At 41.6% G+C, this 72,089-nt stretch overlaps 5 non-coding genes across 5 annotated transcripts; 3 read left to right on the top strand and 2 right to left on the bottom strand.

Annotated features, from left to right (window-relative positions):
• Positions 1–12,641: 12,641 nt before the first annotated feature.
• On the bottom strand, positions 12,642–12,715 carry TRNAI-AAU (transfer RNA isoleucine (anticodon AAU)). Its single transcript has one exon. It is a non-coding gene; the product is annotated as a tRNA-Ile (tRNA).
• Positions 12,716–27,100: 14,385 nt separating this feature from the next.
• TRNAM-CAU (transfer RNA methionine (anticodon CAU)) lies at positions 27,101–27,173 on the bottom strand. Its single transcript has one exon. It is a non-coding gene; the product is annotated as a tRNA-Met (tRNA).
• Positions 27,174–36,637: 9,464 nt separating this feature from the next.
• Positions 36,638–36,710, top strand: TRNAM-CAU (transfer RNA methionine (anticodon CAU)). Its single transcript has one exon. It is a non-coding gene; the product is annotated as a tRNA-Met (tRNA).
• Positions 36,711–49,899: 13,189 nt separating this feature from the next.
• TRNAI-AAU (transfer RNA isoleucine (anticodon AAU)) lies at positions 49,900–49,973 on the top strand. The gene has a single exon. It is a non-coding gene; the product is annotated as a tRNA-Ile (tRNA).
• A 10,375-nt stretch (positions 49,974–60,348) lies between these two features.
• On the top strand, positions 60,349–60,421 carry TRNAM-CAU (transfer RNA methionine (anticodon CAU)). The gene has a single exon. It is a non-coding gene; the product is annotated as a tRNA-Met (tRNA).
• The last annotated feature ends 11,668 nt before the right edge of the window (positions 60,422–72,089 follow it).

The raw sequence follows: 72,089 nt of genomic DNA, 5'->3' as shown, positions 1-72,089 counted from the left end.
AAAGACTGAAAATGGTGAATCTGGAGGTGGATCTTCCCTCATCTATATTTATCTTGTCTTCTTTTGAGGTCTAGGGTGTCTATACTTCCTCTGAATTACCTGATCCTACTACAGTGTCTGGCACAGAGCATCTCCCCAGTGAATATGTACTAAATGAGTGGAAAGTAATTGATAGATTCAAAAGAGCTGTGCAAGAATAATGTTCATTATTTGGCAAATCATTGAATGTGGTGTTTGATGGAAGACAATGAATCAAAGTTGACTTGAAAGGTAAGCCCAAGGCCAGACGTGGTGGCTCATTTCTGTAATCCCAGCACTTTGGGAGGCCGAGGTGGGCAGATCCCTTGACGCCAGGAGTTTGAGACCAGCCTGGGCAACCCAGTGAAATCCTGTCTCTACAAAAAAAAAACAAAAATTAGCCGGGTGTGGTGGTATGCATCTGTAGTTCCAGCTACTCAGGAGGCTGAGGTGGGAGCATCACTGGAACCCGGGAGGCGGAGGTTGCAGTGAACAGAGATCACACCAGTGCCCTGGCAGTAAAGTGACACCTTGTCTTAAAATGAAATGAAATGAAATAAAATAAAATAAAATATAAAAGTTAAGCCCAGGCCGGGCACAGTGGCTCGCACCTGTAATCCCAGCACTTTGGGAGACCGAGGCAGGCGGATCACCTGAGGTCAGGAGTTTGAGACCAGCCTGGCCAACATGGTGGAACCCCGTCTCTACTAAAAATTCAAAAATTAGCGGGGCACCTGTAGTCCTAGCTACTCGGGAGGCTGAGGCAGAAGAATCACTTGAACCCAGGAGGCAGAGGTTGCAGTGAGCCAAGATTGTGCCACTACACTGCAGCCTGGGCAACAGAGTGAGACTCCAACTCAAAAAAAGTTTTTAAAAAAAATTTTAAAAAAGTTAAGCCCAAAAGGTAAGTAAAGAGGAGGTCTGGAATTAGATATTTGGTGTATGAGTGAATGAGCTAAAGTGCAAAAGAATGGGCAGAATAACCGTGAGCTGGAGCAGAGGGAAAAAAATCACATGCAAAATCTAAAAATATCTGCTTCTCAATTCGGGCTTTCCCACTTAGCAGCTTTGGCACCTTAAAAAAAAAAAAAAACACTTCACCGGGCACGGTGGCTCACGCCTGTAATCCCAGCACTTTGGGAGGCCGAGGCGGGCGGATCAGGAGGTCAAGAGATAGAGACCATTCTGACTAACACGGTGAAACCCCGTCTCTACTGAAAAAATACAAAAAAATTAGCCGGGCATGGTGGCGGGTGCCTGTAGTCCCAGCTACTCGGGAGGCTGAGGCAGGAGAATGGCCTGAACCTGGGAGGCGGAGCTTGCAGTGAGCCCAGATCGGGCCACTGCACTCCAGACTGGGAGACAGAGCGAGACTCCGTCTCACAGAACAAACAAACAACAAACAACAAACAACAACAACAAAAACGCACTTAGCCTATCTGATTCTCTATTACTTCTAAAAAGTGCATACTAAGGCATAATTTTGTTGGCAAAAGTCAATCAGACTACATCAAGTAAACTCCCTAAGTCTCCTAGTATAATTCATGGCACAAAAATATGAGGAAAAACAGGGAGGATATGATTAAAAGTTTAGTTTGTATTTTTTGTTGAGTGAATGTCTCCAGTCATAGAGATGCAAGTGTAGATACACAGTAAGAGTAGTATGAATGGCAGACACCTTGGAAGGCTATTTCTTCCTGCCTTCATTCAGTTGGTCACTCAATGAACTATCATGAATTGAGCACTACCTCTGTTTCTTATCAACAAAGGAGACTACGGAAAGGAAGAGTGACTAAGATCTCTGAAGAAGGGAAAAGCTAGATGACTGGGCCACAAGAGGAAAAAAAGCAGCAAGACCGGTACAATTGTGTCTGGTCCCTCAAGCCAGAAGGTCCTATCATTATGTGAATACTGGAAACGGGTGAACTCCACCTGTCCTGAGTGGGGAATTCTTCCAGTGCAGCATTGACTGATAAGGAGTGATTTCCAAGTAGCATTGATTGTGTTCTTTAAAAGCTAGGAATTGATAAAGCAGCAGTGCGTGGGAAATGAGATTTAATAATCTGGATGTCACCTCTTAGGAACAGTTGCTCTCTTAGAGCAGCAGGCCACCTGTCAATCTCATATTCTGAAGGTCCTGAGTTTGAACATGAGACAAGGCACAGCTTATGCCGCTATTTCCATTAAGAGAAATGAAATCGGTGTGATAAATAATGGAACACAAATGCCATGAGATAATGATTTCAAGACAGACCAAATATTAGCTTAAAATTTAAAAGTGAGTTTTCTTTTCTTTCTTTCTTTCTTTTTCTTTCTTCCTTCCTTCCTTCCTTCCTTCCTTCCTTCTTTCCTTCCTTCCTTCCTTCTTTCCTTTCCTTTCTCTGTCTGTCTTTATTTATTTTTTCCTTCTTTTGGCTTCTCAGTCGCTTGAGTACAAGGCGTGGTGAAGGCACATAAATTACACCAGAAACTGCAAGCTATGTCATATGTCTACCTCTCTAGCTGACAGGGGAGGCAGGGGAAATTTCTCTTCCAATTGCCTGCTCTGAAGGTCATCCAAACATAATTATGGGGTGGGGTGGGTAAAGTCTTTTATTCTTTTAATCGTCCAACAGATAGTTCTCAACACATATCTTGTTAAGAGACCGTTTTGGGTATAGCAATTCACAGTGAATAAAATACAGATATTCTCACCTTTGTGATACTACGTCAATGTTGGGGGGAGTGGGGAGAAAGAGACAGAAGCAAAAAAGAAAAATAAACAAGAAGTCATGTGATGTTATCTACTGGGAGGGAGTCATTAGGCAGTAAAGGACTCGGCAGTGTGGAGGTGACACATTCACTTTTCAGGAGAAGAATCAGGGAAGTTGTCACCTTGAAGATATGATTTAGCTTCCCTTTCTTCCAATAGTCTTTCTTTACATGGGAAATGAGGACTCTAGGATTCTCTGGCTGGATCTCAGCACCTAGAGATGGATCTGGGCAATAGGAACTGTGCAGTAAGCATTACCTACTGCTTTGGTTGCCTTCTCCCTGGCCTCCTGGATTGAGCTTGCATCGTACGTGTTCAGTAGGAACTTGCTTAGTGGATTTACAGGTTGAGGTTAGAACTCACCAGGATTCTCTTCCTGGAGAGAACAGGCTTCCCTCTAAGGTTTCATATAGACCCCGGGTGAGGAAAGAGCCCTAAATGGCTTGAAAAATTGAATGCTCTTTGGGCAAAGCAAGAAGCGCCACTATGGAAGGGCATCATTTGGGCATATATCAGGGTCTCAGTACAAAGATGAGTGCTCACGTGGTCAAGATGGTTAAGCAGAGAATCTCACCAGAATGTTCACGGTGCAAAGAAATAATCTTGTTGGGAGAAGGATCACAACAATTGGGGAATTAGAATACAGGCTAAATGAGATTCAAAAGTAATACAACAAGAATCAGGCACAAATCCTTTACTACTACATTCTTTTGTACAAATCCATTTTGCCTAGAAAATCATACCTTACTATGCATCCCTATTGTGTTTCTCCACCATCTATTTTACTTTTTAAACTTTATTTCATTTTTGTCATCACAGAAGCTTGTTGCTACAAAATAAATGAGCAAATCAGCCAATGGCAACAAAACTGCACTGATCTCTCTCCTTAGACCTTCAGAACATTTTCCTTAAAGGTGAACAATACTCCACGTTCAAGAATTTTTCAGCTCTATGTGCTAGAAACTATACTGACTGTTTATTAATTTTTATGTAAGTTGGTCGATATAGTTTTTCAGCTTCCCCAAGTATTATTACCCTAGTGTTACAGATGACACTGAAGCTCAGAGCAGTTAAACCATTTTCCTTAGATCACATAACTTTAAAGAGGGAAACCAGATATGAAAAGCAGATTTCTTTCTCAATGAAAAAATCACAAGCTCTTGCTTTAGTCTAGCACATAGTCTTATCATCTGTTTTCTTCACACCAGCTCACTCATGTAACATTCATTCATTTACCAAATACAGATAAATGAGTGGATTTATTCTTGCATCGATCAGATATGAATTCAAAATCTCTTCTGTGTCTGCCACACCGGGCTCAAGACTTGCCAGTGCCTTTGTCTCCTCTCCCTCAAATCTCTCCACCCAATGTCTTGACAAATACTGTAGATCCTTCCTGCATAAACTCTGCAGAATCTTTTTCTTCTGTTTTACTCACCTCCTTCTTTATCCATGCTATGACGTTCATGGAGGATGTTTTCTTCACCATGAAGTGTGAAGGGGATTGAAGCTGCAGAAAGACTCATGCTGTTCACCTCAGGAACTGACACAGTCAATGTGGATAAATCTCAATCCTTTAATATCTTTATGACTTCTTTCTCTTTCTCCCCAGATCCAGTTTTTCCATTTCCAAGTTCTTTGACATTTAAAACTAAAAACCTTTCCCTAAAATGCTGCTTTTCTACCTGGAATTTTTTCAATGAGTCTTTAGCTTTTATAATATTCTCCCAACATATCTCCAAGCATCCAGGCTTTTCAATCACTACTTCCCTCTGTGTATATTTTACACACACACACACACACACACACACACGCCACTTAAATTGAACAGGCATATTTCTTTACACAGGAATTCCTACAAACATTCCACCCTATACCTACCCTAGGTTTTCTCCACCCTATGTCCACTCTTTCTCTGCATTGCTGAATGTGTTTTCTTTATTCTTTCACTCTGATATGATCTTTGTCTCTTATTCTTTATGCCTCTTATCTGCATTTTTTTGTTATTATTGTTCTGCCATGCAGTTGGATATGTAACTTTTACATGACACACCTTAGCAAGAAGACAACACATGTCTCAGATGTAAGTAAGAAAAACACTCTCCAGGGATTTCCTGGTGTAGTGCTCAGCACCCTGGCCTCATTCCTGAAAGTCCCTCGGTGTGGAAAAAGCAGGAGCTCTTTGCCTTCCAGAAATCTGCATCATCCCACAGCCTCAGCTACAAGAAACAAGTGACAATGCCATCTCTTTTCTTTTAAAAAACTCATTTAAGCATCCTGAGATATCTGTGACACATTAGCTGGGCAGGGTCCTTCTGTGGGACATGTCATTTTCCGTCTCGGAATATGTGAAACTTGACATTTTGGCAACACCAGAGTTTTCCCTTTGTGACTTTCTCCTTGTTCCCTTTTCTCCTCCCTCCTCACAGAGAATAAGTACCCACTGCACTCTTGCCCTGGGCCATCAATGAGAAGATCTGCTCTTAGTGGAGCCCTGCTTTCGTGGTGAAGGCCTTGAAGTCGCGTGTGTTCTAGACTGCCCACTAAGGATGAAAAAAGATGCTGTGAGATGAAGAAGTAGCTCAAGTGGTGGAGTGCTCGCTTAGCATGTGAGAGGTAGTGGGATTGATGCCCACATTCTCCAGGTTTCACTAGTCGGACCTCAGGTCTCCAGGTTACAGTGGAAAAAAATATGTGTTAGACACTGATCTCAGAAAACAGTAGGTTAGACACTGATCTCAGTAGCAGCCTGGACACTTCTTTGGCTCATTATATAAGGGCAGCAACAATACGGGCTTGACTAAGATTCTACTGGTATGTGGTATAGTATAGATCTATCGATGTGTAATTAGTTTTCTGTTTCTTTGAGGAGCTGTGATACAAAGGGACATATCCAGTTGCACTTATTCTCCCTGTTTCCTCCTGCAGCTTGGTCCTAAATGCAGCATAATTATGGAAAGCGCAGGGCAGAGCCACTCAGGTAAATACAGCCCCAGCTTTCTGATCGGGAGACCGAAACTAGGAGTTGCCAAGTAACCAGGAAAGACACTGTGGAGAGCAAACCTGTCAGGTTGTATGTGAACTCCTGGATGCGCCTGTGAGCTGTGAATAAGTGGCTCTGATCAAAGACAACTTATCTAAAAAGAGCCTGAGAATCGAACTAAGTGATAGCCTACTTTCCAGTCCTCACTGGCCACTGGGTTGCACATACTCCAGAGTCTCTGAATAGCAGTGTTAAGGCTTTGAAAATAGAATGGACTTTGAAACTACAACACACAAGGCTGGCTGGTTATTGGAACTTGAACACAAGGCAATCACGTGCCTGCAAAAACAAAAATAGCAATATTATCCTTAAGATTTCAACAAGACACAGTGTCTCATCACATAATGCAAAGTACAACCCCAAAATATTCAGCATATGAAGAACCAGGACAATCTTAATTCACTTGGCAAAGAGAATCCTCGAATAACAATACTGAGAAGACACGGATGTTACAATCATCTGACACATACTTTTACACAGTTATTACAACAATGCTCCATGAATGAAAGGATAACACTCTTGAAGTGAATGGAAAGTTGGGAAGTCTTAGCAAGTATCAGGAAGCTCTAAACACTGATTTTAAACTTAAAAATTAAAAAATGTATTCATCAAAACTATTAGGAGAAAAAAAGCTTCAATGGGTTATTTCAATAACAAAATTGAGACACTCAGAATAAAGTCAATGAACTTGAAAACAGAACAAAAATACCAACCTAACCTGAACAACAGAGAAAAAGGAGTGCTTTTGCAAATGAACAACAGCCTCCGGGACAAACAGAAAAATAAGAAAAATCTAACACATCATTGTAATCCTGCAGGAAGAAGAGAAAGAGGTCCTCCAGAAAGAAAACTCCGAAGAATTAATGGCTGAAAACATATCAGATTTGTCAAAACACTTTAGAAGTTCAATAAATGTCAAGTAGGTTAAACCCAAAGAAATCCATACCCAGACACATCATAATCAAACTGCTGAAAACTAAGGAAAACCATAAAAATCTTGAAGGCAGCCAAATGAAAATAAAAGGGAAACTGCCACTTGAATGACTGTGGACTTCTCATCAGAAACCATAGGGGCCCAAGGAAACATTTACTAAATACCAAAAGAAAAGACCTGTCAACCCAGAATGCTATGTAGAGCAAAAATATCTTTCAGACTAAAGGTAAATAAATACATTTTCACAGGAAGGTAAACTGAGAGAATTCATTGCTGGTAGAACTGCTGGACAAGAATTAGCAAAGATTTAAGATGAGAAAAATGATACCAGAAGGAGACAGGACACCATCAGTGAAGGAACGAAAGCCGAAATAGAAAATGTCTGGGTAGACATTACAGACTATTATTCTTCTCTTGAGTTCCTTAAGGTATGTTTCATGATTGAAAGCAAAAATTGTAACTTTATCTGATGCAGTTGTCATTGTATCTAGATGTGCTACATACATAACATAAAAGGGTAAAGGTAAAGGGCCTAACTGCTGATGAAGTTTCTATATTCAACTTGAATGGTAAAATATTGATTCTACGTATACTGTGAAAGGTTATATATGTATATGGTGATCCCTAGACCGCTTAGGAACCAGATTTAAATAAACCAAAATAAACTAGGAAGAAGAACATAGAACAATTAAGACAAGGGGAACAAATGATTAATAAATTATTAAAAAGTAGATCTATCGGCTGGGCACGGCGTCTCACGCCTGTAATCCCAGCACTTTGGGAGGCCGAGGTGGCTGGATCACCTGATGTCAGGAGTTTGAGACCAGCCTGGTCAGCATGGTGAAACCCTGTCTCTACTAAAAATACAAAAAATTAGCCAGGCATGAAGCCGGGTGCCTGTAATCCCGGCTACTTGGGAGGCTGAGACAGGAGAATCACTTGAACCTGGGAGGCAGAGGTTGCAGTGAGGGGAGATTGCACCATGGCACTCCAGCCTGGGTGACAAGAGCAAGACTCCATCTCAGAAAGAAAAACAATAGATCTACCTAAAAACTTATCTATAAAAACATTAAATGTAAATGATCTAAAACAATGAATTGAAAACCAGAAATTGTCAGAATGTATTATAAATAAATATGCTGACTACAGGAAAGTCACTAGTAATATACTTATATGTGAGATTAAAAGTTATATAGCATATTGAAAGTAAAGAATGGGAAAAGATATGTCATTTAGGCATTACTCAAAGAAAGCTGTGGTGGATATATTCAAATCAGACAAACCAGATTTTAAATTGTAGAAAACTTCCAGGGATAAAGGGGGCTGTTACATAATTAGAGGTGTCAACACACCAGAGAAATAATGTCCCAAATGCATATAAGGACACAGGGCTTCAAAACTCGTAAGCAAAATTGGATAATCCAGATAAAAATTAAAAAATCCAATTACATTTGCAGACGTTAACAGTCCCCTCTCAGTAACTGATAGATCCAGTAGACAATAAATCAGTAAACACATTTGAGACCTGAACAACATCCATACAGCAATGGATCTAATCAATCAACTTTCTACAGCAAAATCACAATTTGGGTAGAAAGAAGAGAAAAAAAATAAAAGAAAAACAAGATCATGCTATAACTAGGAAATCAGGAATGTTCAGAGTGCAAAAGAGTGATATATTGAAACTGACATTTTTGGAAGGGTTATTTAGCTGTAAATGACCTGTCACGGAGACTGAAATCGTAAAACTGGACGTGGATCTTCCCTTCTCCATATTTGTCCTGCCTTCTCTTGAGGTCTGGGCTGCTCGAATCTTTAGAATCTCCTGAATTTACTACAGTGTCTGGCACAGAGCATCTTCCCTGTGAATGTGTACTGAATCAATGGAAAGGAATTGACAGGTTCAAAAATGTTGTGCAGGAATAATGTTTACTATTTGACAAATCACTGGATGTGGTGTTTGAAGGAGAAAAATGTGTCAAAAGTTGACTTGGAAACAAAGCCCAAAAGGTAAGTGAAGGGGATTTGGGGAATGAGATATTTGGTGTGTGAATGAATGGGGTGCTGTGGAGAGGAGTAGGGAGTAAGATTTTGAACTGGAGCAGAGAAAGAATCACGTTTTAAAATCTAAAACATCTTCTCAGTTCAAGCTTTGACACTTAGCAGCTCTGGCACCTTGGAAACAAAACTTATCTGAGGTTCCATTACTTCTAGAAAGTCCAGATTAGGACACATAGTTTTGTTGGTGAAACTCTATTGGACTACATGAAGTAAATTCAATAAATCTCTTAGTATAATTAATGGCATACAAGACTTGCTTTACACTTTTTGTAGCAGGATTGTCTCCAGTCGTGTAGATGCAAGTGGAGATAGAGAGTAAGACACAGTAGTATGGACAGGAGACACCTTTAAAGACTATTTTTTCATTCCTTCATTCGTTCAGTTGGTCAGTCAGTGAACTATTATGGACTGAACATGTCCTGTGTGTCTTTTCAAAAAAGGACACCATAGGAGGTGTAAGAGTGATTAAGATCTCTGAAGGAGGGAGAAGTCAGATCACTGGGCCACAAGAGGGAAAAAGTCAGCAAAACAGGTACAATCGTTCTTGGCCTCTTGCCTCAAGATGGTCGTCTTGTTAGATGAATACTAGAAATGGGTAGATTCCACCTGTCCTGAGGATAAAATTCTTTGGGTGCAGGATTGGCTGATAAAGAGTGATTTCCAAGCACCATTGATTGTGTTCTTTGAAAGTTAGGAACTGATAAAGCAGCAGTGCTTGGGAAAATAGCACGTGGGATGTCAACTCTTGGGTGAGAACTGCCCTCTTTCTGCAGCAGGCCACACATCGATCTCATAATCTAAAGGTTTTGAGTTTGAACATCAGAGAGGATACAGTTTTTGCTGCTATTTCAGTTGAGGGAAACAAAATGGGTGCACTAAATAATGAAATGCAAAGGCTATGAGATAACAGTTTGAAGACTGACTCAACATTAGCTTAGAATGGAAAAGTGATTTAGGTTTTTTGGTTTTTGTTGTTGTTGTTGTTGTTTGTTTGTTTGTTTTTTGGCTTGTCAGTGGTTTGAGTAAAATGAGTGGTAAAGGGATATAGATTACAGAAGAAACTGCAAGCTATATCATATAATTGGTCTTTCTCACTAGCTGATGGAAGAAACGGGAAATTTTTTGTCGAGCTTTCTGCTCTCAAGGTTACCCAATTGTAATTATGAGGTGAGTGGGTGAAGTCATTCATTCTTTTATCCTACATGTATTTCTCGAGCACGTATCTTGTTAAGAGACTGTTCGGGGTACAGCCATTCAACAGTGAAAAAACGCATATATTCTTCACCTTTGCGAAGCTACTTTCTAGTTGATAGGGGTGAGGAGAAACAGATCAGAAGCAAACAAGAAAAATACATAAGATGTTATGTGACAACGTCTACTGGGAAGGAATACCATAGGCAGTAAGGGACTTGGGAGTGTGGAGATGGCCCATTCAGAAGCTTTTAGGAGCGGAATCTGAGAAGTTGTCACCTTGAAGACATCCTTTACCCACCCTCCACCTGCTCCCCACTCCCCACTCCTGCTCCTTCCTTCAATCATCTTTCTTCACGTGGGAAATGAGGACTGTGGGATTCTCTGGCTGGATTCCAGCACCTAGAGAGGGATCTGATCAATAAGAACTGCTCAGTAAGCATTACCTATTGCTTTGGTTGCCTTCCCCTTGCGGAATGCTGGCCTCTTGGATTGAGCTTGCATCATAGGTGTTCAGTAGGAGCTTGCTTAGTGGATTTACAGGTTGAGGTTAGAACTCACCGGGATTCTCTTCCTGGAAAGAACAGGCTTCCCTCTAAGGTTTCACATAGACCCCGAGTGAGGAAAGAGCCCTAAATTGCTTGAAAAATTGATTGCTCTTTGGGCAAAACAAGAAACCCTCCTATGGAAGTGCATCATTTGGGCATATATCGGGGTCTCAGTACAAAGATGAGTGCTCAAGAGGTCAAGATGCTTAAGCAGAGAATCTGACCAGAATGTTCGTGGTACAGAGAAACAGTCTTGTTGGGAGAAGGATGACAATTGAGGCCTTGGAATATAAGCTAAATAAGCTTCGAAGGGAATACAAAAAAGAATCAGGCACAAATCCTTTACTACATTATTTTGTACAACTCAGTTTTTGCCTAGAAAATCACACCTTACTTTGCATCCCTATTGTGTTCCTCCACCATCTATTTTATTTTTTTAAGCGTTATTTCATTTTTATGTTCACAGAAGCTTGTTGCTACAACTAAATGAGCAAAACAGCCAGTAGCAACAGAAATGCGTTACTATCTCTCCTCAGACCTTGAAAGCATTTTCCTTGAAGGTGAACGATATTCCACATACAAGGAGGTTTTCAGCACTATGTGCTAGAAATTATACTGAATGTTTCTTAATTTTTACGTAAGTCGGTCAATATAGTTTTTCAGCTTCCCCAAGTATTATTACCCCAGTGTTATAAATGACACTGAAGTAAAGGGCATATCACTCTCTTTATTTGGTGTAGGTGTGTCTGCTTACAGCTAAGGATTTCCTAAATTATAGTTTTGTAAACATTAGTTCTAAATCATTGTGATCACTTGAATTTTGAAAACGTCAGAACCAATCACATTAATGTAATAGAAAATAGAGGTTTGAGGTGCGTTGGCTCACTGTTTTATTTACTATGGATCAGTGGAGTAGAAATTCCCATCGCGGAAGAGGGTTCATTCCTGTCTCTCAGCCTCAGCAAAGTTAAACATTTCAGACCTTGCCTGACTTTGGATCTATTGCGCATGCTCTGTCGTTTACCACTATCCAGTCCTGGGGGCATATAGAGCCACTCAGAGCCTTAGAGGTACGTTCAGTGAAATGGAGCCAATCACCATATAGTGTAGCCTATTGTTCGTCTGACCAAAATGCGCTATGTTGCGATAGCGTGGATTCTACAGACCCGTGAAGCCCATTTGGACCACAAGACACTCTTTCCACCATGCCTGCACACCTATCCTTCACTCTTCATTGGCTCATGCAGACTTTTGAAAGTATTTAGCAATAAGCATCCTACCCCCAAGAAGCTTATGATCTCATGGAGAAGATGGCCAAGCAACAGACAATCCCAACATGGTGAATGCCGCTAAAACAAATGCGTACCTGGATCTCCGTGAGTGCTAGGAGGAAAGCAACCCAAACTCAGAAAAGTAGGAGAGGTGTCAGGGAAGACATTTTCCAGAAGATGGTATCGTGACTAACAAAGCCGTGAGACGAGCAAAGAGGAGGTGAAAGGCTCAGCGTTCTATGGGGACATTTCCTTAAGTCCAGTATCTCTAGAGTTGAGTGAGGGAAGCTAAAAGAGAGGAAATAGAAATGAAAAATGGGAGTTCTTGAGAGGCTTTACTTACCCTGCACAAGCCAAGGACAGGTCTGCGGGAAGTAAGCAGATGCACAGTTAGGAAAGCCCATATCAGGAGTTAGTCACGACAGAGAAAGATTTGTACACTTTGGAAATCGTGAAAGAATGAAAAGCCCAGGTTCTTATTTCCGTGTTTTCGCCTCTGTTTTTCACGTTCCTCCCGGATTTCAATTTCTTTCCGGAATCTTAGCTCTCTTCGTCATCTGCTCTTGTAGGAACACTAAACTGCAAACGCAACCCTACGATTCAGCGAACTACTACGTCCTATCAAGATTACTGGGTACAAATACATTTACGTTCGTGTTCTCTTGTGACTTTCTGTATCACTGCCCACAGTTGCTACTGTGAAACAAGCATTAGAAGTCTGTGTAGATTGCTGGGTTCACACACATTTACATTCTTTTTCTCTTGTGAGCTTTGACGTGGCTACACATAATTGTTACTGTGAAATAAACGTTAGAAAAGCCCGTGGCCCGTACGGGGATCGAACCCGCGACCTTGGCGTTATTAGCACCACGCTCTAACCAACTGAGCTAACCGGCCCCGCTGGGGAGAACGGACCCTACCTCTCTTGAGAAGTTTAAAGGCGAACGTTATTCAAATCACCAAAGAAACTTTTCTGAAGTTCTTGGAGTTGGAAAGAACCTACGATCTTTGCTAACTTGGTTACGATCCTCGGCAAATTTCTTCTAACCTGGAAATTTCAGTTAAAATACAATTCTGCGGAAGGAAAGTTCAAATGTCACCTGCTTCAGTGTTTCACGACAAAGGGTTTCAGTGACCACCCTTTTAAACGCAACGCCATCACCGTCCGCCGGTACTGTGGCCTGTCCCTATCACTCCTTTCTACTTTGCTTCCGTAGCTTCTGAGCGACCCGTGAAGAAATTGACGGAAAACGGAAGGAATTGCCGCCAGTTCCTTTCCACGGGCCGTCAAGGCCAATATAAGTCCCCACCCAGGCTCCTCTGCTCGTAACTTCTAGCACGATTCCCACTGTATTCGCCCATGTTTCCCAAAAGTGAGTATTTGATCCCTACCCCACCCCATTTTTAGAAAACTCAGGAAAACGCTCTCGTATTTCTATCTGAAAAGGACACTTTAGAGAAATACGTTCCATTACAGTCTTTGTGTTCGCACTGTATTCCTTCTCGATGAAACAGGTATAAGTCCATTGGTATTTTACGCACGACAAGACAACTTTGAAGCCCGACTCATGACCTTTAGATTAAGAAACACTCTCCGGGAGCTCTGCTGATCGCTGGGTCTTACGAGGTTGATGCCTTCTGTCCCCAAGAGAACTATTTCCCTGCGTGTTTCCGCCTGGCTGCCCACTTCTCCAGTAGAGAAACAGCTGTTCCTCGGGATTCATTTTTGGAAGTTCTTTGGGTCCTGGGTAATGGGGCCGCATCCTGCAGCGTCGACAAGGTGGTTGAATACGCAGGAACACCCACAGTACCCAGGGACTAATAAATAGCTCAATAGATACATTTCGAATAACGGAATAAAGGAAATCTCAACCAACCCCCTTGCCGTATTACAGGTGGTCCAGCTCTCTGCCTAGACTATTGTGCTAATGTCCTGTTCCTTCTCCCGGCTTTTGAACTAGATTCTCACCTCTCTCCAATCCATCTTTCGCAGGGCTGGCCTGTCTTTCCGCGTCACTTCTGAAATTCTATCCATTGCCGCCTCTGTGCAAACCGACTCTGGTTAATACTTCAGTCGGTATGGCTCCCCTCTTCCGCACTTTGCACTGCGAGAAATGCCCTTCCTTGAGGCAGCTGGAGGCCTCCTCCTCCTGAGAGCTTAATTGTGGACACAGCCTTGAGTAGAGGCGAAAAGGAAAGAAGGCTGGGAGATAATGGGGGAAAAGCACACCTTTGGTCTGGTTTGAAAGCTGGCGCCCGAAAAGGGGAGCGAAAGGACAAGAAAAAAAAACACGCTCCGGAAGTGTCTGAGATTGCTGCGGCCATAAAGCAGAGCACTAACCGCGGTACTGATAAGGGAGGGGAGCAGGGCTCCGCCGCCGGGCCTGTGCCCATGGACCTAGGTGAGGACGGGCACTCCTTCCTCCGCGGCCAAATGTTGCATTTCCCAAGACCACCCTGGCCCGCCACGCCCCCATCCTGTGCCTATAAAAACTCCCGAGACCCTAGCGGGCACGGACACAAGCGGCTGGACGTGAAGAGGAACACACCGGCGGGAGAACACAGAACACCCACCCTCTCTTTAGTCACCCTGGAGGCCTCGGAGAAGGCGGTTTCAGTGATCCGTGAAGAGACCCCGAGTCTTTTACATCCCGGAGAATGACAAGAGAGCGAGTACCTGGGCGACGTTTACGTTCTGGGATTTCGGGCGATGCGGTTTTCTGCACGCCAGGGGCCAAGCCTGAGACGTAGATGGACGGCAGGGATAGGAGCTCTCTCCGCGCCACAAACGCCCCTGCTCATACCCGGGTTCCTTGATTTTCCTGCCTATATAACCGAGCCTCCCATGGCCGGGCTCTGAGCTCTCATTCTGCGGACTGGGACAAAGGGGTTAACTGTGATGCGCTTTGTATAACCCCAGGATTCTGCACTTGCCCAAGGGCGAGGCGCAAATCAAAAACTACGCACAACTGAACACCGAGATCAGGTGAGTCCTGAGTGTCTCACGACATAAAATCCTTACGATTTTAACAAGAGTTGTATTTGTGCTAGCACTGTTAACTGACAAACGCATGCCAGATCCCATCTGTCTTTAGCTCAATGTGTGACGTTAGACACGTCGTTTTGCTCTTCAACTTTCTTATTTGGAAAAAAACAAAAAACAAAAAAAAAAAAAACAAGTGTTCTAGATTTGCAGAGGACCTTTTCGGAGCTAAGTTCCAGTAGCTATACTGTAAGTTGATTTCTTGGGCAGTTCTGTTGGTGAGGAAAGAGGGCAAATTGAGAAATGAACAAACACAGAAGTTGCAAAAGCCCTGTGACTTACAGCACAGGACGAGTCTACAAACCCTGCCATGCCACACTAAGCTCAAATTGTTTTAACACCAGCTTACTCAGACCCGATGATCCAAGATAAGACCAAAGCCAAACGGATCCAGCAACTCTGCGCAGATCTTCATGTTCCAGCAGCTAAGTTCCACTGAATAAACCTATGATTCGCCTAGTTTAGAAATTCTGGCCGTGCGCGGTGGCTCACGTCTGTAATCCCAGCACTTTCGGATTACAGGCGGGCGGATCACAAGGTCAGGAGACCGAGACCATCCTGGCTAACACGGTGAAACTCCGTCTCTACTAAAGATACAAAAAAAATTAGCCGGGCGTGGTGGCGGGCGCCTGTAGTCCCAGCTACTCGGGAGGCTGAGGCAGGAGAATGGCGTGAACCCGGGAGGCGGAGCTTGCAGTGAGCCGAGATCGCGCCACTGCACTCCAGCCTGGGCGACAGAGCAAGACTCCGTCTCAAAAAAAAAAAAAAAAAAAAAAAAAAAGAAAAGAAAAGAAAAAAGAAAAAGAAATTCTGTCCAGTCCCTCCTGAGAAGGACCTTACTAACCTTCCCCCTAAAAGTGTTCTATGAATAGCTCCAGTCCCCAAACCCTTTAAATTCTGGTCTCTGACTCACCCTTGTTTTAGGCAGTACTGGGACTCCACAGAGGTACGGCTCTTTGCTCAGCAAGTTTAATAAATCCAAGGTAGTAGAATCAATTTGTTTTCTTGGTCGTCTTGTTTTGAGGGAGTGGGTCTTCTAAATGTTGGTTCTGATCCCTGCCTATGGATATTTATGAATAAATAGATATTTGCACTCCATCATTATGTGGAGCTACAAGTGTTAAATTTAACTATCTAATTACCTCCAAAATAACCACTCAATTCAACAATCTGAAACGTATCTAATTAGTTCCACATCCTGGAATGAAGGGATTTAATAGGTAATAACAGGTCTCAGTCTCTAATGGAGACATAATCACACAGACACCAGATGAAAGATGAGTAAAGTGGAAAGCAGTAGGTAGAACAATAATTTGCTTTATGCTATGATTTTTGGAGTGAAGCAAGAAAATTAATCAAGGAAACAAAGAAGAAATCCAAGACGTAGTAGTGTTGGATTTGCATTTTTGTCATATGACACTACTTCTATTTTACAGGATTCACTTGGTCTCCATCTGACCTCCTCAGAGTAGACTGCTCTTTCCCAATCACTCCTGCAATTACCCTAGGAGATGTGTGATCCTAAAGTAAGGGGGAGTTTTAAATTTCCTTCTAAGTACACCTGCATGATGCCATTAGTCAGGGCAGGGTAGCTGAACAAACTCAGCTCTGAATCCTTTAAGCAGAGGTAATAATTACTGACACTATTTAATCGGATTCCGAACATGATGTGCCACTTTTCCTTTTGCGTCTGAAGTGACACCAGCCATTTTCACAGTTTCTTCCACCAGGAGGTCCTGGGAGAAAAGTGATAAAGGTAGATTCAAGAATGGTTAGTTTGATAAGAGAAATATAAAGGCAAGTATCTTTTTCACTCAGTTCACCTTGGTTCTAAGAGTGGGTCTATATAAAGAAATGGAACATGCTTCTGCTAATTAATGTTCAGGCAGAAAAAGTCATGAATTCCACTACAAACCCATGTCCCTTCTTCCGAAGACATGATAAATTGATGAGGGTATGCTTTCTTCTGTCGGTAAAACGAAGTCTGGGATATAGATTGCAATATTAGCAGTGCCATGGTGCAGAATTTCTCATAATTAACACTTTTCACTTGAATACATAAGAAAATAGAATTGGAATGTAAAGTTAATAAATTAATCATGTTATAAACAATATGAACATAAAAGCAAAAATTGCATGGTCTTTGGCATGCAGTCTTTGATTTGGGGAATGGATTTTTTCTATTGTTATCAGGAAGAAAGAACAGAAACAGTTCATATTCACATGGACTAGACAAAAGTATGCATTTATGTTCTTACTCCAGAGGTATATCAAGTCCCCCAATTTTTCCTAATCTAGTCCAAAGAGAATTGAACTGTCTACGCCAACAGCAAAACATTTGTACACTGTATTGATAGTATCAGTTAAATCTTCGATGAGCAAGAAGTGTCAAGTAAGTTGCAGATTTTGTTAAGCCCTGCATGCTCCAGAGGGTGGGAGAGAAACACAGAAACCATTCATCGACCTGGTTCGTGAATGAAAGTTTTTAGGATCTGTGAAATTCTGAGACATTTCCTCCAAAGTAAAGTCTCATTGTTGTATCTCGAAGCTCCCGTCACTTAGGAGGGAGCACTGTGCTCACCATGTTTCTCTGAGCTGTGAAAGCGGCGCGTTCCACACTTGGAGACCCTTCTCTGACACATTTACCAACAGATACTGAATTAAAATATTAACAAATTGAATCCAGCATTATCTGTAAAGCATAATGCACCATGAGTTAGGGGAGATTGCCTCGGGAATAAAAAATTAGTTAAGCATTGAAAAGTCAATTAAATGTAATATACCACATTAACAAAACAAAAAATACATGTAATCATCTCACTAGATGCAGAAGAAATATTGGACCAAATTTGCCATTCATTCGTGGTGTTTAAAAAATATCCCAGTAAACTAAGAATAGAAGGAAAATTGCTCAGATGAATAATGGGCGTTTAAGAAAGTCCTACAACTAGCAATAGAGTTAATAGTGGAAGAATAAATATGTACCCTTTAATATTGGAGAAAAGTGCAAAATATCTGTTCTTACTACTTCTACATTTTACTGAAAGTCCTAGCTAGTGTCAGAAAGTAAGGAACGCATGAATGAAGAATAAACGGCATACTCACTTTAGAATAAGAAAAATATATTCATTTGCAAGCAACGTGATCAGATACACAAAAAATCCTAGTGCATCTACAAAAATAAGCATTATAAGTAAATGCAGCTATGTCACAGATTACAATATACAAAAATTAATTGTATTTCTATGTACTAGCATCAAAAAAATGGAAAATTAAATTACCACTTTCAATAGGTTTAAAACAAATGAAATATTTAGAGATAAACTTGTCAATGTGCACAGGACTTGTACCTAGAAATCTACAAAAGATGGCTGAGAAAAACTCAGGAAAGCTTGAATAATTGGTGTTGTTTGACATATTTACAGATTGAAAAAGGTAATATTATTAAGATATCATTTTTTTCCCTCTGAGTTGATCTATAGATTTACTACAATCCCAACAAATATCCCAGCAGGAGATTTTTGTTTTGTTTGTTTTGTTTTCTTTTCTTTTTGTTTGTTTGTTCGTTTTTACAGAAATTGACAAGCTTATTCTGTAGGACCTAGAGTAACCTAAATAATTAGGAAAAGAAAAACAAAGTTAGAGGACTTACACCAGGTGATGTTAAGACTTATTATAAAGCTAAGGTAATCAAAATAATGTGGTATTGTCTCAAGGATACTTACCCAGATTGATGGAATAGAATAGATAGATAGTCCAGAAACAGACCAACGTATGTGGTCAACTGATTTATGACAGAGGTAAAATGTTATTTAATGAGTTTTTTAAACAAATGGTCCCAGGCAACTGAGTATGGAAAAAATGATTCCCTACCCTTACCTCACATCCTATACAACAATTAAATCAAAATGGTTTATATACGTAAAGCTTAACGTTAAAGTTATCAAACTTGTAGAAGAAAAGAAGTCTGCACATATTTGATGTAGGGAAAGCTTTTTCAGAAGGAACCAGAAAAGCATGAGCCCTTACAAAAAAAGATACACTGGATTTCATAAAATATTAAAATGCTTTTTCTTTGAAAGACAATATTAAGAAAATGAAAAGGCAAGACATAGACTTGAAAAGAAATGTAATATATGTTACATGCACACATAGTTGTTATACAACATATGTGTTATGGATACACATATAACAAAGGACTTCTATGGAGAATATAAAACACATTTTAGAACTCAGTGATACAAACACTCAGTAAGGATAAGGGCAAAAAACTTCAGCAGGCATTTCACAAAATAAGATGCTTATATGGCCAATAAGGCACACTAAAAGATGTTCAACAACATTAATCAGTACAAAAATGCAAATTAAATCTATCAAGGATTAATAGGTAACAACAGATCTCAACTCCCCTGAATGGAGAAACAATTAGTAACACAGATATTAGATAAGTTACTTGAAGGATCAATCGATAAAAAGATACTTGGGCTTATTTCTAGGTTTGTGTTCTTAAAAAGTGATGCATTCAACAGAGCATTTGAGGTAACTGCTAATTAGGGACGGTACTTCCTTCTCTTTCATCTAATGGGAGAGTGAAATCAGATTAGAACTAGGGCTTTCCTAATGAGATCTTTTCTCTCTTTCTCAGGATCTCGACTCAGATTGAAAAAGCAGAGGATGGTCACTGCCTTCCAGGTCTGAGGCTGCCTCCCAGAAACTTCATTCCTCGCTTCGCCTTGGTAGGGAACTTCCCGGAGGTGTTTGAAAAGCTGGAAACTTAAGTGGGACATGGAACGATATTTGTGTCCCGGTTATAAAAATAGGCAGAAAAGACAAATGTGGTGTGGGGGAATGAGCTCAAGCGGTAGAGCGCTTGCTTAGCATGCAAGAGGTAGCAGGATCGACGCCTGCACTCTCCAGCTTCTTTTAATCCCTAGGCTACCAATGGTATCTGGTAAATACTTTCAGCGGATTTATCGCTCTTTATTTAACTCAGTTTCATCTTGTTATGTACATCTTTTTTTTTTTTAAGGAAATTATACATAGTATTCCATGCAAAAGCGAAAAAGGAAGCGATTAGTCACAAGTGAGTTTTGCCAATACAGGTTTTGGGGCTTCAGCTCGAAGTCAATACAATGTATTTTTGTGGGGAAATCAAACTTTAGCCTTTTGGGTACAAAATATGAGGAACAGCCTGGAAATAGTGTCAGGAGGCAAAAGCAGGAGACTTGAATGTGCCAACCTTTTGCTTTTATTCACATTGACAACACATGGTCAGGTAGAGGATGAAAACGTGTCTTCTATCAGATTATGTGAGAGTTGGCCAGGCTCCCACCTTCACTTATACTCCTTCCTTACCTCTCTCCTGTGTAGGCGAGAGAGGTAAGGAGAGAGGTAAGGAAGGAGTATAAGTGAAGGTGGGAGCTGGCATATTAACTCTAGTGGTCGGATACACTCTCACTAAGAAAAGTGACATTTATTCCTTCTACTCATCTCTCTGAAAGCTCGTTCTGACAAAAATGTGCTCAAAATAAATGGGGACCTAGGTCTTCCTCTAATTTCCAAGATGAACCAAAATGTAAAAAAATGTATTTTTGAAATTGCAACACTATCCCCTATTTAAAGAAACTACATGAGGCGCTGTATTAACAACACATATGTTGACTAGCTCAACTGGCCCAAGCAGAGCTCAGAATGCTGGAGAGAGTGGTCTTTGGATAGATGACTCCAGGAAGCTCTTGTAGGTCCCTGGGACGTGCCCCTCTTTCCATCCTTCTTTCTTTCCCATCACTCAAATCTCTCTCTGACACCATTTGACTTCTCAGCATTGCCCTTTGTTAATCGTAATAGAAAGACAATGTTATTGATTACATGTTTTTCTATTTTATCTTCTTATTCAAAAATGATCTCAAAAATGAATGTCATAAATAATAAACATGTTGTTGAATTTTTGTCCCATAGGAGCAGCCTCTTTCATTCTCAGGATGTGCACTCCTGATAAACTGGGACCGTGAAGGAGGGACCTGAAGCTGCCCCAAACCACCTGCAGTTCCATGAAGGCCATGCCTCCACCCACTAATCACTCTGAAAGTAGTGTCCCTCCACTCTTCCCCAACCACATTTCCTTTTCAGGCAAAAACATTTCTATGGGTTTGTTAGACCCTAGCTTCTAATCCTTTCTTCAGTCTTTACTGATCTGAAGCCACTCTCTCCTTTGAGGCTTCTAAATTATCTGTATAGCCTTTCTCCATTCGGCAAATTTTCATCAGGCAAAAATCCTACTTGACGCTAGTTATACTCAGAGTAAAATAACTATGTTCCTGTCTTAAATGAGAATTCTTCACAGGTGGAAAGCAGATTTGGAATCCACTACAACTCCAAGGCAGTGGAGCTAATGTAGCCTCCCCTGGGCTACAGGGGAAGCCTTCTTCTGTGGGCCCGGGAATTGAAGAACTAGACAGGCATAAGAAGGACAAGTGTGGTGCCCAATGGAGCAAGAGAAGGGGGGAGGAAGGTGACAGGGAAGGGAAATGGCAGGAGAAGCACCTACACAGCAGACACGGTGTAGCCTGCATCTGTTTTTCCTTTTGGCTGAGAGATCCCTGAGCTCTGTGGTGACAATTTTCCATAATTTTTCACATAAAAAAATGAAGATTATAAACTATTTCTAGGCATTTTACCTGCATTACTATTAATATGTGTACAGCATCTAAAATAGGGCCTAGACGGCAATTGCACAGTACTATTACTTGCTATTGTTGTGGCACTTTCTATGTGGATCACTGGCCTCATCCACTGTGCCTGGTGCTGAAGAAGTGCTTCAGGAATGAATCCACAGATTGAGATGAAAATTCTCAAGCTTTCTCTTTCTCAACTCCTCCAAGGTTCCCCATCACTTTCTGAGTCCTGCAGGAGGAAAGTGCTATTGAAGATGCGGCGCGTATGGCGTGAAGTTCTGGGGCTGGGAGAAGCTGCCCCACTACTTCCGGGCGGCCTTGCCTGCAGGGAGCAGGTGAGGATCACAGCACTAGAGCGGGCTGGAATAGCTGTGCCCGCAAGCCAGGCAGTTCCGGGTGGTGCTTCTCCAACTGGAACGTGCTCTCTACTTCCGAGAGATGAAGAAGGCGAAATTGGGAAGTGAGGAGAGAGGTCTCCCTCATGACCTATTTTGGAAATCCGTATTCTTCACACTCTCAGGCTCGTAGAACTTTGCCCAAGGCAGTATCTGAGAAGCTCCGCCCTCAATCTTGTCCTGCCAGGGATTTGGCGGCCCAAAGTACCGGCAGGCTCCTGATAACCAGGAAAATGGGTGGGGTGTGGTGTATCCTCAATGGGGGATTAGCTCAGGCGGTAGAGCGCTCGCTTAGCATGCGAGAGGTAGCGGGATCGACGCCCGCATTCTCCAGTTCCTTGTCCGGTTTATGTCTCTTGGTTTGTATACCCGCTTCTTTCTCCTGTTGACAACGGCGGTGCTTCTCACCTGGGAGAAGATCAGAGGAACCTGCCCCCTCCCCCGATCACGTGTTTTACTGCTCCCCATGTAAGAGTCTTGTTGCCCCTGCTTCCATCCTCCCACGTTTTCCACTCCTGCCACAGGTTTGGCACTTCTAGCTACTCAGGTCTCAATGCAAATTTCCCGTCTTTAGACAAGTACAGCTAAAAGTGATGCCCACACGATCTCTCAATTCCTACTACATCTTCACAAATATCGTCTCCTCCAGAAAGCATGTCTTTAAGTTACTGGTTTGTTTTTCTCTCCCCTAGAGTGGGAGCTTCCTGAGTACCGAAACGCTGTCTATGTACACTGTGTTCAACTCGCTTCATCCCCATGTGTAGAGTTAAGGTTCTGTAAAATACGGTTACTGCCTTGAACAGGTAAGGAAACAGGGAGATCAAAGACAGGGCAATATTTAAAAACATTATCCTGCCACATTTCTCAAATCTTAATAATAGCATTCACTAATGTTTTTGGTTTTTCTTTGTGCTTTCTCCATATCCCCTTATTATTATTTTTTTTTTACATTTGGCTGACCATTTTACACTTCTTTTTCAAATGACCAATCAGATTTTGCAATTTTCTAGTTAATTCCTGTGTTTCCTTCACCATTCTATTTTCTTTTTTTTTTTCTTTTTCTTTTTTGTTTCGGGCTGCTGCTGCTGCTGCTGCTGCTGCTGCTGCTGCTGCTGCTGCTGCTGCTGCTGCTGCTTCTGCTTCTTCTTCTTCTTCTTCTTCTTCTTCTTCTTCTTCTTCTTCTTCTTCTTCTTACTTCTTATATATAATGCACTGATTTCTTCTCATGTTTTGTAACTTGGGTATTAAAAGGTGTAATTTAAAATGAGAAAGCAGTTTCTACAGAATCCTTAGAAATATGTCATTATAAGTCCCCATTTTCATTATATTCTAAGGAGCTTGAAGATATACTTTTGATTCTTTTCTAAACTGTGCATTCGAGAATTAATCTCTTCTTGTTTACTTTTATGTTCATTCTTTCAATGTTATTTTCTAATTTTTGTGTATCATTTTGTTTATCAACACATAAATATATACATTCACATAAGTATACGAGTTATATATACATGTATTCATGAATGGCAGCTGAAACACACATTAGTGCTAATATTGGTGACTAAAAGTTGGAGAACCAGACATTATGTACCTCATAAAGCGAAGCAATGGAAAGTGCACAAGCCCACCTATCAAATTGTCTTGTTGAAAGATTTGAGGCTGAATCTAAGTGAGCCTCTACTTGTAACTACCAGTTTACAAGAAATAGAGTAGATGAAGAAACATGTCAAGGGGCAGGAAATAGATACAATGAAATAAATACAACATAGAGGTGTTTCTAAGGATAAAAGGCCCAGTTCCTTCAACAATTAACTGGCATTAACTCTTTATGATACTATAAGGGTAAATATATGGCATTATACATTTGTTAAAAAAAAAAAAACCCAGGATGTATAACACAAAGAGCAAACTGTAATGTAAACTGTGGACTTCAGTTAACAATAATGTATTAGTACAACTGGTTTACCAGTTGTAACAAGTGTACCATACTGATGCAAGATGTTAATAATAGGGAAAATTGTAAGAGAGGGAGAGTGATGGAGTTTATGGAAATTCTATCTATTCTGATCAATTTTTCTTTAAACCCAGAACTTCTCTAAAAAATAATGTCTATCAATTAAAAAAAATAATATCCATAAAAGAAAGACCAGGGACCTTTTATGGATGAAAAGAGTCTTAAAAAACATAAAAATCTGTAGCTTTTACTTTATTATTTATAATCAGCCATTAAGAGAATTTTTTTTTGTATGGGTGACAATCAGAAAAAAAAGTTAATATTAGATCATATTTATGATCTATTACCAATTTCTTAACAACAAGTACATACACACATGCAAACACGGCCCTAAAATTTCCTAGTTCTCTCAAGCTATTGATTTCATCCTTATCTCTGCTGCTGAGTTCAAGAAAGTGAAATGTGTAGTGGGTATCTCTCCTTTCCAACCTTCCTTCCAGTTCACGACCTAGTGCTGTCCACTTGCATGGGATGTTTCTTTTCCATCACAATGCTCTGAGATAACTAAGTCAAGGGAAGTTTGTGCAGCCCTCCAGACCCTCCAGATTTCAAAGGAAAGCCCACCGCTGCTGGTCTGGGGGAGCTGATGGCCTATTCATGGATGAGATGGACTAAGGACAGTGGGAAGCACAATGGACCAACAGCATTGTTGGAGGCGACTGCGTGAGGAAGCAGGAGCCTAAACAACACTCTCCAGATACTGCGTGAACACTGTCTCCAGAGGGGTCTTGTAGCATCAAAAATTAAAGCTAAATGTTGATTTCTTTCTGGTAATTATTTTGTTCAGCAACCTGGAAAAACGAACAAAAAATATCTCATTCCCTTTCCTATCTAAAGTCTGAAATATTTAATTAAAATGATAAAATTTTAAAAAGTGCTTATTAGGCCAGGCTCGGTGGGAGGCCGAGGTGGGGGGCTGGGGCGGGGGGGGGGGGGCGGGGGAAAATCACTGGAGGCCAGGAGTTTGAGACCAGCCTGGCCAACATGGCGAAACCCCGTCTCTACTAAAAATACAAAATTAGCTGGGCGTGGTAGCGCACGCCTGTAATCCCAGCTACTCCGGAGGCTGAGGCAGGAGAATCGCTTGAACCTGGAAGGTGGAGGTTACAGTGGATCGACATCGTACCACTGCACTCTCAAAAAAAAAAAAAGTCTTTATTGAAAGTTTCAAACTTAAAAGTGCTCTCACATATAAATAAAATCATTTTCTCTATATACATGGTTTTTGCAAGTGTACATGTCTAGACACCCTAGGAATGGTGGTGCCGTGGTGTGAACGTGGAGCCTGGAATGGCCAGCCCCAAAACCTCCTCCTCATCAACTGTTGACTCGTCAACAGTCAGTCAGTAATCAAAACTTCCTTAAAATACAAGAGCCGCAGAACATTCCGGGATATCTGTGCTACTTAACCTGGCAGTTCCTACTGTGTCTTGCCCCCGGTGTGACGTGCTCTCTTCCATGAAATTAATAACTGCGAACTGTAATGGGAACAAGGCACTTGATTGTCTCCGCACTCTTGCCCAAAGCGTTCTCTGAGATGTTTGGTAGTTATTTGGGTCCTTACTTGACCTTCGTGGCCTTAAAACAAAGGGAACATGGCATTTGTGAATCTGAAAGACTTGTGATAATTTTCTCATTTCCTCCTGGCTGTGTGCATCACCCTGAGTTTGCGGAGGGATCAGCCCTTTTTCAGAGCCCCCTCACGTCCTGAGTATCATCCTCAGAATGTGGGGCTTGGGCTCAATTTGAAGAGGGTGTGAGGGAGAGCCAAAATGCAGGGATTGTCCCACAGTGCAGTCCTGCTTTGTAAATCCCTTCCTCTGACTAGCTTGATTTTAGTCTCTGAGGATGGATGGGGTGGGATGGCTTTTCAGTACTTTCTGCTGAGACATTTTTGTATATTCATTTCTCTCTCAAGGAGCCTCTGTAACAAAAGAGAAAAAACTGTCTCGGGTTCTGTGTGTGGCACATGAGTTTGAAGGATTTCTGAGACTATTGTTCAGGACTGGCGTTACAGATGAAATATAGATTCAGGACCAGTGACGATGGGATCCTTGGCAGACGGACATAATGCCTCGTTAAGGACAGACTGCCCACCACTCTCTTTCTTTCTCTCTTTCCGAAATCATTTTCTATAAATTCCACTGGGTATCAGAACCTTCCTTAGGCTGACTGGCGCTTCGCAGTCTCCTCTCCAAGCCCGGATCTATTCCCCAAAATTCTCTCGTTCATGCTTCTAGCTTCTCTTCTTAGCTTCTCTAGGTTCGCGTCATCGGCTTTCCTTGTTTCCCAGGTTGAATCCCCAGTTCCGAGCGGCTCCTGTAACAGGGAGTGGGAGCCCACCCTCCCACTCGCCGTGCAGCACTCTGCATCTCTGAGAAGAAATTGACCACCCCAGCCCAGCACAGATTTTCTTCGTCTTTGAGCACCTGCTCGGAGTTCCCGCCCCTCGTCGCTCCTTGGTTTTCCCTCATTGCCTACATAGAGTCTGTTGGATGTCGGTCAAGGTATCCCCAGCCCCTGCCATGGGAACCGTTTGGGGAAAAACAGACCTGATTTATTTATACTTCAAAGATGCCCAATGATTCCCTGTCGTCTGTGTACCATAAAAATAAAAACAGATAAAAATAAGAAGATCAATGTATTCGACATCTACACCCAGGCGTACAGCTCTCAGATGATCAACTGGGAAGCGACTGTTGCCCACCCAGAGGGAAGAAAGGAGCAAAGCCGGAGGATGAGGACGCGGACCCTGCAGGCTGCTGCCTCCCAAGTGAGCGGGTTACAAATTCCGCTAACCCCAGCCCGCCACCACGCTATTGGCTATTTGAGGCATGTGGGGGATTCTTCCGGACTAGAAGTCTTGTGTTCCACCTGGTTTTTCGGGACCACTCAACATTCCTGAGCTCCATCCCTGCCAAGGTGGAGCCAGCACAGGACTGCAGGCGGAGTCTCCAGACTCATCCAGAAACAGCCACTGCGCGGAGCCGGGAGCGCGTGTCAAACGAGCACCCACAGACAGTCACTGTGGGAAAGCTCTGGGCCCGACAAGATTTCACTTGCTTGATATTTCAGAAAAGAAGGAATTATACCCCGGCAGTAAAGGGAATGTGGGTTACAGCCATAACAAGTACCAGGAAAATAAGCTTTCCTTGCAAAAGCTGCCCTCTCTGAGGCTCGAACTCAGGACCTTCAGATTATGAGACTGACGCGCTGCCCACTGCGCTAAGAGGACGACGAAGTACAACACCACGCCAGATTCCACAGGAATTTCCTAATTTCTTTCCCCAGGCGGGTTATTTTGGGACTTCAGTTTTCTTCGCCCAAGGTCGCTAGTTCTCCCAGATTATCTCCAATAGGCACGCGTAGGATCCTTTTTAGCCCATCGGAAGAACCGCACACTTGGAAGCCATAGTGTACTGAACAATTATGCCTGACCTCATTCTCTATTGATCTGGATCTTCGTCCCCTCAGATATATTAGGCAATATTAACTGTCCAGTTTCCTTAGTTGGAATAGCGGGCTTTCACTAAATGCTAGTTGAATGAATGACAAGCTCCCAAACATGCCTGCAGTTTACACTTACCTCTCTTAATTTAAATTTGCATTTCCACTTATGTCACCTGAGATAGTCCCCTCAAAATATCACCAACTGATTTTATGATGAGTCTTCATGTTTTCTTCACCTCTATGTTGCAAATACTCTATTAAAGATTTTATTTCCGTAATTTCATTTAGTCCAATTTATTTATTTATTTATTTGCCATAAATCTATACATCATTATCCCCATCTTACTGATGAAACTGAGGCTCAGCAGAACTAAATCCACAGCTGATAAGGGGCAAAACCAGATCTTGAAAGCAGATTTTGTTTTCCAAAAAGTGTGCTGCCCCCTTTCTCCCTCTAGATCATGTAATCTCCCCTTTTCCTCTCCACACCACCACACTCATTTGTTAAGCAAATAGCTATAGAATTTTAGATTCGTTGGTCCATTCAACAAACTTTAATTCACCACCTGCCATGTACCCGGCATTTATGTTCTAGATTTCCAAGGCATCCTTGGCCCTTTATCCCTCACATCCCTACAAACACCTTAAATCATCAGTTCTCAAAGTGCGGTGCCCAGACCCACCACATAATTCTTGAGGACACATTCCATTTCAGGTACTGTGCTACCTGAAGGCTTTGAGGATTCAGAAGAAATTGAGCCATCCCTGACCTCAGGAGCTGACAGGACAAACTGTCCTATCTGGTCCAGTTCCTATACTCTCAAACTTCCGGATTCTTATAAATGCATCTTTCTAAATATTTTATTTTGATACTGTAACTCCCATTCTGCACTAGTTTGCTAGGGCTGCCATAATAAATATCACAGACTGAGTGGCTTAACCAACAGAAAATTTTCTCAGTTCTGGAGGCTAGAAGGGTTGTTAGCTTTGGTTTCTCCTGAGGCCTCTCTCCTTGGCTCGCAGATGGTCACTTACCTTCTTGCTATATTCTCCCACGGTCTCTCTCTCTACACATATTTCCATCTTTTCTTACAAGAACACCTATTGGGAGTTAGGGTTTCGACATGAATTTGATGACAGGTGTGGCGGGACAAAATTCCACCATAACAGGCTGAAAGTTGTTTACATTTTCACCTTCATATTTGCAGTAGACTTTGTTACTGGAAAGCACTACTTGCTTTTTTTTTTTTTTTAACAAGTATTTTAAAGCCCCTTAATTAAACAGACCATATACCTTTCCTTATCTAGGAATTCCCATTCCAGTGCCTGGTCCACACATCCATTATTTCTCCTCATCTCCATTCCTCAAGGCCCATTCTTGATTCTTTCATTCTTATTTGAAAGAATGTAGCATGGAGGAATGTAGCATACTAGTTTTTCCCTCGGAATTGCATGACTCATTGTCAGTAACTATCTTATGGTTTTTGCTGTTATGACATTTAGTATGGATGTGTGCTATCTTTCATTAATATCCTCCATCTAGTAGTCACTGTTTCCATAAGGAAGCGCAGCCAGTGTGAACTACAGTCCAAAACCTCACATATGCATAGACTGGTTATGTAGTCTAAAGAAATTCCTGGCTCTGAGTCCTAATTCTGAAGGTAGTGGTAAACTTCAGTCCTTTGGTGTCTTATTCACTTAGGTTCATGCCAAGCTTATGGGGCCCAATGCAGGTCCCAGGAAAAGGAGGGAGGGATGTAATGCTAAACCTGTTCCTATTTCTACCCTCCAGGTTTGTTGTTTTGTTGTTTGTTTTTCAGGTGGAAGCTCAACAGCATCCATGCCGTGGGTGATTGATGCTATGTTTCTCTAATGTTAGCAGTATCTTTTTCTAATGAACTCTCTCCTTGATGATCTCTTGTCATCTGTCTTGGCCAATGTCAGTAAGGGGTTTGCATGTAAAAATGCTCATAGGTACTTGAGATGTTCATCTTTTCCTCCTTGTTTGGGTGAATTGTTTCTTTCTTAATTTAGGGAAGTCCCTTCTCTCCATTTTCATATTCCAAGCCAATATGCTTCTCTTAAAAAACCTCTCCTTCATGCTACAGCGTCTCCAGACTCTTTTCAGGTCTTGGCTTAGATCTTTGAGGGGAAATTTTTGCAACAACTACTTTCTGCTTTGCTGCACACCTCCATTTAAGCTCAAATACAGACCCAAAATGATAAAATATATATATATATATATACATTTGCATCTCCAGATATATACCTCAGTGCAAATAGAAAACTGTGGACAATAGAGCAGTGATTATCTGCTTTCTGCTCTGGTTTTGTACAGTCTTTATGTAGTAATTTGTTGAAAGCAGATAAGTGGGAGCTATAGGCCAGAACAGGACATTATTCTATGAGAATAATTGGGGCACATGAAATTTATGATTTATTCATAGAATACATACTTTTTATTTTATTTGCCATTTCTAAATAGAAGTTACATCTCATTTGCACTCATACTCAGAAATCGGAAATGTTGGGAGGAAAGCTGAGGCAGGGCTTGCATGTCTGACATAATGTAAAAGAGTCTTGGAACATGTCCTGATTCCAGGGTCTAAAACCCCTCGTGGCCTTTGGAACACCAAACTCTGTGCTAAAGGGTGGAAGGCTGCCCTGCCACACCACAATCTAAGCCCAGGGCATACAACCCCTCATGGCCTGGATGGAATCCAGGGCTCAGGGTATAAAACCCCTCGTGGCCTCTGGAATGTGTCTAGACTTGCTGGCTCCTTGCTTCTAGCACTCCCAGGATCATAAAACAATTGTATCTTAAACTAGAAGAACATGTTCCCCATTATCTCAAGTAGCAGAACGTGTTCCATATGCTCAAAGGAAATGCTAAACCATCACAGCTATAGCTCATGCGCTTGATGCACTGCTTCCTTTCAACCCCCACATCCTCACCACCTGCTTCTTTTTTGATCACCAATAAATAGTGTGGGCTTCCAGAGCTTGGGGCCTTTGCAGCCTCCACACTAGCTTGGGCCCCTTGGACCCACTTTATGCACTCTTAAACTTGTCTTGTCTCATTCCTTTGACTCTGCCGGACTTCGTAGCCCCCACGGCCTGGGGTTGGGTCTGGCCATCCCAACAGGAAATGCCAAGTGGCTTCTTTATATTACGCACTACTATGGTTTGAATACCCCCTTCAAACCTCATGTTGAAATTTGATCCCTAATGTTAGAGGTGGGACCTAGTAGAAGGCATTTGGGTCATGAATAGATGAATGCCCTCCTTCTGGGGTGAGCGTGTTCTCACTCTATTAGCTGTTAGAGCTGGTTGTTAAAAAGAGCTTGGCACCTCTCCCCCAACTTGCCTCCTCTCTTGCCATGTGACCTCTGCACAAACTAGCTCCCCTTCAACTTCTGCCATGAATGGAAGTAGTCTCCAGGCCCTCACCAGGTGTAGATGCTGGTGCCAAGCTTCATGTACGGTCTGCAGAACTGTGAGCCAAATAAGCCATTTTTTCTTTATAAATTACCCAGTCTCAGGTGTTCCTTTTAGCAACACAAAGTAGACTAAGGTGTGTACATTTGTCTACATTTTTGTACTTGTCAAATGTGGTTAGAATACCAAATGAGGTACTGCCTCACAGATCCCTGAGATGTCATTACTTGGCATAACAAAATCATAATATAGATATCATAATAATGCATAAGCAGACAGGAAAAAATCATAATAATAACAAAACTCATTAAGGGATAGCCACGTAAGTTTATCAGTTAGTTCTCTCTAAACTCTGTAATATGAATGTGGCCAATCTCTGGGATTTAATAATACAAAAAATATGTTTTGGTCTCCCAGTGTCATTTTAATCTTATTCAGTAGGATATATTCTTTCCCTACCTCCATATGAAGACATACACAATTTTATGCCTCATCCCAGGCAATACAGTCTCAGTCTCAAAGTTAAGATGCTGAGCTCCATGTAACACTCTAAAATTTAAACTTGACAGAAAGACCAGATCTCTTCCTTTACCTACTGGGGCTGTTGAGTCAGCTAGAACTATTTGGATAGTTTTCTAAGGAAAATGTTTCATCTCTCTTTTCTTACCCTAACATTCTACCATTTGTTAACCACTGTTCTGAGACTTCTGTGTTTCAGTTGTGGTGGAAGATGAGTTAAAGCCAGGGAGGGGTGGTGGGGAGAATAATAAAGTTCTTACTTTTAAATGGTGTTGTCATTAGCCAGTGTCATGCTTTCCATTCAGCTGTTTGAATACGAACAATTTTTTTAATACGATCCATGATTGTGGATTCTCATGTGCATTTCCCTTGATGATGATGTACTCTCCTGTACCCCCTTCTTTATGACTGCTTTTCCAGCCACTGCAAAACTCAAAGCTTCCTTTTGCTTCTTTTTCCTTAGCTACGTTCATCCTTCCACACAGCCCACTGGGACTGGCTCAAAGTTGACCTCATGCTAGTGCTCCCTCTCTCCTGATTCCCACACCTGTCTTGTGGGAAAGGCCTACATCTGGTTGTCCCTGAAAAGCCCTGGGACTACAGGCCAATCCCAATATAGAAGGAACTTCAGGCAGTCAATCTGCCCATTTCTCCCCTTTACATTTCTCATGCATCTAACTACCGTATCTCCCATATTTTGGTGCCAGTGATTGAACTTGTTGGCACCTGTATTAGTCCATTGTCACACTGCTATAAAGAACTACTGGAGACTGGGTAATTTATGAAGAAAAGAGGTTTCATTGACCCACAGTGCCACAGGCTGTATAGGAAGCATGGCTGGGAGGCCTCAAGAAACTTACAATTCATGGCGGAAGGCGAAGGAGAAGCAAGCATGCCTTACCATGGCAGAGTCGGAGAGAAAGAGCGAAGGGGAAAGTGTTACACACTTTTCAACAACCAGATCTCAGGAGAACTCACTCATTGTCATGAGAACAGCATGAGGGAAATCTGTCTGGAACAGGTTTGTGAACCCATTGAGGTGTTCATCCAGTGCTGTTTCAGAGAAATCTCTATTTCAATCTATTCCTATACATTAGTTACTGAAAAACAACAGACAATCACAAAAACAAGTTGACCTTTTTGTGATCCTTGAGCCCAGTTGCGAAGGGCCCTCGTGACCGGGCCTCATGCCAAGCAACTCGTTACAAAAAGAACTAGGGTTCCAGACTGGGCTGAAGCTTCATGAGACTTCTCCTCGTCTGTGCGCAGACAGGTGGCCAACTCTGGAGCCCAGGCTGTTGCTTCCCGGTCTGTTGGTGAATCCTCCATAGTCTGGTGAGTGTACATATATATGTGTATATATATATATGTCTTTTTCCTTCCCATTGCAATTTGCTTATTATATCAGTCTGCTTATTATTTCAATTTGCTTACTATATCATTTGCTTATTATATCTGCATTGCCATTTACGTGGGATAAAGGTTCTTTACCCTTAAAGGTATTGTGTGTGTGTCTTTTCTTCTCCCCTTACACGTCTTCCACACAGAACATGTACACATGTATCTACAGGTGCATGTGTGTATGTAGACGTGATTGCACCTGTGTTTATGTATACATGTCTGTGTACACCACATGCATGTGTAAATGTATGTGTACACGTGTATGCATGTGTGTATGCATACAGGCATGTACACATATGCACAAAGGTATCTACACATACATGTGTATACATGCATGCATGCATGTTTATGTATACATGCATGTACACCGTATGTATGTGTGTATGCGTGTGTGTATTTGCGGACGCATATGCATATGCATACATGCATGTACTTGCATGTGCACACGTAGCTGCACATTCACCTGAGTGTGTATACATGTATATACACGTGTGTGCATGTGTGAGTGTGTACAGATATGTACACATGCATGTGCAAATGCATGTGGGTGTGTGTGCATGGATGTATGTGTATCCATGTATTGTGTACACAGTATGCATGCATGTATGTGTGTAGATATATGTGCAGATACACATGTGCTTACATGTCTGCATGCATGTGTGTGCATGTGTATGTGTTTACCTACTTACGTGTGTATGCACGTGTGTACTCATGCATGCGCACACATATGCGTACATGTATGCATTGTGCACATGTGTGCACATATGTTTGTATGAATAATGTATATATACATACACGTATACACCATGTATACCAGCCTACAAATGCATCTGTGCACACACGTGAAAGCATGTGTATGCCTGAATACAAGTGTCCATATTTATGTGTGCACATCCACACATACATGTCTACACACACACGTGTGCACACATGCATGTGCACACACAAAAATTTGTGTGCAAATACATGCATGCACTCACATGCATGCATGACATATATGTGTACATGGATATGTGGGTATACCTGCATGTGCATACACACGTGCACTTGCATACACACATGCACCCATAATACATGTATATATACACACATGTTTACACACAAAAGCACGATGCATACATGTACTCAAACATATATGTGCATACGCACGTACTTGTGCATACAAATGCACATGTCTACCCACACATGCATTCAGACGTCTGTGCACATGTATACATACACTTATACGTACAAACATAGAAACACATATACACTCATACATGTGTGCACACTCGCATACGTACACACATGCATGTGTACAAATACATGTGTGCGTCTGCATGCATTTGGGCATATTCATTGATTGTGTACAGAGTATGTATGTGTGCATGTATGTGTGTATACGCATATGTGTAGATGCATATGTGTACGTTAACATGCATGTACACTCATGTAAACATGCATCAACACATTTGTACACGTATTTATTCGTGTATCAGGTTTGTATACACGTACCTAAACATGCATGCGAGCATTCGTGCATGTATGTACACGGGAATGCATATGTGTATGCATACGTGTATGTACACATATAAGCACAGGCATCTACACGTGTGCATGCACACCTATGTGCACACTTATGTATACATGTATGTGCACGTGCATAAATGCATTAAGAAAGAAACAATTCACCCAAACAAGGAGGAAAAGATGAACATCTCAAGTACCTATGAGCATTTTTACATGCAGACCCCTTACTGACATTGGCCAAGACAGATGACAAGAGATCATCAAGGAGAGAGTTCATTAGAAAAAGATACTGCTAACATTAGAGAAACATAGCATCAATCACCCACGGCATGGATGCTGTTGAGCTTCCACCTGAAAAACAAACAACAACAACAACAAACCTGGAGGGTAGAAATAGGAACAGGTTTAGCATTACATCCCTCCCTCCTTTTCCTGGGACCTGCATTGGGCCCCATAAGCTTGGCGTGAACCTAAGTGAATAAGACACCAAAGGACTGAAGTTTACCACTACCTTCAGAATTAGGACTCAGAGCCAGGAATTTCTTTAGACTACATAACCAGTCTATGCATATGTGAGGTTTTGGACTGTAGTTCACACTGGCTGCGCTTCCTTATGGAAACACTGACTACTAGATGGAGGATATTAATGAAAGATAGCGCACATCCATACTAAATGTCATAACAGCAAAAACCATAAGATAGTTACTGACAATGAGTCATGCAATTCCGAGGGAAAAACTAGTATGCTACGTTCCTCCATGCTACATTCTTTCAAATAAAAATGAAAGAATCAAGAATGGGCCTTGAAGAATGAAGATGAGGAGAAATAATGGGTGTGTGGACCGCGCATTGGAGTGGGAATTCCTAGATAAGGAAAGGCATATGGTCTGTTTAATTAAGGGGCTTTAAAATACTTGTTAAAAAAAAAAAAAGCAAGTAGTGCTTTCCAGTAACAAAGTCTACTGCAAATATGAAGGTGGAAATTTAAACAACTTTGAGCCTGTTATGGTGGAATTTTGTCCTGCCCCACGCGTTACCAAATTCATGTCGAAACCCTAAATCCCAATAGGCGTTCTTATAAGAAAAGATGGAAATATGTGTAGAGAGAGAGACCATGCAAGAATACAGCAAGAAGGTAAGTGACCATCTGCGAGCCAAGGAGAGAGGCCTCAGGAGAAACCAAAGCTAACAACTCTTCTAGCCTCCAGAACTGAGAAAATTTTCTGTTGGTTAAGCCACTCAGTCTGTGATATTTATTATGGCAGCCCTAGCAAACTAGTACAGAGTGGGAGTCAAAGTATCAAAATAAAATATTTAGGAAGATGCATTTATAAGAATCGGAAGTTTGAGAGTATAGGAACTGGACCAGATAGGACAGTTTGTCCTGTCAGCTCCTGAGGTCAGGGATGGCTCAATTTCTTCTGAATCCTCAAAGCCTTCAGGTAGCACAGTACCTGAAATGGAATGTGTCCTCGAGAATTATGTGGTGGGTCTGGGCACCGCACTTCGAGAACTAATGATTTAAGGTGTTTGTAGGGATGTGAGGGATAAAGGGCCAAGGATGCCTTGGAAATCTAGAACATAAATGCCGGGTACATGGCAGGTAGTGAATTAAAGTTTGTTGAATGGACCAACGAATCTAAAATTCTATAGCTATTTGCTTAACAAATGAGTGTGGTGGTGTGGAGAGGAAAAGGGGAGATTACATGATCTAGAGGGAGAAAGGGGGCAGCACACTTTTTGGAAAACAAAATCTGCTTTCAAGATCTGGTTTTGCCCCTTATCAGCTGTGGATTTAGTTCTGCTGAGCCTCAGTTTCATCAGTAACATGGGGATAATGATGTATAGATTTATGGCAAATAAATAAATAAATTGGACTAAATGAAATTATGGGACTAAAATCTTTAATAGAGTATTTGCAACATAGAGGTGAAGAAAACATGAAGACTCATCATAAAATCAGTTGGTGATATTTTGAGGGGACTATCTCAGGCGACATAAGTGGAAATGCAAATTTAAATTAAGAGAGGTAAGTGTAAACTGCAGGCATGTTTGGGAGCTTGTCATTCATTCAACTAGCATTTAGTGAAAGCCCGCTATTCCAACTAAGGAGACTGTGGACAGTAATTATTGTGTAATATATCTGAGGGGACGAAGATCCAGATCAATAGAGAATGAGGTCAGGCATAATTGTTCAGTACACTATGGCTTCGGATTGTGAGGTTCTTCCGATGGGCTAAAAAGGAGGCTACGCGTGCCTATTGGAAATAATCTGGGAGAACTAGCGACCTTGGGCGAAGAAAACTGAAGTCCCAAAATAACCCGCCTGGGGAAAGAAATTAGGAAATTCCTGTGGAATCTGGCGTGGTGTTGCACTTCGTCGTCCTCTTAGCGCAGTGGGCAGCGCGTCAGTCTCATAATCTGAAGGTCCTGAGTTCGAGCCTCAGAGAGGGCAGCTTTTGCAAGGAACGCTTACCTTCCTGGTACGTGTTATAGCTGTAATCCACACTCCCTTTACAGCGGGGGTAATCCACACTCCCTTTACAGCGGGGGTATAATTCCTTCTTTTCTAAAATATCAAGCATGTGGAATTGTGTCCGGCCCAGAGCTTTCCCACAGTAGCTGTCTAGGGGTGCGCTTTCGACACGCGCTCCCGGCTCCGCGCAGTGGCTGTTTCTGGATGAGTCTGGAGACTCCGCCTGCAGTCCTGTGCTGGCTCCACCTTGGCAGGGGTGGAGCTCAGGAATGTTGAGTGGTCCCGAAAATCCAGGTGGAACACAAGACTTCTAGTCCGGGAAAAAAAACCCCACATGCCTCAAATAGCCAATAGCGTGGTGGGGGGCTGGGGTTAGCGGAATTTGTAACCCGCTCACTTGGGAGGCAGCGGCCTGCAGGATCCACGTCTGCATTCTCCAGCTTTGTTCCTTTCTTCCCTCTGGGTGGGCTACCTTCGCTTCCCAGTTGATCACCTCAAAGCTGTACGCCTGGGTGCAGATGTCGAATACATTGATCTTCTTATTTTTATCTGTTTTTATTTTTATGGTACACAGACGACAGGGAATCATTGGGCATCTTTGAAGTATAATAAATCGGAACTGTTTTTCCCCAAATGGTTCCCATGGCAGGGGCTGGCGATACCTTGACCGACATCCAACAGACTGTATGTAGTCGATGAGGGAAAATCAAGGAGCGACGAGGGGCAGGAACTCCGAGCAGGTGCTCAAAGAAAATCTGTGCTGCGCTGGGCTGGGGTGGTCACTTTCTTCTCAGAGATGCAGAGTGCTACAGGGCGAGTGGGAGGGTGGGCTCCCACTCCCTGTTACAGGAGCCGAGGGAAGTTAATTTTATGACAAGAAGACCTCTCCGCTTCTCGTAACTGGGGATTCAACCTCGGAAAAAAGGAAAGCCGATGACGCGAACCTAGAGAAGCTAAAAAGAGAAGCTAGAAGCAGGAACGAGAGACTTTTGGGGAGCAGATCCGGGCTTGGAGAGGAAATTGCAAAGCGTCAGTCAGCCGAAGGAAGGTTCTGATACCCAGCGGAATTTATAGAAAATAAATTCAGAAACAGAGAAAGAAGGAGAGTGGTGGGCAGTCTGTCCTTAACGAGGTGTTATATCCGCCTGTCAGGGATCCCATCGTCGCTGGTCCTGAATCTAATTGGCGTTTAATCTGTAACGCCAGTCCTGAACGACAGTCTGAGAAATCTTTCAAACTCATGTGCCACACACAGAAACCGAGATACTTTTTTCTCTATTGTTATAGAGGCTCCTTGAGAGAGAAATGAATATACAAAAATGTCTCAGCAGAAAGTACTGAAAAGCAATCTGTGGGGAAAAGAAAGAGAGATCAGACTGTTACTGTGTCTATGTCGGAAGAAGTAGACAAAGAGACTCCATTTTGCTCTGTACTAAGAAAAATTCTTTTGCCTTGAGATGCTGTTAATCTGTAACCCTACCCCCAACCCTGTGCTCGCAGAAACATGTGCTGTGTCGACTCAAGGTTTAATGGATTTAGGGCTATGCAGGATGTGTTTGTTAAACAAATGCTTGAAGGCAGCATGCTTGTTAAAACTCATCACCACTCCCTAATCTCAAGTACCCAGGGACACAAAACACTGTGGAAGGCCGCAGGGACCTCTGCCTAGGAAAGCCAGGTATTGTCCAAGATTTCTCCCCATGTGATATTCTGAAATATGGCCTGGTGGGAAGGGAAAGACCTGACCGTCCCCCAGCCCGACAGCCCTAAAGGGTCTGTGCTGAGGAGGATTAGTAAAAGAGGAAGTCCTCTTTGCAGTTGAGATAAGAGGAAGGCATCTGTCTCCTGCTCGTCCCTGGGCAATGGAATGTCTTGGTGTAAAACCCGATTGTATATTCTATCTACTGAGATAGGAGAAAACCGCCTTACGGCTGGAGGTGAGACATGCTGGCTGCAGTACTGCTCTTTAATGCACTGAGATGTTTATGTATGTGCACATCAAAGCACAGCACTTTTTTCTTAACCTTGTATATGATACAGAGACATTTGTTCACATGTTTTCCTGCTGACCCTTTCCGCACCACTACCTTGTTGTCCTGCCACATCCCCCTCTCCGAGATGGTAGGGATAATGATCAATAAATACTGAGGGAACTCAGAGACCCGGGCGGCGCGGGTCCTCCGTAAGCTGAACACCGGTCCCCTGGGCCCACTTTTCTTTCTCTATACTTTGTCTCTGTGTCTCTTCTCTCAGTCTCTCGTCCCACCCGACGAGAAACGCCCACAGGTGTGGAGGGACAGGCCACCCTTTCACGATCCCACCCCATCCATTCTCAGAGCCTAAAATCAAGCTAGTCAGAGGAAGGGATTTACAGAGCGGGACTGCATTGTGGGACAATCCCTGCATTTTGGCTCTCCCTCACACCCTCTTCAGATTGGGCCCAAGCCTCACATTCTGAGGATGATACTCAGGACATGAGGGCGCCCTGAAAAAGGGCTGATCCCTCCGCAAACTCAGAGTGAGGCACACAGCCTGGAGGAAATGAGAAAATTATCACAAGTCTTTCAGATTCACAAATGCCATGTTCCCTTTGTTTTAAGGCCACGAAGGTCAAGTAAGGACCCAAATAACTACCAGACATCTCAGAACGCTTTGGGTAAGAGTGCGGAGACAATTGCCTTGTTCCCATTACAGTTTGCAGTTATTAATTTCATGAAAGAGAGCAAGTCACACCGGGGGCAAGACACAGTAGGAACTGCCAGATTAAGTAGCACAGATATCCCGGAATGTTCTGCGGCTCTTGTATTTTAAGGAAGTTTTGATTACTGACTGACTGTTGATGAGTCAACAGTTGATGAGGAGGAGGTTTTGGGGCTGGCCATTCCAGGCTCCACGTTCACACCACGGCACCACCATTCCTAGGGTGTCTAGACATGTATAAGTGCAAAAACCGTGTATGTAGAGAAAATGATTTATTTATATGACACAGCACTTGTAAGTTTAAAAATTTCAATAAACACTTTTTTTTTTTGAGACTGCAGTGGTGTGATCTTGCTTCACTGTAACCTCCACCTTCCAGGTTCAAGCGATTCTCCTGCCTCAGCCTCCTGGGTAGCTGGGATTACAGGCGTGTACTACTACGTCCAGCTAATTTTGTATTTTTAGTAGAGACGGGGTCTCGCCGTGTTGGCCAGGCTGGTCTCAAACTCCTGGCCTCCAGTGATTCCCCCGCCCCCGCCTCGGCCTCTCACCGAGCCTGGCCTAATAAGCACTTTTTTTAAGTTTTATCATTTTAATTAAATATTTCAGGCTTTAAATAGGAAAGGGAATGAGATAATTTTTGTTCGTTTTTCCAGGTTGCTGAACAAAATAATTACCAGAAAGAAATCAACATTTAGCTTTAATTTTTGATGCTACAAGACCCCTCTGGAGACAGTGTTCACGCAGTATCTGGAGAGTGTTGTTTAGGCTCCTGCTTCCTCACGCAGTCGCCTCCAACAATGCTGTTGGTCCATTGTGCTTCCCACTGTCCTTAGTCCATCTCATCCATGAATAGGCCATCAGCTCCCCCAGACCAGCAGCAGTGGGCTTTCCTTTGAAATCTGGAGGGTCTGGAGGGCTGCACAAACTTCCCTTGACTTAGTTATCTCAGAGCATTGTGATGGAAAAGAAACATCCCATGCAAGTGGACAGCACTAGGTCGTGAACTGGAAGGAAGGTTGGAAAGGAGAGATACCCACTACACATTTCACTTTCTTGAACTCAGCAGCAGAGATAAGGATGAAATCAATAGCTTGAGAGAACTAGGAAATTTTAGGGCCGTGTTTGCATGTGTGTATGTACCTATTGTTAACAAATTGGTAATAGATCATAAATATGATCTAATATTAACTTTTTTTCTGATTGTCAGCCATACAAAAAAATTTCTCCTAATGTCTGATTATAAATAATAAAGTAAAAGCTACAGATTTTTATGTTTTTTAAGACTCTTTTCACCCATAAAAGGTCCCTGGTCTTTCTTCCATTGATATTATTTTTTAAAATTGATAGACATTATTTTTTAGAGAAGTTCTGGGTTTAAAGAAAAATTGATCAGAATAGATAGAATTTCCATAAACTCCATCACTCTCCCTCTCTTACAATTTTCCCTATTATTAACATCTTGCATCAGTGTGGTGCATTTGTTACAATTGGTAAACCAGTAATTATCAATACATTATTGTTAACTGAAGTCCACAGTTTACATTACAGTTTGCTCTTTGTGTTATACATCCTGGGTTTTTTTTTAAACAAAGGTATAATGACATATATTTACCCTTATAGTATCATAAAGAGTTAATGCCAGTTAATTGTTGAAGGAACTGGGCCTTTTATCCTTAGAAACACCTCTATGTTGTATTTATTTCATTGTATCTATTTCCTGCCCCTTGACATGTTTCTTCATCTACTCTATTTCTTGTAAACTGGTAGTTACAAGTAGAGGCTCACTTAGATTCAGCTTCAAATCTTTTAACAAGACAATTTGATAGGTGGGCTTGTGCACTTTCCATTGCTTCACTTTATGAGGTACATAACGTCTGGTTCTCCAACTTTTAGTCACCAATATTAGCACTAATATGTGTTTCAGCTGCCATTCATAAATACATGTATATATAACTCATATATTTATGTGAATATATATATTTATGTGTTGATAAATAAAATGATACACAAAAATTAGAAAATAACATTGAAAGACTGAACATAAAAGTAAACAAGAAGAGATTAACTCTTGAATGCACAGTTTAGAAAAGAATCAAAAGTATATCTTCGAGCTCCTTAGAATATAATGAAAATGGGGGCTTATAACGACATATTTCTAAGGATTCTGTAGAAACTGCTTTCTCATTTTAAATTGTACCTTTAAATACCCAAGTTACAAAACATTAGAAGAAATCAATGCATCAAATATAAGAAGTAAGAAAAAGAAGAAGCAGAAGCAGAAGCAGAAGGAGAAGGAGAAGAAGAAGAAGAGGAGGAAGAAGAAGAAGAAGAAGAAGAAGAAGAAGAAGAAGAAGAAGAAGAAGAAGAAGAAGAAGAAGAAGACGGTAGCCCAAAAGAAAACCAGAAAATAGAATGGTGAAGGAAACACAGGAATTAACTAGAAAATTGGAAAATCTGCTTGGTCATTTGAAAACAAATGGAAAATTGTCAGTCAAATGTCAATAATAATAATAATAATAAAAAGGGGCTATGGAGAAAGCACAAAGGAAAACCAAAAAACATTAGTGAATGCTATTATTAAGATTTTAGAAATGTGGCAGGATAATTTTTTTAAGTATTGCTTTGTGTTTGATCTCCGTTTCCTTATATTACTCACCTCATCTGTTCAAGGCAGTAACCGTATTTTATAGGACCTTAACTCTACACATGGTGATGAAGTGAGTTAAACACAGTCTACATAGACAGTGTTTCGGTACTCAGGAAGCTCCCATTCTAGGGGAGAGAAAAACAAACCAATAATTCAAAGATATGCTTTCCGGAGGAGACGATATTTGTGAAGATGTAATAGGAACTGAGAGATCGTGTGGGCATCACTTTTAGCTGTACTTGTCTAAAGACGGGAAATTTGCACTGACACCTGAGTATCTAGAAGTGCCAAACCTGTGGCAGGAGTGAAAAAGAAGGAAGGATGGAAGCTGGGGCAACAAGACTCTTACACGGGGATCAATAAAACACGGGCTCTAGGGAGGCGGCAGTTTCCTCTGATCTTCTCCCAGGTAAGAGGCACCCATGTCGTCAACAGGAGAAACAACGGGGAATACAAACTAAGAGACATAAACCAGACAAGAAATTGGAGAATGCGGGTATCGATACCGCTACCTCTCGCATGCTGAGCGAGCGCTCTACCGCCTGAGCTAATTCCCCAAAGGAGAGACACTTCACCCCACCCATTTTCCTGGTTATTAGGAGCATGCCGGTGCTTTGTGTCGCCAAACCCCTGGTAGGACAAGATTGAGGGCCGAGCTTCTCAGATACTGCCTTCAGCAAAGTTCTATGAGCCTGACAGTGCGAAGAATAGGGATTTCCAAAGAAGGTCATGAGGGAGACCTCTCTCCTCACTTCCCAATTTCGCCTTCTTCATCTCTCGGAATTAGAGAGCACATTCTGGAAGGAGAAGCACCACCCAGAACTGCCTGGCTTGGGGGCACAGCTATTCCAGCACGCTCTAGAGTTGTGATCGTCACCTGCTCCTTGCCGCCACCGCCGCCCGGAAGTGGTGGGGCAGCTTCTCCCAGCCCCAGAGCTTCACGGCATAGCCGCATCTTCAATAGCACCTTCCTGCTGTAGGACTCAGAAAGTGATTGAGAACCTTGGAGGAGTTGAGAAAGAGAAAGCTTGAGAATTTTCATCTCAATCTGTGGATACATTCCTGAAGCACTTCTTCAGCACCAGGCACAGTGGATGAGGCCAATAATCCACATAGATACTGCCACAACAATAACGAGTACTGTGCAACTGTCATCTAGGCCAGATACCACTGGTAGCCTAGGGATTAAAAGAAACTGGAGAATGCAGGCGTCGATCCTGCTACCTCTTGCATGCTAAGCAAGCGCTCTACCGCTTGAGCTAATCCCACACACTATGCTTGTCTTTTCTGCCAATTTTTATAACCGGGACACAAATATCGTCCTATGTCCCACTTAAGTTTCCAGGTTTTCGAACACCTCCGGAAACTTCCCTACCAAGGCGAAGCCAGGAGTGAAGTTTCTGGGAGGCAGCCTCAGACCTGGAAGGCAGTGACCATCCTCTGCTTTTTCAATCTGAGTCGGGATCCTGAGAAAGAGAGAAAAGATCTCATTAGGAAAGCTCTAGTTCTAATCTGATTTCACTCTCCCATTAGATGAAAGAGAAGGAAGTACCGTCCCTAATTAGCAGTTACCTCAAATGCTCTGTTGAATGCATCACTTTTTAAGAACACAAACCTGGAAATAAACCCAAGTATCTTTTCACCGATTGATCTTTCAAGTAACTTATCTTTATCTAATATCTGTGTTACTAATTGTTTCTCCATTCAGGGGAGTTGAGATCTGTTGTTACCTATTAACCCTTGATATATTTAATTTGCATTTTTGTACTGATTAATGTTGTTGAACATCTTTTAGTGTGCCTATTGGCCATATAAGCATCTTATTTTGTGAAATGCCTGCTCAAGTTTTTTGCCCTTATCCTTACTGAGTGTTGGTATCACTGAGTTCTAAAATGTGTTTTATATTCTCCATAAAAGTCCTTTGTTATATGTGTATCCATAACACATATGTTGTATAACAACTATGTGTGCATATAACATATATTACATTTCTTTTCAAGTCTATGTCTTGCCTTTTCATTTTCTTAATATTGTCTTTCATAGAAAAACATTTTAATATTTTATAAAATCCAGTGTATCTTTTTTTGTAAGGGCTCATGCTTTTCTGGTCCCTTCTGAAAAAGCTTTGCCTGCATCAAGTATGTGTAGACTTCTTTTCTTCTTTTCTTCTACAAGTTTGATATCTTTAACGTTAAGCTTTTTGTATATAAACTATTTTGATTTAATTGTTGTACAGGATGTGAGGTAAGGGTAGGGAATCATTTTTTCCATACTCAGTTGCCTGGGACCATTTGTTAAAAAAAACATTTTACCTCTGTCATAAATCAGTTGACCACATACATTGGTCTATTTCTGGACTATCTATTCTATTCCATCAATCTGGGTAAGTATCCTTGAGAAAATACCACATTATTTTGATTACCTTAGCTTTATAATAAGTCTTGAAATTACTTGGTGTAAGTCCTCTAACTTTGTTTTTCTTTTCATAATTATTTAGGTTACTCTAGGTCCTTCAGAATAAGCTTGTCAATTTCTGTAAAACCAAAAAAAACAAAACAAAACAAAAACTCCTGATGGGATATTTGTTGGGATTGTAGTAAATCTATAGATCAACTCAGTGAAAAAAAAAGTTATCTAAATAATATTAAATTTTTCAATCTGTAAATATGGCAAACAACACCAATTAGTCAGGTTTTCCTGAGTTTTTCTCAGCAATCTTTTGTAGATTTCTAGGTACAAGTCTTGTGCACATTGACATTTCTTTTAAACCTATTGAAAATGGTAATTTAATTTTCCATTTTTGTTGATGCTAGTACATAGAAATACAGTTAATTTTTTTTATATTGTAATCTGTGACATAGCTACATTTACTTATAATGCTTATTTTTGTAGATGCATTAGGAATTTTTGTGTATCTGATCATGTTGTTTGCAAATGAATATATTTTTCTTTTCTAAAGTGAGTATGCCATTTATTCTTCATTCATGCGTTCCTTACTTTCTGACACTAGCTAGGACTTTCAGTAAAATGTAGAAGTAGTAAGAACAGATATTTTGCACTTTTCTCCAATATTAAAGGGTACATATTTATTCTTCCACTATTAACTATGTTGCTAGTTGTAGGAGTTTCTTAAATGTCCATTATTCATCTAAGGAATTTTTCTTCTATTCTTAGTTTACTGAGATATTTTTAAACACCACGAATGAATGGCAAATTTGGTCCAATATTTCTTCTGCATCTAGTGAGATGATTACATGTATTTTTTGTTTTGTTAATGTGGTATATTACATTTAATTGACTTTTCAATGCTTAACTAGTTTTTTATTCCCGAGGCAATCTCCCCTAACTCTTGGTGAATTATGCTTTACAGATAATGCTGGATTCAATTTGTTAATATTTTAATTCAATATCTGTTGGTAAATGTGTCAGAGAAGGATCTCCAAGTGTGGAACGCGCTGCTTTCGCAGCCCAAAGAAACATGGTGAGCATAGTGTTCCCTTCTAAGTGATGGGAGCTTTGAGGTGCAACAGTGAGTCTTTTGGAGGAAATATCTCAGAATTTCACAGATCCTAAAAACTTTCATTCACTAACCAGGTCGATGAATGGTTTCTGTGTTTCTCTCCCACCCTCTGGAGCATGCAGGGCTTAACAAAATCTATAACTTACTTGACATTTCTTGCTCATTGAAGATTTAAATGATACTATCAATACAGTGTACAAATGTTTTGCTGTTGGTCCAGACAGTTCAATTCTCTTTGGACTAGATTAAGAAAAATTGGGGGACTTGATATACCTCTGGAGTAGGAACATAAATGCATACTTTTGTCTATTCCATGTGAATATGAACTATTTCTGTTCCTCCTTCCTGACAGCAATAGAAAAAATCCATTCCCCAAATCAAAGACTGCATGCCAAAGACCATGCAATTTTTGCTTTTATGTTCATATTGTTTATAACATGATTAATTTATTAACTTTACATTCCAATTCTATTTTCTTAGGTGTTTAAGTAAAAAGTGTTAATTTTGAGAAATTCTGCACCATGGCACTGCTAATATTGCAATCTATATCCAGACTTTGTTTTACCGACAGAAGAAAGAATACCCTCATCAGTTTCTCATGTCTTCGGAAGAAGGGACATGGGTTTGTAGTGGAATTCATGACTTTTTCTGCCTAAATATTAATTAGCAGAAGCATGTTCCATTTCTTTATATAGACCCACTCTTAGAACCAAGGTGAACTGAGTGAAAAAGATACTTGCCTTTATATTTCTCTTATCAAACTAACCATTCTTGAATCTACCTTTATCACTTTTCTCCCAGGACCTCCTGGTGGAAGAAACTGTGAAAATGGCTGGTGTCACTTCAGACGCAAAAGGAAAAGTGGCACATCATGTTCGGAATCCGATTAAATAGTGTCAGTAATTATTACCTCTGCTTAAAGGATTCAGAGCTGAGTTTGTTCAGCTACCCTGCCCTGACTAATGGCATCATGCAGGTGTACTTAGAAGGAAATTTAAAACTCCCCCTTACTTTAGGATCACACATCTCCTAGGGTAATTGCAGGAGTGATTGGGAAAGAGCAGTCTACTCTGAGGAGGTCAGATGGAGACCAAGTGAATCCTGTAAAATAGAAGTAGTGTCATATGACAAAAATGCAAATCCAACACTACTACGTCTTGGATTTCTTCTTTGTTTCCTTGATTAATTTTCTTGCTTCACTCCAAAAATCATAGCATAAAGCAAATTATTGTTCTACCTACTGCTTTCCACTTTACTCATCTTTCATCTGGTGTCTGTGTGATTATGTCTCCATTAGAGACTGAGACCTGTTATTACCTATTAAATCCCTTCATTCCAGGATGTGGAACTAATTAGATACGTTTCAGATTGTTGAATTGAGTGGTTATTTTAGAGGTAATTAGATAGTTAAATTTAACACTTGTAGCTCCACATAATGATGGAGTGCAAATATCTATTTATTCATAAATATCCATAGGCAGGGATCAGAACCAACATTTAGAAGACCCACTCCCTCAAAACAAGACGACCAAGAAAACAAATTGATTCTACTACCTTGGATTTATTAAACTTGCTGAGCAAAGGGCCGTACCTCTATGGAGTCCCAGTACTGCCTAAAACAAGGGTGAGTCAGAGACCAGAATTTAAAGGGTTTGGGGACTGGAGCTATTCATAGAACACTTTTAGGGGGAAGGTTAGTAAGGTCCTTCTCAGGAGGGACTAGACAATTTCTAAACTAGGCGAATCATAGGTTTATTCAGTGGAACTTAGCTGCTGGAACATGAAGATCTGCGCAGAGTTGCTGGATCCGTTTGGCTTTGGTCTTACCTTGGATCATCGGGTCTGAGTAAGCTGGTGTTAAAACAATTTGAGCTTAGTGTGGCATGGCAGGGTTTGTAGACTTGTCCTGTGCTGTAAGTCACAGGGCTTTTGCAACTTCTGTTTGTTCATTTCTCAATTTGTCCTTTTCCTCACCAACAGGACTGCCCGAGTTCAACTTACAGTATAGCTACTGGAACTTAGCTCTGAAAAGGCCCTCTGCAAATCTAGAACACTCGTTTTTTTTTTTTTTTTTTCCAAATAAGAAAGTTGAGGAGCAAAACGACGTGTCTAACGTCACACATTGAGCTAAAGACAGATGGGATCTGACATGCATTGTCAGCACAAATACAGCGCTTTTTAAAATCATACGGATTTTGTGTCGTGAGGCACTCAGGACTCAGCTGATCTCGGCGTTCAGTTGTGCGTGATTTTGGATTTGCACCTCGCCCTTGGGCAAGTGCAGAATCCTGGGGTTATACAAAGCACATCACAGTTAACCCCTTTGTCCCAGTCCGCAGAATGAGAGCTCGGAGCCCGGCCATGGGTGGCTCGGTTATATAGGCAGGAAAATCAAGGAACCCAGGTATGAGCAGGGGCGTTTGTGGCGCGGAGAGAGCTCCTGTCCTTGCCGTCCACCTATTTCTCAGGCTTGGCCCCTGGCGTGTAGAAAACCGCATCTCCGGAAAACCCAGAAAGTTACGTCGCCCAGGTACTCTCTTGTCATTCTCCGGGATGTAAAAGACTCAGGGTCTCTTCACGGATCACTGAAACCGCCTTCTCCGAGGCCTCCAGGGTGACTAAAAGAGAGGGTGGGTGTTCTGTGTTCTCCCGCCGGTGTGTTCCTCTTCATGTCCAACCGCTTGTGTCTGTGCCCGCTAGGGTCTCGGGGGCTTTTATAGGCACAGGATGGGGGCGTGGCGGGCCAGGGTGGTCTTGGGAAATGCAACATTTGGGCGCGGAGGATGAAGTGCCCGTCCTCACCTAGGTTCATGGGCACAGGCCCGGGGGTGGAGTCTTGCGCCCCTCCCGTATCAGTACCACGGTTAGTGCTCTGCTTTATGGCCGCAGCAATCTCAGACACTTCCGGAGCGTGTTTTTTTTCTTTTTCCTTTTCTGGCGCCAGCTTTCAAACCGGACCAAAGGTGTGTGTTTTTCCCCGATTGTCTCCCAGCCTTCTTTCCTTTTCCCCTCTACTCAAGGCTGTGTCCACAATTAAGCTCTCAGGAGGAGGAGGCCTCCAGCTGCCTCAAGGAAGGGCATTTCTCGCAGTGCAAAGTGCGGAAGAGGGGAGCCATACCGACTGAAGTATTAACCAGAGTCGGTTTGCACAGAGGCGGCAATGGATAGAATTTCAGAAGTGACGCGGAAAGACAGGCCAGCCCTGCGAAAGATGGATTGGAGAGAGGTGAGAATCTAGTTCAAAAGCCGGGAGAAGGAACAGGACATTAGCACAATAGTCTAGGCAGAGAGCTGGACCATCTGTAATACGGCAAGGGGGTTGGTTGAGACTTCTTTTATTTAATTATTCCAAACGTATCTATTGAGCTATTTATTAGTCCCTGGGTACTGTGGGTGTTCCTGCGTATTCAACCACCTTGTCGATGCTGCAGGATGCGGCCCCATTACCCAGGACCCAAAGAACTTCCAAAAATGAATCCCGAGGAACAGCTGTTTCTCTACTGGAGAAGTGGGCAGCCAGGCGGAAACACGCAGGGAAATAGTTCTCTTGGGGACAGAAGGCATCAACCTCGTAAGACCCAGCGATCAGCAGAGCTCCCGGAGAGTGTTTCTTAATCTAAAGGTCATGAGTCGGGCTTCAAAGTTGTCTTGTCGTGCGTAAAATACCAATGGACTTATGCCTGTTTCATCGAGAAGGAATACAGTGCGAACATAAAGACTGTAATGGAACGTATTTCTCTAAAGTGTCCTTTTCAGATAGAAATACGAGAGCGTTTTCCTGAGTTTTCTAAAAATGGGGTGGGGTAGGGATCAAATACTCACTTTTGGGAAACATGGGCGAATACAGTGGGAATCGTGCTAGAAGTTACGAGCAGAGGAGCCTGGGTGGGGACTTATATTGGCCTTGACGGCCCGTGGAAAGAAACTGGCGGTAATTCCTTCCGTTTTCCGTCAATTTCTTCACGGGTCGCTCAGAAGCTACGGAAGCAAAGTAGAAAGGAGTGATAAGGGCAGGCCACAGTACCGGCGGACGGTGATGGCGTTGCGTTTAAAAGGGTGGTCACTGAAACCCTTTGTCGTGAAACACTGAAGCAGGTGACGTTTGAACTTTCCTTCCGCAGAATTGTATTTTAACTGAAATGTCAGGGTTCGGAGAAATTTGCCGAGGATCGTAAACAAGTTAGCAAAGATCGCAGGTTCTTTCCAGTTCCGAGAAGTTCAGAAAAGTTTCTTTGGTGATTGGAATAACGTTCGCCTTTAAACTTCTCAAGAGATTTAGGGTGACTTTTAGTAAGCGGGGCCGGTTAGCTCAGCTGGTTAGAGCGTGGTGCTAATAACGCCAAGGTCGCGGGTTCGATCCCCGTACCGGCCAAACGTGGTTTTTTTTTTTTTAATGTTCATCTTACAGTAACAGTTGTGTGCAGTGATATCAAAAGTCACGGGAGAACAAGAAAAGACATGTATATGTACTCAGTAATCTACACAGACTTTTAATGCTTGTTTCACAGTAACAACTGTGTGCAGTGATACAGACAGTCACAAGAGAACACGAAAGTAAATGTATTTGTACCCAGTAATCTTGATGGGACATAGTTCGCTGAGTCGTAGGGTTGCGTTTCCAGTTTAGTGTTCCTGCAAGAGCAGATGATGAAGAGAGCTGAGATTCCAGAAAGAAATTGAAATACGGGAGGAACGTGAAAAACAGGCGAAAACACGGAAATAAGAACCTGGGCTTTTCATCCTTTTACGATTTCCAAAGTGTACAAATCTTTCTCTGTCGTGACTAACTCCTGATATGGGCTTTCCTAACTGTGCATCTGCTTACTTCCCGCAGACCTGTCCTTGGCTTGTGCAGGGTAAGTAAAGCCTCTCAAGAACTCCCATTTTTCATTTCTATTTCCTCTCTTTTAGCTTCCCACACTCAACTCGAGAGATACTGGACTTAAGGAAATGTCCCCATAGAACGCTGAGCCTTTCACCTCCTCTTTGCTCGTCTCACGGCTTTGTTAGACACGAAACCATCTTCTGGAAAATGTCTTCCCTGACACCTCTCCTACTTTTCTGAGTTTGGGTTGCTTTCCTCCTAGCACTCACGGAGATCCAGGTACGCATTTGTTTTAGCGGCATTCACCATGTTGGGATTGTCTGTTGCTTGGCCATCTTCTCCATGAGATCATAAGCTTCTTGGGGGTAGGATGCTTATTGCTAAATACTTTTAAAAGTCTGCATGAATCAATGAAGAGTGAGGGATATGTGTGCAGGCATGATGGAAAGAGTGTCTTGTGGTCCAAATGGGCTTCACAGGTCTGTAGAATCCATGCTATCTCAACATAGTGCATTTTGGTCAGATGAACAATAGGCTACACTATATGGTGATTGGTTCCATTTCGCTGAAGGTACCTCTAAGGCTCTGAGTGGCTCTATATGCCCCCAGGACTGGATAGTGGTAAACGACAGAGCATGCGCAATAGATCCAAAGTCAGGCAAGGTCTGAAATGTTTAACTTTGCTGAGGCTGAGAGACAGGAATGAACCCTCTCCTGCGATGGGAATTTCTACTCCACTGATCCATAGTAAATAAAACAGTGAGCCAATGCACCTCAAACCTGTATTTTCTACTACATAAATGTGATTGGTTTTGACATTTTCAAAATTCAAGTGATCACAATGATTTAGAACTAATGTTTACAAAACTATAATTTAGGAAATCCTTAGCTGTAAGCAGACACACCTACACAGAATAAAGAGAGTGATATGCCCTTTACTTCAGTGTCATTTATAACACTGGGGTAATAATACTTGGGGAAGCTGAAAAACTATATTGACCGATTTACGTAAAAATTAAGAAACATTCAGTATAATTTCTGGCACATAGTCCTGAAAAAGTCCTTGTATGCGGAATATTGTTCACCTTTAAGGAAAATGCTTTCAAGGTCTGAGGAGAGATATTACTGCATTTCTGTTGCTACCGGCTGTCTTGCTCATGTAGTTGTAGCAACAAGCTTCTCCGGACATGAAAATGAAATAACGCTTAAAAAAACAAAATAGATGGTGGAGGAACATAATAGGGATGCATAGTAAGGTATGATTTTCTAGACAAAAATTGATTTGTACAAAAGAATGTAGTAAAGGATTTGTATCTGATTCTTTTTTGTATACCCTTTGAAGCTTATTTAGCTTATATTCGAAAGCCTCAATTGTCTTCTTTCTCCCAGAAAGATTGTTTCTCTGTACCACGAACATTCTGGTCAGATTCTCTGCTTAAGCATCTTGACCTCTTGAGCACTCATCTTTGTATTGAGACTCCGATATATGCCCAAATGATGCCCTTCCATAGGAGGGTTTCTTGCTTTGCTCAAAGAGCAATCAATTTTTCAAGCAATTTAGGGCTCTTTCCTCACCCAGTGTCTATGTGAAAACTTAGAGGGAAGGGAAGAACACATGCCTGTTCTTTCCAGGAAAAGAATCCTGATGGGTTCTAACCTCAACCTGTAAATCCACTAAGCAAGTTCCTACTGAACACCTATGATGCAAGCTCAATCCAGGAGGCCAGCACTCCACAGGGGGAAGGCAACCAAAGCAGTAGGTAATGTTTACTGAGCACTTCTTTTTGATCAGATCCAACTCTAGGTGCTGGGATCCACCCAAAGTGTCCCACAGTCCTTATTTCCCATGTACAGAAAGAAATTTGCAGTAGACTTTGTTACTGGAAAGCACTACTTGCTGTTTTTTTTTTTTTGGTTTTTTAACAAGTATTTCAGAGTCCCTTAATTAAACAGACCATATGCCTTTCCTTATCTAGGAATTCCCACTCCAATGCGCGGTCCACACACCCATTATTTCTCCTCATCTTCATTCTTCAAGGCCCATTCTTGATTCTTTCATTCTTATTTGAAAGAATGTAGCATGGAGGAACGTAGCATACTAGTTTTTCCCTCGGAATTGCATGACTCATTGTCAGTAACTATCTTATGGTTTTTGCTGTTATGACATTTAGTATGGATGTGCGCTATCTTTCATTAATATCCTCCATCTAGTAGTCAGTGTTTCCATAAGGAAGCGCAGCCAGTGTGAACTACAGTCCAAAACCTCACATATGCATAGACTGGTTATGTAGTCTAAAGAAATTCCTGGCTCTGAGTCCTAATTCTGAAGGTAGTGGTAAACTTCAGTCCTTTGGTGTCTTATTCACTTAGGTTCACGCCAAGCTTATGGGGCCCAATGCAGGTCCCAGGAAAAGGAGGGAGGGATGTAATGCTAAACCTGTTCCTATTTCTACCCTCCAGGTTTGTTGTTGTTGTTGTTTGTTTTTCAGGTGGAAGCTCAACAGCATCCATGCCGTGGGTGATTGATGCTATGTTTCTCTAATGTTAGCAGTATCTTTTTCTAATGAACTCTCTCCTTGATGATCTCTTGTCATCTGTCTTGGCCAATGTCAGTAAGGGGTCTGCATGTAAAAATGCTCATAGGTACTTGAGATGTTCATCTTTTCCTCCTTGTTTGGGTGAATTGTTTCTTTCTTAATGCATTTATGCACGTGCACATACATGTATACATAAGTGTGCACATAGGTGTGCATGCACACGTGTAGATGCCTGTGCTTATATGTGTACATACACGTATGCATACACATATGCATTCCCGTGTACATACATGCACGAATGCTCGCATGCATGTTTAGGTACGTGTATACAAACCTGATACACGAATAAATACGTGTACAAATGTGTTGATGCATGTTTACATGAGTGTACATGCATGTTAACGTACACATATGCATCTACACATATGCGTATACACACATACATGCACACATACATACTCTGTACACAATCAATGAATATGCCCAAATGCATGCAGACGCACACATGTATTTGTACACATGCATGTGTGTACGTATGCGAGTGTGCACACATGTATGAGTGTATATGTGTTTCTATGTTTGTACGTATAAGTGTATGTATACATGTGCACAGACGTCTGAATGCATGTGTGGGTAGACATGTGCATTTGTATGCACAAGTACGTGCGTATGCACATATATGTTTGAGTACATGTATGCATCGTGCTTTTGTGTGTAAACATGTGTGTATATATACATGTATTATGGGTGCATGTGTGTATGCAAGTGCACGTGTGTATGCACATGCAGGTATACCCACATATCCATGTACACATATATGTCATGCATGCATGTGAGTGCATGCATGTATTTGCACACAAATTTTTGTGTGTGCACATGCATGTGTGCACACGTGTGTGTGTAGACATGTATGTGTGGATGTGCACACATAAATATGGACACTTGTATTCAGGCATACACATGCTTTCACGTGTGTGCACAGATGCATTTGTAGGCTGGTATACATGGTGTATACGTGTATGTATATATACATTATTCATACAAACATATGTGCACACATGTGCACAATGCATACATGTACGCATATGTGTGCGCATGCATGAGTACACACGTGCATACACACGTAAGTAGGTAAACACATACACATGCACACACATGCATGCAGACATGTAAGCACATGTGTATCTGCACATATATCTACACACATACATGCATGCATACTGTGTACACAATACATGGATACACATACATCCATGCACACACACCCACATGCATTTGCACATGCATGTGTACATATCTGTACACACTCACACATGCACACACGTGTATATACATGTATACACACTCAGGTGAATGTGCAGCTACGTGTGCACATGCAAGTACATGCATGTATGCATATGCATATGCGTCCGCAAATACACACACGCATACACACATACATACGGTGTACATGCATGTATACATAAACATGCATGCATGCATGTATACACATGTATGTGTAGATACCTTTGTGCATATGTGTACATGCCTGTATGCATACACACATGCATACACGTGTACACATACATTTACACATGCATGTGGTGTACACAGACATGTATACATAAACACAGGTGCAATCACGTCTACATACACACATGCACCTGTAGATACATGTGTACATGTTCTGTGTGGAAGACGTGTAAGGGGAGAAGAAAAGACACACACACAATACCTTTAAGGGTAAAGAACCTTTATCCCACGTAAATGGCAATGCAGATATAATAAGCAAATGATATAGTAAGCAAATTGAAATAATAAGCAGACTGATATAATAAGCAAATTGCAATGGGAAGGAAAAAGACATATATATATATACACATATATATGTACACTCACCAGACTATGGAGGATTCACCAACAGACCGGGAAGCAACAGCCTGGGCTCCAGAGTTGGCCACCTGTCTGCGCACAGACGAGGAGAAGTCTCATGAAGCTTCAGCCCAGTCTGGAACCCTAGTTCTTTTTGTAACGAGTTGCTTGGCATGAGGCCCGGTCACGAGGGCCCTTCGCAACTGGGCTCAAGGATCACAAAAAGGTCAACTTGTTTTTGTGATTGTCTGTTGTTTTTCAGTAACTAATGTATAGGAATAGATTGAAATAGAGATTTCTCTGAAACAGCACTGGATGAACACCTCAATGGGTTCACAAACCTGTTCCAGACAGATTTCCCTCATGCTGTTCTCATGACAATGAGTGAGTTCTCCTGAGATCTGGTTGTTGAAAAGTGTGTAACACTTTCCCCTTCGCTCTTTCTCTCCGACTCTGCCATGGTAAGGCATGCTTGCTTCTCCTTCGCCTTCCGCCATGAATTGTAAGTTTCTTGAGGCCTCCCAGCCATGCTTCCTATACAGCCTGTGGCACTGTGGGTCAATGAAACCTCTTTTCTTCATAAATTACCCAGTCTCCAGTAGTTCTTTATAGCAGTGTGACAATGGACTAATACAGGTGCCAACAAGTTCAATCACTGGCACCAAAATATGGGAGATACGGTAGTTAGATGCATGAGAAATGTAAAGGGGAGAAATGGGCAGATTGACTGCCTGAAGTTCCTTCTATATTGGGATTGGCCTGTAGTCCCAGGGCTTTTCAGGGACAACCAGATGTAGGCCTTTCCCACAAGACAGGTGTGGGAATCAGGAGAGAGGGAGCACTAGCATGAGGTCAACTTTGAGCCAGTCCCAGTGGGCTGTGTGGAAGGATGAACGTAGCTAAGGAAAAAGAAGCAAAAGGAAGCTTTGAGTTTTGCAGTGGCTGGAAAAGCAGTCATAAAGAAGGGGGTACAGGAGAGTACATCATCATCAAGGGAAATGCACATGAGAATCCACAATCATGGATCGTATTAAAAAAATTGTTCGTATTCAAACAGCTGAATGGAAAGCATGACACTGGCTAATGACAACACCATTTAAAAGTAAGAACTTTATTATTCTCCCCACCACCCCTCCCTGGCTTTAACTCATCTTCCACCACAACTGAAACACAGAAGTCTCAGAACAGTGGTTAACAAATGGTAGAATGTTAGGGTAAGAAAAGAGAGATGAAACATTTTCCTTAGAAAACTATCCAAATAGTTCTAGCTGACTCAACAGCCCCAGTAGGTAAAGGAAGAGATCTGGTCTTTCTGTCAAGTTTAAATTTTAGAGTGTTACATGGAGCTCAGCATCTTAACTTTGAGACTGAGACTGTATTGCCTGGGATGAGGCATAAAATTGTGTATGTCTTCATATGGAGGTAGGGAAAGAATATATCCTACTGAATAAGATTAAAATGACACTGGGAGACCAAAACATATTTTTTGTATTATTAAATCCCAGAGATTGGCCACATTCATATTACAGAGTTTAGAGAGAACTAACTGATAAACTTACGTGGCTATCCCTTAATGAGTTTTGTTATTATTATGATTTTTTCCTGTCTGCTTATGCATTATTATGATATCTATATTATGATTTTGTTATGCCAAGTAATGACATCTCAGGGATCTGTGAGGCAGTACCTCATTTGGTATTCTAACCACATTTGACAAGTACAAAAATGTAGACAAATGTACACACCTTAGTCTACTTTGTGTTGCTAAAAGGAACACCTGAGACTGGGTAATTTATAAAGAAAAAATGGCTTATTTGGCTCACAGTTCTGCAGACCGTACATGAAGCTTGGCACCAGCATCTACACCTGGTGAGGGCCTGGAGACTACTTCCATTCATGGCAGAAGTTGAAGGGGAGCTAGTTTGTGCAGAGGTCACATGGCAAGAGAGGAGGCAAGTTGGGGGAGAGGTGCCAAGCTCTTTTTAACAACCAGCTCTAACAGCTAATAGAGTGAGAACACGCTCACCCCAGAAGGAGGGCATTCATCTATTCATGACCCAAATGCCTTCTACTAGGTCCCACCTCTAACATTAGGGATCAAATTTCAACATGAGGTTTGAAGGGGGTATTCAAACCATAGTAGTGCGTAATATAAAGAAGCCACTTGGCATTTCCTGTTGGGATGGCCAGACCCAACCCCAGGCCGTGGGGGCTACGAAGTCCGGCAGAGTCAAAGGAATGAGACAAGACAAGTTTAAGAGTGCATAAAGTGGGTCCAAGGGGCCCAAGCTAGTGTGGAGGCTGCAAAGGCCCCAAGCTCTGGAAGCCCACACTATTTATTGGTGATCAAAAAAGAAGCAGGTGGTGAGGATGTGGGGGTTGAAAGGAAGCAGTGCATCAAGCGCATGAGCTATAGCTGTGATGGTTTAGCATTTCCTTTGAGCATATGGAACACGTTCTGCTACTTGAGATAATGGGGAACATGTTCTTCTAGTTTAAGATACAATTGTTTTATGATCCTGGGAGTGCTAGAAGCAAGGAGCCAGCAAGTCTAGACACATTCCAGAGGCCACGAGGGGTTTTATACCCTGAGCCCTGGATTCCATCCAGGCCATGAGGGGTTGTATGCCCTGGGCTTAGATTGTGGTGTGGCAGGGCAGCCTTCCACCCTTTAGCACAGAGTTTGGTGTTCCAAAGGCCACGAGGGGTTTTAGACCCTGGAATCAGGACATGTTCCAAGACTCTTTTACATTATGTCAGACATGCAAGCCCTGCCTCAGCTTTCCTCCCAACATTTCCGATTTCTGAGTATGAGTGCAAATGAGATGTAACTTCTATTTAGAAATGGCAAATAAAATAAAAAGTATGTATTCTATGAATAAATCATAAATTTCATGTGCCCCAATTATTCTCATAGAATAATGTCCTGTTCTGGCCTATAGCTCCCACTTATCTGCTTTCAACAAATTACTACATAAAGACTGTACAAAACCAGAGCAGAAAGCAGATAATCACTGCTCTATTGTCCACAGTTTTCTATTTGCACTGAGGTATATATCTGGAGATGCAAATGTATATATATATATATATATTTTATCATTTTGGGTCTGTATTTGAGCTTAAATGGAGGTGTGCAGCAAAGCAGAAAGTAGTTGTTGCAAAAATTTCCCCTCAAAGATCTAAGCCAAGACCTGAAAAGAGTCTGGAGACGCTGTAGCATGAAGGAGAGGTTTTTTAAGAGAAGCATATTGGCTTGGAATATGAAAATGGAGAGAAGGGACTTCCCTAAATTAAGAAAGAAACAATTCACCCAAACAAGGAGGAAAAGATGAACATCTCAAGTACCTATGAGCATTTTTACATGCAAACCCCTTACTGACATTGGCCAAGACAGATGACAAGAGATCATCAAGGAGAGAGTTCATTAGAAAAAGATACTGCTAACATTAGAGAAACATAGCATCAATCACCCACGGCATGGATGCTGTTGAGCTTCCACCTGAAAAACAAACAACAAAACAACAAACCTGGAGGGTAGAAATAGGAACAGGTTTAGCATTACATCCCTCCCTCCTTTTCCTGGGACCTGCATTGGGCCCCATAAGCTTGGCATGAACCTAAGTGAATAAGACACCAAAGGACTGAAGTTTACCACTACCTTCAGAATTAGGACTCAGAGCCAGGAATTTCTTTAGACTACATAACCAGTCTATGCATATGTGAGGTTTTGGACTGTAGTTCACACTGGCTGCGCTTCCTTATGGAAACAGTGACTACTAGATGGAGGATATTAATGAAAGATAGCACACATCCATACTAAATGTCATAACAGCAAAAACCATAAGATAGTTACTGACAATGAGTCATGCAATTCCGAGGGAAAAACTAGTATGCTACATTCCTCCATGCTACATTCTTTCAAATAAGAATGAAAGAATCAAGAATGGGCCTTGAGGAATGGAGATGAGGAGAAATAATGGATGTGTGGACCAGGCACTGGAATGGGAATTCCTAGATAAGGAAAGGTATATGGTCTGTTTAATTAAGGGGCTTTAAAATACTTGTTAAAAAAAAAAAAAAAGCAAGTAGTGCTTTCCAGTAACAAAGTCTACTGCAAATATGAAGGTGAAAATGTAAACAACTTTCAGCCTGTTATGGTGGAATTTTGTCCCGCCACACCTGTCATCAAATTCATGTCGAAACCCTAACTCCCAATAGGTGTTCTTGTAAGAAAAGATGGAAATATGTGTAGAGAGAGAGACCGTGGGAGAATATAGCAAGAAGGTAAGTGACCATCTGCGAGCCAAGGAGAGAGGCCTCAGGAGAAACCAAAGCTAACAACCCTTCTAGCCTCCAGAACTGAGAAAATTTTCTGTTGGTTAAGCCACTCAGTCTGTGATATTTATTATGGCAGCCCTAGCAAACTAGTGCAGAATGGGAGTTACAGTATCAAAATAAAATATTTAGAAAGATGCATTTATAAGAATCCGGAAGTTTGAGAGTATAGGAACTGGACCAGATAGGACAGTTTGTCCTGTCAGCTCCTGAGGTCAGGGATGGCTCAATTTCTTCTGAATCCTCAAAGCCTTCAGGTAGCACAGTACCTGAAATGGAATGTGTCCTCAAGAATTATGTGGTGGGTCTGGGCACCGCACTTTGAGAACTGATGATTTAAGGTGTTTGTAGGGATGTGAGGGATAAAGGGCCAAGGATGCCTTGGAAATCTAGAACATAAATGCCGGGTACATGGCAGGTGGTGAATTAAAGTTTGTTGAATGGACCAACGAATCTAAAATTCTATAGCTATTTGCTTAACAAATGAGTGTGGTGGTGTGGAGAGGAAAAGGGGAGATTACATGATCTAGAGGGAGAAAGGGGGCAGCACACTTTTTGGAAAACAAAATCTGCTTTCAAGATCTGGTTTTGCCCCTTATCAGCTGTGGATTTAGTTCTGCTGAGCCTCAGTTTCATCAGTAAGATGGGGATAATGATGTATAGATTTATGGCAAATAAATAAATAAATAAATTGGACTAAATGAAATTACGGAAATAAAATCTTTAATAGAGTATTTGCAACATAGAGGTGAAGAAAACATGAAGACTCATCATAAAATCAGTTGGTGATATTTTGAGGGGACTATCTCAGGTGACATAAGTGGAAATGCAAATTTAAATTAAGAGAGGTAAGTGTAAACTGCAGGCATGTTTGGGAGCTTGTCATTCATTCAACTAGCATTTAGTGAAAGCCCGCTATTCCAACTAAGGAAACTGGACAGTTAATATTGCCTAATATATCTGAGGGGACGAAGATCCAGATCAATAGAGAATGAGGTCAGGCATAATTGTTCAGTACACTATGGCTTCCAAGTGTGCGGTTCTTCCGATGGGCTAAAAAGGATCCTACGCGTGCCTATTGGAGATAATCTGGGAGAACTAGCGACCTTGGGCGAAGAAAACTGAAGTCCCAAAATAACCCGCCTGGGGAAAGAAATTAGGAAATTCCTGTGGAATCTGGCGTGGTGTTGTACTTCGTCGTCCTCTTAGCGCAGTGGGCAGCGCGTCAGTCTCATAATCTGAAGGTCCTGAGTTCGAGCCTCAGAGAGGGCAGCTTTTGCAAGGAAAGCTTATTTTCCTGGTACTTGTTATGGCTGTAACCCACATTCCCTTTACTGCCGGGGTATAATTCCTTCTTTTCTGAAATATCAAGCAAGTGAAATCTTGTCGGGCCCAGAGCTTTCCCACAGTGACTGTCTGTGGGTGCTCGTTTGACACGCGCTCCCGGCTCCGCGCAGTGGCTGTTTCTGGATGAGTCTGGAGACTCCGCCTGCAGTCCTGTGCTGGCTCCACCTTGGCAGGGATGGAGCTCAGGAATGTTGAGTGGTCCCGAAAAACCAGGTGGAACACAAGACTTCTAGTCCGGAAGAATCCCCCACATGCCTCAAATAGCCAATAGCGTGGTGGCGGGCTGGGGTTAGCGGAATTTGTAACCCGCTCACTTGGGAGGCAGCAGCCTGCAGGGTCCGCGTCCTCATCCTCCGGCTTTGCTCCTTTCTTCCCTCTGGGTGGGCAACAGTCGCTTCCCAGTTGATCATCTGAGAGCTGTACGCCTGGGTGTAGATGTCGAATACATTGATCTTCTTATTTTTATCTGTTTTTATTTTTATGGTACACAGACGACAGGGAATCATTGGGCATCTTTGAAGTATAAATAAATCAGGTCTGTTTTTCCCCAAACGGTTCCCATGGCAGGGGCTGGGGATACCTTGACCGACATCCAACAGACTCTATGTAGGCAATGAGGGAAAACCAAGGAGCGACGAGGGGCGGGAACTCCGAGCAGGTGCTCAAAGACGAAGAAAATCTGTGCTGGGCTGGGGTGGTCAATTTCTTCTCAGAGATGCAGAGTGCTGCACGGCGAGTGGGAGGGTGGGCTCCCACTCCCTGTTACAGGAGCCGCTCGGAACTGGGGATTCAACCTGGGAAACAAGGAAAGCCGATGACGCGAACCTAGAGAAGCTAAGAAGAGAAGCTAGAAGCATGAACGAGAGAATTTTGGGGAATAGATCCGGGCTTGGAGAGGAGACTGCGAAGCGCCAGTCAGCCTAAGGAAGGTTCTGATACCCAGTGGAATTTATAGAAAATGATTTCGGAAAGAGAGAAAGAAAGAGAGTGGTGGGCAGTCTGTCCTTAACGAGGCATTATGTCCGTCTGCCAAGGATCCCATCGTCACTGGTCCTGAATCTATATTTCATCTGTAACGCCAGTCCTGAACAATAGTCTCAGAAATCCTTCAAACTCATGTGCCACACACAGAACCCGAGACAGTTTTTTCTCTTTTGTTACAGAGGCTCCTTGAGAGAGAAATGAATATACAAAAATGTCTCAGCAGAAAGTACTGAAAAGCCATCCCACCCCATCCATCCTCAGAGACTAAAATCAAGCTAGTCAGAGGAAGGGATTTACAAAGCAGGACTGCACTGTGGGACAATCCCTGCATTTTGGCTCTCCCTCACACCCTCTTCAAATTGAGCCCAAGCCCCACATTCTGAGGATGATACTCAGGACGTGAGGGGGCTCTGAAAAAGGGCTGATCCCTCCGCAAACTCAGGGTGATGCACACAGCCAGGAGGAAATGAGAAAATTATCACAAGTCTTTCAGATTCACAAATGCCATGTTCCCTTTGTTTTAAGGCCACGAAGGTCAAGTAAGGACCCAAATAACTACCAAACATCTCAGAGAACGCTTTGGGCAAGAGTGCGGAGACAATCAAGTGCCTTGTTCCCATTACAGTTCGCAGTTATTAATTTCATGGAAGAGAGCACGTCACACCGGGGGCAAGACACAGTAGGAACTGCCAGGTTAAGTAGCACAGATATCCCGGAATGTTCTGCGGCTCTTGTATTTTAAGGAAGTTTTGATTACTGACTGACTGTTGACGAGTCAACAGTTGATGAGGAGGAGGTTTTGGGGCTGGCCATTCCAGGCTCCACGTTCACACCACGGCACCACCATTCCTAGGGTGTCTAGACATGTACACTTGCAAAAACCATGTATATAGAGAAAATGATTTTATTTATATGTGAGAGCACTTTTAAGTTTGAAACTTTCAATAAAGACTTTTTTTTTTTTTGAGAGTGCAGTGGTACGATGTCGATCCACTGTAACCTCCACCTTCCAGGTTCAAGCGATTCTCCTGCCTCAGCCTCCGGAGTAGCTGGGATTACAGGCGTGCGCTACCACGCCCAGCTAATTTTGTATTTTTAGTAGAGACGGGGTTTCGCCATGTTGGCCAGGCTGGTCTCAAACTCCTGGCCTCCAGTGATTTTCCCCCGCCCCCCCCCCCCCCGCCCCAGCCCCCCACCTCGGCCTCCCACCGAGCCTGGCCTAATAAGCACTTTTTAAAATTTTATCATTTTAATTAAATATTTCAGACTTTAGATAGGAAAGGGAATGAGATATTTTTTGTTCGTTTTTCCAGGTTGCTGAACAAAATAATTACCAGAAAGAAATCAACATTTAGCTTTAATTTTTGATGCTACAAGACCCCTCTGGAGACAGTGTTCACGCAGTATCTGGAGAGTGTTGTTTAGGCTCCTGCTTCCTCACGCAGTCGCCTCCAACAATGCTGTTGGTCCATTGTGCTTCCCACTGTCCTTAGTCCATCTCATCCATGAATAGGCCATCAGCTCCCCCAGACCAGCAGCGGTGGGCTTTCCTTTGAAATCTGGAGGGTCTGGAGGGCTGCACAAACTTCCCTTGACTTAGTTATCTCAGAGCATTGTGATGGAAAAGAAACATCCCATGCAAGTGGACAGCACTAGGTCGTGAACTGGAAGGAAGGTTGGAAAGGAGAGATACCCACTACACATTTCACTTTCTTGAACTCAGCAGCAGAGATAAGGATGAAATCAATAGCTTGAGAGAACTAGGAAATTTTAGGGCCGTGTTTGCATGTGTGTATGTACTTGTTGTTAACAAATTGGTAATAGATCATAAATATGATCTAATATTAACTTTTTTTTCTGATTGTCACCCATACAAAAAAAAATTCTCTTAATGGCTGATTATAAATAATAAAGTAAAAGCTACAGATTTTTATGTTTTTTAAGACTCTTTTCATCCATAAAAGGTCCCTGGTCTTTCTTTTATGGATATTATTTTTTTTAATTGATAGACATTATTTTTTAGAGAAGTTCTGGGTTTAAAGAAAAATTGATCAGAATAGATAGAATTTCCATAAACTCCATCACTCTCCCTCTCTTACAATTTTCCCTATTATTAACATCTTGCATCAGTATGGTACACTTGTTACAACTGGTAAACCAGTTGTACTAATACATTATTGTTAACTGAAGTCCACAGTTTACATTACAGTTTGCTCTTTGTGTTATACATCCTGGGTTTTTTTTTTTTTAACAAATGTATAATGCCATATATTTACCCTTATAGTATCATAAAGAGTTAATGCCAGTTAATTGTTGAAGGAACTGGGCCTTTTATCCTTAGAAACACCTCTATGTTGTATTTATTTCATTGTATCTATTTCCTGCCCCTTGACATGTTTCTTCATCTACTCTATTTCTTGTAAACTGGTAGTTACAAGTAGAGGCTCACTTAGATTCAGCCTCAAATCTTTCAACAAGACAATTTGATAGGTGGGCTTGTGCACTTTCCATTGCTTCGCTTTATGAGGTACATAATGTCTGGTTCTCCAACTTTTAGTCACCAATATTAGCACTAATGTGTGTTTCAGCTGCCATTCATGAATACATGTATATATAACTCGTATACTTATGTGAATGTATATATTTATGTGTTGATAAACAAAATGATACACAAAAATTAGAAAATAACATTGAAAGAATGAACATAAAAGTAAACAAGAAGAGATTAATTCTCGAATGCACAGTTTAGAAAAGAATCAAAAGTATATCTTCAAGCTCCTTAGAATATAATGAAAATGGGGACTTATAATGACATATTTCTAAGGATTCTGTAGAAACTGCTTTCTCATTTTAAATTACACCTTTTAATACCCAAGTTACAAAACATGAGAAGAAATCAGTGCATTATATATAAGAAGTAAGAAGAAGAAGAAGAAGAAGAAGAAGAAGAAGAAGAAGAAGAAGAAGAAGAAGCAGAAGCAGCAGCAGCAGCAGCAGCAGCAGCAGCAGCAGCAGCAGCAGCAGCAGCAGCAGCAGCCCGAAACAAAAAAGAAAAAGAAAAAAAAAAAGAAAATAGAATGGTGAAGGAAACACAGGAATTAACTAGAAAATTGCAAAATCTGATTGGTCATTTGAAAAAGAAGTGTAAAATGGTCAGCCAAATGTAAAAAAAAAATAATAATAAGGGGATATGGAGAAAGCACAAAGAAAAACCAAAAACATTAGTGAATGCTATTATTAAGATTTGAGAAATGTGGCAGGATAATGTTTTTAAATATTGCCCTGTCTTTGATCTCCCTGTTTCCTTACCTGTTCAAGGCAGTAACCGTATTTTACAGAACCTTAACTCTACACATGGGGATGAAGCGAGTTGAACACAGTGTACATAGACAGCGTTTCGGTACTCAGGAAGCTCCCACTCTAGGGGAGAGAAAAACAAACCAGTAACTTAAAGACATGCTTTCTGGAGGAGACGATATTTGTGAAGATGTAGTAGGAATTGAGAGATCGTGTGGGCATCACTTTTAGCTGTACTTGTCTAAAGACGGGAAATTTGCATTGAGACCTGAGTAGCTAGAAGTGCCAAACCTGTGGCAGGAGTGGAAAACGTGGGAGGATGGAAGCAGGGGCAACAAGACTCTTACATGGGGAGCAGTAAAACACGTGATCGGGGGAGGGGGCAGGTTCCTCTGATCTTCTCCCAGGTGAGAAGCACCGCCGTTGTCAACAGGAGAAAGAAGCGGGTATACAAACCAAGAGACATAAACCGGACAAGGAACTGGAGAATGCGGGCGTCGATCCCGCTACCTCTCGCATGCTAAGCGAGCGCTCTACCGCCTGAGCTAATCCCCCATTGAGGATACACCACACCCCACCCATTTTCCTGGTTATCAGGAGCCTGCCGGTACTTTGGGCCGCCAAATCCCTGGCAGGACAAGATTGAGGGCGGAGCTTCTCAGATACTGCCTTGGGCAAAGTTCTACGAGCCTGAGAGTGTGAAGAATACGGATTTCCAAAATAGGTCATGAGGGAGACCTCTCTCCTCACTTCCCAATTTCGCCTTCTTCATCTCTCGGAAGTAGAGAGCACGTTCCAGTTGGAGAAGCACCACCCGGAACTGCCTGGCTTGCGGGCACAGCTATTCCAGCCCGCTCTAGTGCTGTGATCCTCACCTGCTCCCTGCAGGCAAGGCCGCCCGGAAGTAGTGGGGCAGCTTCTCCCAGCCCCAGAACTTCACGCCATACGCGCCGCATCTTCAATAGCACTTTCCTCCTGCAGGACTCAGAAAGTGATGGGGAACCTTGGAGGAGTTGAGAAAGAGAAAGCTTGAGAATTTTCATCTCAATCTGTGGATTCATTCCTGAAGCACTTCTTCAGCACCAGGCACAGTGGATGAGGCCAGTGATCCACATAGAAAGTGCCACAACAATAGCAAGTAATAGTACTGTGCAATTGCCGTCTAGGCCCTATTTTAGATGCTGTACACATATTAATAGTAATGCAGGTAAAATGCCTAGAAATAGTTTATAATCTTCATTTTTTTATGTGAAAAATTATGGAAAATTGTCACCACAGAGCTCAGGGATCTCTCAGCCAAAAGGAAAAACAGATGCAGGCTACACCGTGTCTGCTGTGTAGGTGCTTCTCCTGCCATTTCCCTTCCCTGTCACCTTCCTCCCCCCTTCTCTTGCTCCATTGGGCACCACACTTGTCCTTCTTATGCCTGTCTAGTTCTTCAATTCCCGGGCCCACAGAAGAAGGCTTCCCCTGTAGCCCAGGGGAGGCTACATTAGCTCCACTGCCTTGGAGTTGTAGTGGATTCCAAATCTGCTTTCCACCTGTGAAGAATTCTCATTTAAGACAGGAACATAGTTATTTTACTCTGAGTATAACTAGCGTCAAGTAGGATTTTTGCCTGATGAAAATTTGCCGAATGGAGAAAGGCTATACAGATAATTTAGAAGCCTCAAAGGAGAGAGTGGCTTCAGATCAGTAAAGACTGAAGAAAGGATTAGAAGCTAGGGTCTAACAAACCCATAGAAATGTTTTTGCCTGAAAAGGAAATGTGGTTGGGGAAGAGTGGAGGGACACTACTTTCAGAGTGATTAGTGGGTGGAGGCATGGCCTTCATGGAACTGCAGGTGGTTTGGGGCAGCTTCAGGTCCCTCCTTCACGGTCCCAGTTTATCAGGAGTGCACATCCTGAGAATGAAAGAGGCTGCTCCTATGGGACAAAAATTCAACAACATGTTTATTATTTATGACATTCATTTTTGAGATCATTTTTGAATAAGAAGATAAAATAGAAAAACATGTAATCAATAACATTGTCTTTCTATTACGATTAACAAAGGGCAATGCTGAGAAGTCAAATGGTGTCAGAGAGAGATTTGAGTGATGGGAAAGAAAGAAGGATGGAAAGAGGGGCACGTCCCAGGGACCTACAAGAGCTTCCTGGAGTCATCTATCCAAAGACCACTCTCTCCAGCATTCTGAGCTCTGCTTGGGCCAGTTGAGCTAGTCAACATATGTGTTGTTAATACAGCGCCTCATGTAGTTTCTTTAAATAGGGGATAGTGTTGCAATTTCAAAAATACATTTTTTTACATTTTGGTTCATCTTGGAAATTAGAGGAAGACCTAGGTCCCCATTTATTTTGAGCACATTTTTGTCAGAACGAGCTTTCAGAGAGATGAGTAGAAGGAATAAATGTCACTTTTCTTAGTGAGAGTGTATCCGACCACTAGAGTTAATATGCCAGCTCCCACCTTCACTTATACTCCTTCCTTACCTCTCTCCTTACCTCTCTCGCCTACACAGGAGAGAGGTAAGGAAGGAGTATAAGTGAAGGTGGGAGCCTGGCCAACTCTCACATAATCTGATAGAAGACACGTTTTCATCCTCTACCTGACCATGTGTTGTCAATGTGAATAAAAGCAAAAGGTTGGCACATTCAAGTCTCCTGCTTTTGCCTCCTGACACTATTTCCAGGCTGTTCCTCATATTTTGTACCCAAAAGGCTAAAGTTTGATTTCCCCACAAAAATACATTGTATTGACTTCGAGCTGAAGCCCCAAAACCTGTATTGGCAAAACTCACTTGTGACTAATCGCTTCCTTTTTCGCTTTTGCATGGAATACTATGTATAATTTCCTTAAAAAAAAAAAGATGTACATAACAAGATGAAACTGAGTTAAATAAAGAGCGATAAATCCGCTGAAAGTATTTACCAGATACCATTGGTAGCCTAGGGATTAAAAGAAGCTGGAGAGTGCAGGCGTCGATCCTGCTACCTCTTGCATGCTAAGCAAGCGCTCTACCGCTTGAGCTCATTCCCCCACACCACATTTGTCTTTTCTGCCTATTTTTATAACCGGGACACAAATATCGTTCCATGTCCCACTTAAGTTTCCAGCTTTTCAAACACCTCCGGGAAGTTCCCTACCAAGGCGAAGCGAGGAATGAAGTTTCTGGGAGGCAGCCTCAGACCTGGAAGGCAGTGACCATCCTCTGCTTTTTCAATCTGAGTCGAGATCCTGAGAAAGAGAGAAAAGATCTCATTAGGAAAGCCCTAGTTCTAATCTGATTTCACTCTCCCATTAGATGAAAGAGAAGGAAGTACCGTCCCTAATTAGCAGTTACCTCAAATGCTCTGTTGAATGCATCACTTTTTAAGAACACAAACCTAGAAATAAGCCCAAGTATCTTTTTATCGATTGATCCTTCAAGTAACTTATCTAATATCTGTGTTACTAATTGTTTCTCCATTCAGGGGAGTTGAGATCTGTTGTTACCTATTAATCCTTGATAGATTTAATTTGCATTTTTGTACTGATTAATGTTGTTGAACATCTTTTAGTGTGCCTTATTGGCCATATAAGCATCTTATTTTGTGAAATGCCTGCTGAAGTTTTTTGCCCTTATCCTTACTGAGTGTTTGTATCACTGAGTTCTAAAATGTGTTTTATATTCTCCATAGAAGTCCTTTGTTATATGTGTATCCATAACACATATGTTGTATAACAACTATGTGTGCATGTAACATATATTACATTTCTTTTCAAGTCTATGTCTTGCCTTTTCATTTTCTTAATATTGTCTTTCAAAGAAAAAGCATTTTAATATTTTATGAAATCCAGTGTATCTTTTTTTGTAAGGGCTCATGCTTTTCTGGTTCCTTCTGAAAAAGCTTTCCCTACATCAAATATGTGCAGACTTCTTTTCTTCTACAAGTTTGATAACTTTAACGTTAAGCTTTACGTATATAAACCATTTTGATTTAATTGTTGTATAGGATGTGAGGTAAGGGTAGGGAATCATTTTTTCCATACTCAGTTGCCTGGGACCATTTGTTTAAAAAACTCATTAAATAACATTTTACCTCTGTCATAAATCAGTTGACCACATACGTTGGTCTGTTTCTGGACTATCTATCTATTCTATTCCATCAATCTGGGTAAGTATCCTTGAGACAATACCACATTATTTTGATTACCTTAGCTTTATAATAAGTCTTAACATCACCTGGTGTAAGTCCTCTAACTTTGTTTTTCTTTTCCTAATTATTTAGGTTACTCTAGGTCCTACAGAATAAGCTTGTCAATTTCTGTAAAAACGAACAAACAAACAAAAAGAAAAGAAAACAAAACAAACAAAACAAAAATCTCCTGCTGGGATATTTGTTGGGATTGTAGTAAATCTATAGATCAACTCAGAGGGAAAAAAATGATATCTTAATAATATTACCTTTTTCAATCTGTAAATATGTCAAACAACACCAATTATTCAAGCTTTCCTGAGTTTTTCTCAGCCATCTTTTGTAGATTTCTAGGTACAAGTCCTGTGCACATTGACAAGTTTATCTCTAAATATTTCATTTGTTTTAAACCTATTGAAAGTGGTAATTTAATTTTCCATTTTTTTGATGCTAGTACATAGAAATACAATTAATTTTTGTATATTGTAATCTGTGACATAGCTGCATTTACTTATAATGCTTATTTTTGTAGATGCACTAGGATTTTTTGTGTATCTGATCACGTTGCTTGCAAATGAATATATTTTTCTTATTCTAAAGTGAGTATGCCGTTTATTCTTCATTCATGCGTTCCTTACTTTCTGACACTAGCTAGGACTTTCAGTAAAATGTAGAAGTAGTAAGAACAGATATTTTGCACTTTTCTCCAATATTAAAGGGTACATATTTATTCTTCCACTATTAACTCTATTGCTAGTTGTAGGACTTTCTTAAACGCCCATTATTCATCTGAGCAATTTTCCTTCTATTCTTAGTTTACTGGGATATTTTTTAAACACCACGAATGAATGGCAAATTTGGTCCAATATTTCTTCTGCATCTAGTGAGATGATTACATGTATTTTTTGTTTTGTTAATGTGGTATATTACATTTAATTGACTTTTCAATGCTTAACTAATTTTTTATTCCCGAGGCAATCTCCCCTAACTCATGGTGCATTATGCTTTACAGATAATGCTGGATTCAATTTGTTAATATTTTAATTCAGTATCTGTTGGTAAATGTGTCAGAGAAGGGTCTCCAAGTGTGGAACGCGCCGCTTTCACAGCTCAGAGAAACATGGTGAGCACAGTGCTCCCTCCTAAGTGACGGGAGCTTCGAGATACAACAATGAGACTTTACTTTGGAGGAAATGTCTCAGAATTTCACAGATCCTAAAAACTTTCATTCACGAACCAGGTCGATGAATGGTTTCTGTGTTTCTCTCCCACCCTCTGGAGCATGCAGGGCTTAACAAAATCTGCAACTTACTTGACACTTCTTGCTCATCGAAGATTTAACTGATACTATCAATACAGTGTACAAATGTTTTGCTGTTGGCGTAGACAGTTCAATTCTCTTTGGACTAGATTAGGAAAAATTGGGGGACTTGATATACCTCTGGAGTAAGAACATAAATGCATACTTTTGTCTAGTCCATGTGAATATGAACTGTTTCTGTTCTTTCTTCCTGATAACAATAGAAAAAATCCATTCCCCAAATCAAAGACTGCATGCCAAAGACCATGCAATTTTTGCTTTTATGTTCATATTGTTTATAACATGATTAATTTATTAACTTTACATTCCAATTCTATTTTCTTATGTATTCAAGTGAAAAGTGTTAATTATGAGAAATTCTGCACCATGGCACTGCTAATATTGCAATCTATATCCCAGACTTCGTTTTACCGACAGAAGAAAGCATACCCTCATCAATTTATCATGTCTTCGGAAGAAGGGACATGGGTTTGTAGTGGAATTCATGACTTTTTCTGCCTGAACATTAATTAGCAGAAGCATGTTCCATTTCTTTATATAGACCCACTCTTAGAACCAAGGTGAACTGAGTGAAAAAGATACTTGCCTTTATATTTCTCTTATCAAACTAACCATTCTTGAATCTACCTTTATCACTTTTCTCCCAGGACCTCCTGGTGGAAGAAACTGTGAAAATGGCTGGTGTCACTTCAGACGCAAAAGGAAAAGTGGCACATCATGTTCGGAATCCGATTAAATAGTGTCAGTAATTATTACCTCTGCTTAAAGGATTCAGAGCTGAGTTTGTTCAGCTACCCTGCCCTGACTAATGGCATCATGCAGGTGTACTTAGAAGGAAATTTAAAACTCCCCCTTACTTTAGGATCACACATCTCCTAGGGTAATTGCAGGAGTGATTGGGAAAGAGCAGTCTACTCTGAGGAGGTCAGATGGAGACCAAGTGAATCCTGTAAAATAGAAGTAGTGTCATATGACAAAAATGCAAATCCAACACTACTACGTCTTGGATTTCTTCTTTGTTTCCTTGATTAATTTTCTTGCTTCACTCCAAAAATCATAGCATAAAGCAAATTATTGTTCTACCTACTGCTTTCCACTTTACTCATCTTTCATCTGGTGTCTGTGTGATTATGTCTCCATTAGAGACTGAGACCTGTTATTACCTATTAAATCCCTTCATTCCAGGATGTGGAACTAATTAGATACGTTTCAGATTGTTGAATTGAGTGGTTATTTTGGAGGTAATTAGATAGTTAAATTTAACACTTGTAGCTCCACATAATGATGGAGTGCAAATATCTATTTATTCATAAATATCCATAGGCAGGGATCAGAACCAACATTTAGAAGACCCACTCCCTCAAAACAAGACGACCAAGAAAACAAATTGATTCTACTACCTTGGATTTATTAAACTTGCTGAGCAAAGAGCCGTACCTCTGTGGAGTCCCAGTACTGCCTAAAACAAGGGTGAGTCAGAGACCAGAATTTAAAGGGTTTGGGGACTGGAGCTATTCATAGAACACTTTTAGGGGGAAGGTTAGTAAGGTCCTTCTCAGGAGGGACTGGACAGAATTTCTTTTTCTTTTTTCTTTTCTTTTCTTTTTTTTTTTTTTTTTTTTTTTTTTTGAGACGGAGTCTTGCTCTGTCGCCCAGGCTGGAGTGCAGTGGCGCGATCTCGGCTCACTGCAAGCTCCGCCTCCCGGGTTCACGCCATTCTCCTGCCTCAGCCTCCCGAGTAGCTGGGACTACAGGCGCCCGCCACCACGCCCGGCTAATTTTTTTTGTATCTTTAGTAGAGACGGAGTTTCA

Source organism: Pan troglodytes, chromosome 5, assembly GCF_028858775.2.
Source record: "Pan troglodytes isolate AG18354 chromosome 5, NHGRI_mPanTro3-v2.0_pri, whole genome shotgun sequence".
Taxonomy (NCBI): Eukaryota; Metazoa; Chordata; class Mammalia; order Primates; family Hominidae; genus Pan; species Pan troglodytes.
This window is presented reverse-complemented; position numbering and strand designations above follow the sequence as displayed.